The 60,948-nt window shown below is 33.0% G+C and overlaps 2 protein-coding genes across 2 annotated transcripts; one reads left to right on the forward strand and one right to left on the reverse strand.

Moving 5' to 3' along the window:
- Positions 1 to 12,167: 12,167 nt before the first annotated feature.
- LOC145303877 (uncharacterized) lies at positions 12,168 to 15,602 on the reverse strand. Its single transcript, XM_080145532.1, has 2 exons — positions 15,549 to 15,602; positions 12,168 to 14,541 (listed from the first exon to the last, which is right to left on the reverse strand). The coding sequence occupies exon 2, from the start codon at positions 14,529 to 14,531 to the stop codon at positions 12,873 to 12,875; it is 1,659 nt and encodes a 552-aa protein (XP_080001658.1). The 5' UTR covers positions 14,532 to 14,541; positions 15,549 to 15,602; the 3' UTR covers positions 12,168 to 12,872.
- A 16,873-nt stretch (positions 15,603 to 32,475) lies between these two features.
- LOC145304440 (transient receptor potential cation channel subfamily A member 1 homolog) lies at positions 32,476 to 59,272 on the forward strand. Its single transcript, XM_080146320.1, has 35 exons — positions 32,476 to 32,573; positions 32,828 to 32,934; positions 34,125 to 34,195; positions 34,621 to 34,685; positions 35,466 to 35,551; positions 36,160 to 36,217; positions 36,788 to 36,884; positions 37,370 to 37,437; positions 37,746 to 37,878; positions 38,465 to 38,555; positions 38,861 to 38,936; positions 39,534 to 39,623; positions 40,988 to 41,074; positions 41,611 to 41,665; positions 42,825 to 42,864; positions 43,836 to 43,930; positions 44,312 to 44,367; positions 44,600 to 44,664; positions 45,545 to 45,603; positions 46,274 to 46,389; positions 47,268 to 47,362; positions 47,747 to 47,839; positions 49,092 to 49,175; positions 51,183 to 51,222; positions 52,418 to 52,492; positions 53,626 to 53,696; positions 54,621 to 54,717; positions 55,054 to 55,158; positions 55,792 to 55,859; positions 56,293 to 56,425; positions 56,742 to 56,837; positions 57,276 to 57,428; positions 57,857 to 57,890; positions 58,524 to 58,605; positions 59,188 to 59,272. Exons 1-35 carry the CDS (start codon positions 32,487 to 32,489, stop codon positions 59,270 to 59,272), a joined length of 2,913 nt encoding a protein of 970 aa, XP_080002446.1. The 5' UTR covers positions 32,476 to 32,486.
- Positions 59,273 to 60,948: the final 1,676 nt, after the last annotated feature.

A 60,948-nucleotide genomic window follows, 5' to 3' on the forward strand; every position in this document is an offset into this window, starting at 1 on the left:
GCTTAGCTCATATTATTGTACCTTGTTGTCCTAGGAATCATTAATCCAAGAATCAGATTAATAGGATACTCATATTTAAATGAACTTACGGACTTTCTGGAAACGATTATAGAATTGCAGTGCTTACTAAAACGTACCTATCACGTAACACTTATAATGCCAAGTTTGAAATGGATAAGACGGGCTAACCTACCCTAAATGTAAAAAGCTTCGATTTTACAATGAATGGAGTTAGAAGCGTCATCTTATCATTATTTAAATTTGAAATTGTCATTCATAAATATGAGAAGTACTCAGGGATCTAAAGGGAACAGACAATGGCCGATACATTAATGTATATTCCAAATGATGATATACAAAATTACACCTTCTGTAGATTATAATTAATAGTTGTAACGTTTGGACATTTAAACAAATGAACCAATTATTCAAAATTTGATAAACGTCCCTAAAGTTGTTAAGCCAACAAATATGAAAATGTTATTAGAAAACTTTGGAGATTAGTGTAAAAACAGCCCATTGTCCCCTCCCTTCTTGTCTTAACCACTTTTCGTGGAAGCTTTGTGTTTGTCAAGAGCAAATTAATTTCGTATCCTATTCCTTATTCCAGCTCAAAGAATGTCATCTTTGATGAGTGTACACCAGGGAGTACAACGGAGAAAGTTTGGTGCGGTTTGTTGTGATGCTCACTTCTCGTATTATATTGAAAGAATGAACATTCGGAGACAAAAGTAGAGCCTAACATTGGTCATAGAGCGTGGATTGAAGCCACTAGTGAATTGGGGGCTTTACCAAAAAACACCTCAGGACAGTAGAAAAAGACTAAAGTCAATAAATCTATAATCGCACCTGCTGTTGATTGGTCCCAATTCTGGGTGGCTGCCTCAAACTTAAGATCTCTAAAACTTCTTTCCATTTTGGAAGTCATACTTGACCTAAATGCTATATGGTCAAGACACTTTCTGAAAGTACTTGAAGCCAAACATCTAGCTAGAATGACAAAATACAAAAAATTGAACTTGGTCAGATTTCGTCAGTAATGAATTTGATTTTTAGGCATTTGATTTTGAAAATTAGAATCTTTATATCAATTTAAAACCTTCTACGAAAAAACTTTTTAATACAAATGAATTTAGGTTTGCTGATTTCCTAGACGTTGATGCATAATTTTAGAAGCAAAGCATCTTTATCATTAACATTGTTTGAAACCTAGTGCAAATATGGAAGGGAAATTATTTCTTATCCGCGGAAAGCTGGTTATAATATGATGCGAGAAATAAATATTATCATCATTGAGAATGCACATAAACTTTTCGTCTATTTCTGATTTTGCCATCGTAAAGTTGAAATAATTTTAATTTTGAGGTATAAACATGGGGTAGTGAATTTTAATGGGAGAATTTAAAGAATCTGTTTGGAAGAAACTCCATACCAGTATTAAGTGCCACTCGAGCACTTAACCCCCCTCCTCCTTATTTTTAAAATAGATTGAAAATAATGGGAGGGGGAGTTTTAATTTCTATGTCTACCCCCTCGGGAAAGGTCCTAATCTTGCTGTGAGTCTTTTCCTAACTTAATTTTTGGCAGAAAACATTATTTTTTAAAGATTTTGTCGTGTCAAAGAAAATTTAAGTATCAAAGGTACTCGACAGTTTGATCTGTTGGTCTCTCGGTTGATAGCAGCGTTAATCCTTATACTAAAGTAACAGGATGTCTGTGTGTTTGTGTGTTTATGTGTCTGTGTGTTTGTACCAAAGGATCTCGCTAACCGCTGAACCGATCGGGTTCTCCTTAACAGGGTAGCTTCTCATAGGTCCCGGGAAGGTTTATAACTATTTTCTGGGGAGGTGGGACACCTCTAACCCCCCCCCTCCCCCCAAAAAAATGATAAATCTCCCCCCCGCATTTTTTTTTACTTTTTCTTTCAAAATATAAAATAAGAAATTGGGTTATTAAATTCGACTCTCTCCTCCTCAAGTGCCCCTAAAGGCCTCTAGGGGCGTAGGCGCTAGTACTCTATAATATTTTATCTTTCATGAACAGGCCAATATCTGCTTTGCCCAAACTCAAGGACAACAATGTACTCAATATAACTTAACCTGGCCTAAAGTAATTAACAAACAAACGAAGAATACCACCTACATATAAATACTAAGCGCCCTAGAGGCCTCTAGGGGCACATAAAATGTTTTCTTTTCAATATATGTAAAAATCAGCTGTTTTTTCGCCGATAGATGGGGTTATTTATGTTTTCTGGGTTTTAGCTATTTTCCAAAACATCCCCATAGGCGTTTTTTCTGGCGATTTCTCATGGAAAGGTAGTGGTATCCTTCCCTAAAATAGTTATAAACCTTGTAAAGGAGAAACATATAAGTCAAGGGCTTAGCGAGATCCCTCGGTACAGACAGACAAACATCCAGTTACTTTATTACAAGGATATTTTAAAATAAGGAGGAGATCCATGGGGTTTTGTGTTCGACTAGGAACGTTAAATAAACCAATGACTATTAATTTTCATAAAATAAAAAAAAATTTTTAATAATATTTGTATTAAGCAATTTGTATTATTTTTTTGAGATTTTATATCTTCTTCTTAAAAAATGTAAAAATCCAAGTTTTGTAGATTATTAATGTTGACACTAAGTGTTGTTTTCTCTAGTTTTTCTAGTGTCTCTATAATGCAACCATAAAGGATATGACACTTGAAGATATATCCATGTTTTATAGATTATTAATGTTGACACTAAGTGTTGTTTTCTCTAGTATTTCTAGTGTCTCTATAATACAACTAGAAAGGGATATGCCACTTGAAGAAAAATCATTCTTTGTAGATTATAAATGTTGACAATAAGTTTTCTTTTGTTTTTTTCTAGTGTCTCTATAATACAAACAGAAAGGATATGACACTTGAAGATATATCCATGTTTTATAGATTATTAATGTTGACACTAAGTGTTGTTTTCTCTAGTTTTTGTAGTGTCTCTATAATACAACTATTAAGGATAGGACACTTGAGAATATATCCATGTTTTATAGATTATAAATGTTGACACTAAGTGTTGTTTTCTCTAGTTTTTCTAGTGTCTCTATAATACAACTAGAAAGAGATATGACACTTGAAGATATATCCATATTTTATAGATTATTAATGTTGACACTAAGTGTTGTTTTCTTTAGTTTTTCTAGTGTCTCTATAATACAACTAGAAAGAGATATGACACTTGAATATATATCCATGTTTCATAGATTATAAATGTTGTCTCTATAATACAACTAGAAAGGGATATGTCACTTGAAGATATATCCATGTTTTGTAGATTATTAATGTTGACACTAAGTGTTGTTTTCTCTAGTTTTTCTAGTGTCTCTATAATACAACCATAAAGGATATGTCACTTGAAGATATATCCATGTTTTATAGATTATTAATGTTGACACTAAGTGTTGTTTTCTCTAGTTTTTCTAGTGTCTCTATAATACAACTAGAAAAGGATATGACACTTGAAGAAAAATTATTCTTTGTAGATTATTAATGTTGACACTAAGTGTTGTTTTCTCTAGTTTTTCTGATGTTTAAATAATGCAACCATAAAGGATATGTCACTTAAAAATATATCCATGTTTTATAGATTATTAATGTTGACACTAAGTGTTGTTTTCTCTAGTGTTTTAATAATACAACTAGAAAGAGATATGACACTTGAAGATATATCCATGTTTTGTAGATTATAGTGTTGACACTAAGTGTTATTTCTCCAGTATTTGCAGTGTCTCTATAATAAAACCAGAAAGGATATGACACTTAAAGAAATATCCCTTTTTTTATAGATCGTTAAAACTAGTAGTAATAAAGGAATTTTTTAGTTTATCTAGGTGCTGAATTTAATTTTTTAACGATATTGTAGGAACAACTTTGTATCTTTTATATTTTATACTTAGATTTTGATAAAAACAAAATACAATTTTAGCATTTTGTCTATTTCGTATACCAGGTATAGAAATTATAACGATGTTTCTATTTGTCTCAATAGGATATGTTGTAAGCGATGGAAAAAGAAAGGAAAATGGAAGTTCTCCAATATTAATCATCTTGTAAAAATGCGTACTTAATCCTTTGTGAAATTAAGGGGCTACACCCCCTAAAACTCCCCTTGACCAGTGCATACACCCCCTACAACAGCGAAGAGTAAAACGAGTTCAATCCTCCATAAATCTATCTGTTAAGGAACGCCTTTTTACCTTTAAGCATGTTGATTTTGTTGGTAGGTTATCTTATCTTAAAATACAGGTAAGGTGGGTGTTAAAAATCGTAATGCGGCCGGTTGTCCTTAAAACACAAGTGAAGTGAGTGTTAAAAATCGTAATGCGGCCAGCAAAGCCCTTTGCACGTTTGTCCTAACGTTTCTTATGTAAAGCATTGATTTTATGACATCCTTGTTGCTGTGTGTTTTATCTCAATAAATTCAATTATTTCCCCGTAGTGTCAAAGTTTATATTTCCTTAGATTTATTTTATCTATCAAAAAATAAGAAACATTTATAAAAAAAAATAACAAGGGTGACAAAATCTATAAGTAGCAGAGAACAAAAATCATGATTGGACATGTGGGAATAGTGGGTTATAGAGCAGTAAGCAGCTGTTCAGTTGTCATAAAAAAGAAAAATAAAGACAGAGTGAGATAGAGATAACATTCTATATAAATTCAAAGAAAAATAGGAAACCTTATGCAAAATAATGTTTTTAATTCTTTTGAAGCATGGGCGACAGACAGACATAATAAGACTAGATGCGCACATTTGTCTCATCTTACATAGCAGCTGAAAAATTCCCCCGTAGCGTTATAGATTGACAGACGTATTTACAGACAAAGTGAATTATAGAGTAGCTCTTATACCAAACATATAAGTCGATTTAGTGTCCATTTTGAACCCTTAAACGTGTAGCAGCGCATAGTGCCTAATAAAAATAAACATCATAAAATACAAATGACCTATGATAAGCCAGCAAACATTATAATTGACCAATGCAATGGTAAAATGAATACTGGCCTATCATTCGTCATATGTATTGTATGACGTCATTTTATATTGACACTATAAGCTGCGTCCTTAAACGATCGATCGTTTCAAAGCTAAACATTGGTCCGCAGCAGGTTTTATGCTATAAGTAGACGAAAGATAAAGTTAGAAGGAGTGCAAAAACGAAAAACGAAGCTTTCGGAGGGTGTATTACAGACAAAAAAAAGAGTGTATTTTTAGTGTTGGAAAACACCCTCCTACACTCTCCTTCTGCACGCCTCTGATTCAACATATCAAAAAGAATATATTGAAGATTAATATATTCGCCATTGTCCTATCCATTTGTTCCTGAGAAAAAAACAAGATCTTTAGGAATGCAGGAAAAGGGGATAGCAGCTTTGCTTTTACTCACGGATAAAGGAACATTAATATAAACAGGAACGTAAAACCTTTTTTTGAGAAGGCTAAAATAAAAAAAAATTGGGTAATGGAATTAACTTCTTCCTAGTGCCCCTAGACGACTCTAGGGGCTTAGCTGCTAGTAATGTATGTGGTACTGGGTAGGTAGCCCACAGGAATAGGCCCTGGAGGAACAATATATTGAAAAATAATGAGTGAGGAGACAATTTGATGGCAAGCACCCGATATTCTAATACATATTTCAATTCATATGGTATAAGCGTAGAGGTAGTTCCTTGACAAATTTTCACTTTTAGGACCTTTAAAAAGGAAATTAAAAAGTTGAATATTTTTAGAGTGTAAAGCCAAAATCTAAGAACAAAACTTTTAAGTGTTTTTTATCTTCTTTTAATTATCCCTTTTCCCTTGATGTGGTAGATTAATAACTAAAGTCAATGCTTCGTAGTATGATATGATTTATAAATATATATATTAGACCGTTTTTACAGAGAAGCTTTTATTTACTAAGTATATTTGCGATTACTTTTATTTAATGAAATCTTCCAATTTTTAACATGTACAAAACGGCCTGCTTAATTGCTTCAAGATCCATGTCAGATCTATATAGGAAATAAATGTCTATATACGAGCTCAAGTTTTCCAAGGAATATATGATTAAAACTCATAGTGCTCCAATAATCCATAATAAACTCTCATTGCCCAGAACGATAAGACCCATTATTTTACTTTATTAACAATAAATTCATTTTTTTCATTTCATGTTGCTATTTACCTTATATTGATGTATTTAATTTCTAATCATAAAAAAGAAAATTTAAATTTATAATATGATAAATTTAAGAAAACTATGTTTTAAAAGAATTCGATTGTGGCGACATTTTGTGTGTTCAAATATTAAACTAAAATTGTAATCATCATCATTAACCCTTTGGTGATGGTAATGTAAAGAAAAAAATATAATTTTAAAAAATCGTTTAAAAATCATTTAAATTATTAAATATTTACTTTCTTTTAGATAGTAATGCCGGGTGAGGAAAATAGATTTATTGAGAAATAGATATGCATATAGAAAACTAGCCAATAGGGAGATAATTATATCGAGCCAACTCTAGTATATATATATATGTATCATTCTATATAGAAAAGTAACAGGATGTTTGTCTGTTTATCTTCCCAAATTTTAACCAAATTTTAAAAGTCAAGCAAAAAACAGTTAATTTTAAATTTAATTATTAGCTAAGCCCATCTGTATATAATGTTATAAATTCGATTCTAACCCATTGAAATGTATTTAATAGCTACCAAATATATAATTCTTTTTTAATTGTCCATTGCCTTTTCCCTGAATTCCTGAACTCAAGATATGATTTACAGTGCAGGAACATTTGGCACTATAAAGTACAAATATTTTATTTATAGTGCAGCTCCTATATAACTAACAAGGATGACAACATACATAAAAGCAAAGCTCTAAAACGGTGGGACAAATTAAATAAACACTTGCAGAGTGTCAGAACAGAATAATCAGAATATAAGTGTCAACACAAAATTATAAGTAAATTTGTTGAAAAACTGCTTAAATATAGGATGATGTTTAAGGACATACATACATTTTAAGGGCTTGTTTAAAGAGGTGCTTCGTTTATAATATTGTAATTTGTTGTCCAAAAATCAGATAAATCGGATAATTGTATCATATAAAAAAATTTTGTTAAAAAAGTTAAAAATCAACATGTTTAAAATGGACGTACGGACATTCTGGTAACGATTGTAGAGTTGCTACGCTATTAAATACTACTACTACAGAATCATCATGCAAAATTTGAAATTTGATAGGACAATTCTAATATTTAAGAAAAAGGCTATCCGTTACGGATGGACGTACGCTTTTAACAAGGATGACAACACCCATAAAAGCGAAGCTATGAATCAACGAACATGTACACTTGCATGTGTCAAAACTTAATAATCAGATTATCAATTTAAAAGTATACAAAAAGTATATATTAACATGATGCAAAAATATAGGATTCAATTTGAGGACTTACTAACATTTTAGAATTGGTTATAGAGCTGCTTTACTTAAAATATTGTACCTTGTTGTCCTTGAAATTAATATTTCAAAAATCAGATGAATAGGATAATTATATCCTAAACAAATTTTGTCAAAACAAAATTGAAAACCAACATGTTTAAATGGACTTGCATACTTTCTGGTAATGATTATACAGTTGCTACGTTTACTAAATTGTACCTCATTGTTAAATAAATGAATAAGAAAAGTTTGAAATTAATAGGACAATACTAACATGTGAAAATTAGCTAAAAGAACTAACGGTTACGTAAGGATGGACGTACAGACCATAATTATAGAAAAGCTTCGCTTTCAAAACCCGCCGCATTTATCATCTAATTTAAAGTGTCGACTTATTTTTTGGGAGGTATCGGGTTCGAGTCTTCCCCAAGTGTGTCATATTAGAGACGTTAAAAACACTACCTAACTAACTACCTAACCCGCGACCATGGCTCAACATATAGCGCATCCGCTTATCTTCGGGGAGGTGATAGGCTCGAATTTTGGTCTAACACCGCGTCATAACTAAAGACGTTACACTTATTTCAGTTGTTCGACATTGATAGTTTTTTAGGACTTCTCTGACAAAGGTCGTGCAATCAAAGAGTTGGTTGTCTGATAGGTGTTACTTAACCTAATACCTGGGTGTTTGGGCAGAAAAGGAAACATTTGGCTCCCCTTAGTTATTCTGGGTTGTTGGACCTGGCGTTTGAGTGTCATGGACAGCATCCCCGCCAGTATGAGATAATTGATGAAGTACCTACCTAAAGATCAGTGGCGTGCGAACCGAAGGGGGCATTTGGGGCAATCGCCCCCCCCCCCCCCCTAGAGACCAAAACGCCCCCCCCCCCTGCCCCCCCCTAGCCACCGCCCCCCCTGCCCCCCCCCCCTAAATGTTCAAAAATGCCCCATTTTGCCCCCCCCCTGGTCAACAAAAATGCCCCTTTTTGCCCCCTACCCTACAAAAAGCAAAGCTATCCCAGTTTCAAAGAAAAAAAATCAAGAAATACTCAAAAAAAAATGGTGGCGCTTCGCGCCAAACAGACAGTTACTATTCATTTAACCTTACTAAATTTATTAATTAGTGTAGAAATTAGGTTATAATCTTTTTTCACTGAACATAACAAACCAGGTAATAGGAAGTATTTTATTTTGTATAATATAAACTTTTTACCAAAGAAATTTTGTACATCCCCAATGATGATACACAAAATCACCCCTTATATAGATTACAATTAGTGGATGAAATGTATGGAAACTCGACTTAATTAACCAACCAATCAAAATTCCATTAAAGTCACCAAAGTTGTTGAGCCAACGAATAAGAAAATTTTATATGAAATATTAGGGACTAGTGTAATAAATAGCCCAAAAACCCCTCCCTCCCTGCATATTTGAAGAAAAAAATTAGCGCTTCGCGCCCTTCCAAATGGTTTCTGCTTTTTATCACATTGTTTATTTTGTTTTTATTTCTATAAAAACATGTGTAAACAACAAATATTTAATCAAAAAGTTATTTTATATAAAAAAGAAACAGCGTTGATATTTATCTAAGCCTTTTCTCAACACTGTATGTCTGTCTAAATGAATAACTATATATGATGTCATATCATTTTCAGGATAAGTTTATCATTTTTTTTGTGTACATACCCTTACAAAAAGACATGTTTTTTATGGCAATTTTCATTAAAAAACCTTAAAACTAACTACACTCTATATTCCCAACTTGATAAATACGCCACTCTTGTTGTCTTTAATTGATTTTAGTGCAAAGGGGGAGTAAATATTTTTAGGTGTGCTTCACGCACCGCCCTTATAAATCATTGGAAACACCACTTAATAAAAAATTAACAGAGTTTTAAAGTGCCATTTAAAGAGGGTAGGATATGTTGATATAACTTATTAGCTTCTCTATAATAATAAGGGGGAAATGTGATTTTTTCAACTGCAATTAAAGATAGAAGGCTTAATGTTAACATTCCCATCATTATGGAGTATAATTAACTATTAAAAATTCATAGAGGTCGAACTGCTTTTAAGGACGTTTTTGGCTATTTTTGTATCTTTTAAATTTCGGGTATAGTCCCTTTTGTGACATTACCTCTTAAGGTGCATTTCGTCGTATTTTCACAGTAGCTTTTCACCTATTTATAGCTCCTGCGGGGCCAATTGCCTAACCCTGCAGGGAAATCACCTGACCTAACTTAACCTAACATAACCTATTAAAAGCTACTATGAAAATACGACAAAATGCCCCTTAAGAGGCGTTGCCACAAAAGAGACTATACCCCAAAGTTTTCCATATTTCTAAGAGATTTTTATATCTGTAGATTAAAGGACAAGTAATTTTTTCATTTTTTACATAGTTCTTTATATCTTTGGTTTTTATGGTACAATAATTTTTTTTGTGGATTATAAGATTAATAAAAAAAAAATTTTTTCTCGCTGTTTTGAGCATCCAGTATGTAATTTACTTTGACTGTCATCACACAACATACAGGAAAAAGGATTTGTGACTTTTTCTAACTAAAATATACATTTATTTCAACAGATGCTCTTTAAATCTACTTGTCTGTGTTCTTATTGATGATTTTTTGTGCTTTGCTACTTAAAGATGTTGTCACCCTTGTTGTCATACAATAAAGAAATATTTAAAATCAGTTTTACATATTAGGTTAATTTTTGGTAAATTATTTCCAAAATGAGTGTTTTTATCTCCCCCCCCCCCCAAATTTTTTTAATGGGGTGATTCATCCTTCCTGCTGAGATTTTATAACATCCCCTTCCACCCATAAAAAATGTTTTGTGGTGGGGGGGGGGGGGAGGTTAAATTATTTTCTGTTCTTTTTTTCGAAGATGCTTTCTAGCTCCCTTCCCTTCAGTCATTGCAGGGTGAGGAGAAGAGATGGGGGGGGGGGAGATGGGGGATATAAATGGGAAATAGGGATGGGGGAAGGGATGGGGAAGAAGGGATAAGGACTAGAAGGCCCATAATCAAATAATCTAACCCCTTAAAACGCCCTTATTTAAAATTAGTATATATAATCAAAATGCCCCCCCCCCCCCCTAGACAAAGTGCTTCGCACGCCACTGCTAAAGATCTAGTATAAAAGATGCATGCCATTATTTTTAAGAGTATGGGTAATATTTTAGACCAGAAACAAACACACTTACACGCTTGCAGCAGTAAATATTTGTGTGCATATTAAATGTTATCATATTCAAAAAGGGTTATCATGTTTGTGGCATATATTTCATTGATATACCGGGCCTTTGGTAAAATTTTACTTTTTACTTGAGGAATTGGGGAGTTTTGTACTCCCCCCCCTCTCCACAAAAAAAAGAATATTTAATTACATTAAAATCTTATTTTAACTTTTACTCCACAATAAAATAATTTATGATATAATTCAAGACAAGGAGGTTTCGTGATTTTACTGGGTAAAAAATATAATTCAAAGAAATGGCTAGTATTTATAGCTGACTCATTAAGCAAACAAAATGAAAATTAACTGTTATTTCTTATTAAAATCGGAACACTTTCTAACCAATATTATGGTGGGATTGTTCTTCCGATGCTTTCCTATTGGCTAATGTATCTAGATTATATCTATTGAAGGAGATGAGGAATAATGAATGTATAATTTTCGTGGATTTTATATCATGTGATACGACTTATTTGTTGAGCTTCGTTTTTATGTATGCTTCATTCTTGTTAAATTTTGATAATTTGAAAGTATTACCGACTGAGAGATACGACATGGCCCCTTTTATAAAGAAGTTGCACTATTTAAAAATGAAACAAGGCTGACAACATCCATAAAGGCGAAGCTCTGAAACGTTAGGACAAACGAACAATAACACTTGTATAGTGTCAGAACTGAATTATCAGAATATAAATGTATAAAAGTAGAAACAAAATTGTAAGTAAATTTGTAGAAAAACTACGTAAATACAGGAAATTGTTTCAGGACATACCTACATTTTGAGGACGTGATTATACAGATGCTTCGCTTGTAATATTGTACTTTGTTGTCATAGGAATTAGTATTCCAAAAATCAGACTAATCGGATAATTTTATCACATAAAAATTTGATGTAAAAAAAATAAAAATCAACATGTTTAAAATGGACGTACGGACTTTCTGGTAAATATAGAGTTGCTTTGCTTTCTAACTCGTATCTAACTCCCATAGGAATCATCATGAAAAGTTTGAAATCGAAAGGACAATTCTAACATGCCTAAATTAACGAAAAGAGCTATCCATTACGTACGGACGGACCGACACTAATTAAAGAAAAGCTTCGCTTTTAAAAATATAAACATAAATAAATTACATGTATTATAAATGAAATGAAATGCACAGGTAAAATATATGTATAAGTTTAAAATCAAACATTTAAATATTAAGGAATAATTGAAATTAAGATATAAATAGTGGTTTATTATAATGTTAGTATCATGTATTAAAATATATTTCTAGTCAGGAATAAGGAATAGCAAACAAGCGAAATTAATCTAAAATAATATTTGGGAGGCAGGTTGTTGAATCCCTCACCTCCCCCCCCCCCCCCCAACGACAGCTGAAAATAAAGTATAGGTTTCGTGATTTTTTCCGAATTAATTTCGATGTTGGTATAAGATAATTTCTAATAAAGTTTTTATTAACTTTCTATGGTAAATTATTCTAAACATTTATTGAGGATCATAATCAGTTTTAATCAAGAAAAATGATAACAGTTTTATATTTTAATTAAAATCATTTAAATTTGTAATAGTTCAATATAACAAGAATAAGGTTATAGTTAGGATTGGGCCGGATATCCGGTAATTTGCCGGATATCGAACGTTTGCCCGATATCGGCTGATACCGGATATCCGGCAGCAGAAATCAGCTGGATATCGAACGTTGGCCAGCTATCAGGCCGATACCGGATATCTGATATTTGAAATCAGCTGGATATCCGATATCCGGCCAAAAAAGTATCCGGCCCAACCCTAGTTATAATATTAATCAGCTATCAGAAAAATTAGTAAAAGAAGAACAAGGATTGCAACTTTCATAGTTAGCAAAGAACACAAAAATCGTGGAGAAATGGACAATAAAGAGAGTTATGGAGCAGATGTACAGTTATCATAAAAACTAAAAATGATTTATGTATTTTGTATCATGATTGACAGACCAACAGGCCAAGTAAACATATAATGGATTGATGATCATTGGTATTGGGAATAATCACAAAAAAAATCAACTTTCTTCCTTGAATAGCAGCTGAGAAAATTACCTTTCCATTATATAATTTCCAACTGACAGATAGACATTTCGAATTTTAGAGTAGCTCTGCTACTTATAACAAAACTATTCCAAATCATAGGCAAAATGTGGATTTGCTTTGAGAGTCTGCAAAACAACTTGTAAGATGTTGAGGTCAAACTGTTTATTCTCTGATCTGATTCTAGACAACTTCAAGCTTTGTAAAGGATTCTTCAGAGACTTGAGTACTGCTGTCACAACTTCTGAATCTGTATCAGAGCATTCTAAACTAATTAGATCCAACTGCACGTTTTTATTGGGGAAGGAGAAACTGTTACCATTAAGGTTGCAAAGTTTCAAATTCCTCAATGTTGATTGTGATGCAGTGATCAATGATGCAGCTTGATCTGTAGTCATATCAATACATTGAAGTTTCTCAATGTTGTGTAGTTTATGATTAATCAGTTTTGTGTCTCTAGGAAACTTAATTCTCAACTCTTGTAAAGATTGTTGTGCTACTAATAGAATTGAATTGATAGAATTTGTTGAAATATAAACACCATGGAAATATTGCAACTTTAGCTTGGTGGATGAATCCAATTCAAAATCAGTATCTAAATCATCCAAATGCAGTTCTTTGATAGTATTCTTTGATGCACTGATAATGGCTCTTATAAGACTTCCTTCTGTTTCAATGGCAATCAACTTGTTTAGTTTAAGGCATGGTAAACTGAATTGTTGATATGTCCCGCTAGGACAAACAATATCTAAATAATTCAATGTTGGAGAAAAAGATATTAAAGCTTTGCTGATTAGACCAATTGAGCAGAATTTCATTTCTAAATATTCGATGTTCAGCTTTGGCATGATTGAATTCCAGTGATTCATGAATTTATCATCTAACTGATTAAATGACAATTTCTTAAGAGATGATTGGCTAGCTGTGGTGATTACTTTAAATGATTTAAAAGAAGGATTCCAAACAAAACTCAAACACTTAATTTTCAATGGAGGGCAAGAGAAATCCTCAGAGAAATCTCTCAAATCTTCACAGTTAAGGGTTTCTAGACTTGTAGAAGAGCACTTAAGTACAGAGACAACTGTCTTACCATCAACTTCATCTGTTGTAAACTTCTTCAATTTTAGAATTTTGCTAATGTCAACATTAAATCTAAATAATTGAAGATCTTCAAGAGTGTCAGCTTGTTTTTCTATCAGTGAGGAGGCAAGCAGAAATTTATTGTCTTCATATACCCTCAATCCTTCTAAAGAATGTTCATATGGCCATAATCTTAAACATTTTAATTGAGGCATGTACAATAGTGGATCTAGCAGGAAGAATTCAGCACCACAAATCTTCAGGTCAAGACTGACAATGTTATTTTTCCAATGGTTAATGAGACTATCACTCATTAGAAACAGGGTCTCTGCTTTTGAAACTTTAGAGAAGTCTAGAGAGAGCTGAATATCATTAAAGGTTCCATCCAATAAATGTCTTGACTTAGCTTTCATCAGGTTAACCATTGTGTTAAGGTAGTTAGAGTCAGTTGGGATAACCTTCCATTTTTTCATAGCAGGATCTAATTTATTTACCCTTCTCTCACATGTCTTGGATGCCAGCTTCAAGTTTTTCTTGTCCCTAGGGCTAAGGTAACTCAGCATTTTTTCGTATTCATCATTAGGAAGCTTTTGAAGATTACCATCATGCTGTTCTATGTCATCTTGAAGGCCAGGTACATGGTTTGCTTCATTAACGTCCTCCATGTCTTCTTTCCTAAATGATTTGTTTTATTTAATACTAGCAGCTGTGTCCCTGGAGGCCTCTGGAGGCAATTGAGGTGGGGAGTGGGGAAAAAAGAATAAGTAATAGAAAATTTGATGGGTCTTGGATCTATAAAGGAGAAACATATCAGTTCAGCGGTTAGTGTGATTCTTTGATACACAGAGATTGATAGACATCCTGTTTTTTTGTGATAATGGTAAATCTTAATAAAAATAAATGTTTTAGACCTTTTGGGGGGAAAGAATGACAACATCCACAACAGCAAAGCTAAAAAAAATAAATAAACAAGCATAGACAAATATAGAGCGACAACTAAAGGATAATAATTCTATATAATTCTTAAATTACGGAAAAACAGGATGCTTATTATGGATAGAGTTTAATGAAGGACTTGATGATAAATATACTTTGCTTATAAAGTTGTGACTCATTGTGTTAGAAATCAGATTAATTAGGGAGTTTTTTGTATTTAATAATTTGTATTCTATATAAACCATGTAAATAATGTTAATGGAATTGCCATGAAAGTTTGAAATAAATAGGATGACTCTATTAATTATGACGGATAAACAAACAGACTGACTCTAAATATAGAAAAGCTGTCCTTTTAAAAATTGCAGTAAATTATGCCAAAACCTAAGCAAGTGATATTAGTACAGATTTAGTAGTTTTAGGCCATCTTTTGTCACTCATAGCGTAGTGTAAAATAAGCTAAAGATTTAGATCCTAAATTAAGGAGCATTATTCAAAACCGATTAATATCTGATGGATTACAAACCGTTAAGCAGCCATGATGAAAAATCATGTATAGCGGCGTATTACAGACAATTTTATACAAATATTAAAATAAGATTTTAAAATTAAAACCAGTTTTGTTAGGCCGATCCTTCGGTCTCTTGGTTGTAACAAAACTAGTTAATTTTAACATCAGCAAAAAGCTGTCAATAATACGATGCGATATAATAACTATTCTATGCTACTTTAAAAATAAAACTTACCTGTCGAAAATAAGATTAAAACACTCAAAAAAAAATTATAAAGAGCAAATGTCTGAAAATGTTATTTTCATTAATGAAACAAATAGGACGGCATAATATAATCATACAAAAATAAATTGATAAAAATACATGAGAAAGAACTTATAGCTGAATTCAAGATCCTTATTTTGAAATATTTTGATATTATGTCTTATTAACAGCAGTAGTATTTTTAAAAAAATTTGATATGCAATGCATTGCGAACAGACAGATGTAAAGACTTACAAAAACATTTTAAAATTAGCTTTTCTAGAACAAATAAAATGAAACAAAGATGACAACATCCATAAAAGCGAAGCTCTGAAATGGAAGGACAAACGAACATTAACACTTGTAGATTGTCAGAACTGAATTAACAGAATATTAATGCATCAGTACAAACAATATTTCAAGAAAATTTGTAGCAAAACTGCTTAAATAGATGATGCTGTTAAGGACATACTTACATTTTTGGGACTTGTTTATAGAGATGCTTCGCTTTTAACATTGTACCTTGTTGTAATAGGAATCAGTTTTCAAAAAATCAGAAGAATCGGATAATTTTAACATACAAAAATGTGTCGTCAAAAAGTTAAAAATCGACATATTCAAAATGGACGTACGGACATTCTGGTATTGTTTATAGAGTTGCTACGCTTTCTAAATTGTACTTAACTACTATAGGAATCATCATGCAAAGTTTGGAATCGATAGAACAATTCTAACCTGTTTAAATTAACGAAAAGAGCTAACTCTCTGTGACGAACGGACCGACCCTAATTATAGAAAAGCTTCGCTTTTAAAAAATGTCTTTTAAGTTCCTGTGTTTCTTTAATATGCTGTACATAACAACAGTGTTCAAACTTTTGCACCAATAATAAGGGGTATCCTTATATGAAAGTAACAGGATGTTTGTCCGTTTGTGGGGGGGGGGGGTATCGTTATAGAATAAATTACCCCTACCATAAGAAAACTTTTAAAAACTAAAATCAAAATTTAGAGGGGGGGTCGACTTCATTACAGAGATGCCTTACTTGTACTTGATTTGCCTAGGAATCATTATTGCAAAATTCAGTTATATAGGACAATTATATTTTATAAAAACTGTTGTAAAAAAATCAATTACAGAGTTGCTACGCTTTCTATATCGTAAATAACTGTTACGGCAATCTATAGGACAATTCTAACATGCCTAAATTAATTATGAGAGACTTTCAGACGGACGTACAGAACCTAATCCTTGAAAAACTTCTCTTTATAAAATATCAATATTTTACTATTTTTAATAAATTAAAGTAGTATTAATATAATTTAAGTAAAGAGTTTTAACTCAACTAGAAAGAATTTTTTTATCGCTGTATTTATTTTATCATCAACCTAGCCACCAGTACAACTACACAGGTTAGAATACTCCTACTCTAGTAAGGCTTTCAAACCGATTGTTATCCACTGGGAAAAAAAACGGTTCTAAGCCTTACTAAATTATATTGTAACATATCGTATTTTAGACAATTTTCTCTAAGTTAGAAAATAAAAATATTAAAATTAATACTATTTTACTATCCGCGGACAGCTGTCTATAATACGATGTGATAAATAACTATTCATGTGTAGTTGGACTTTTTGCTACATCCACCCCCTCCCCCCCACACTGGGCTAACCCCCAGCCCCCCCCTTAATTTTAATTCTATTCAACTGACAGCGCCCCTAGCATAAAAGAGCTATGTATTTGATAGGATAGGGCAAACTCGTAGCCTCCATTGTATGTAGAGGTGCAGTAAGATCGCGCAAGTTGCGATTGTTTCAATAATATCATGCAACGTTGTATTTAGTTTGCCCAAGGCAGGTTCAAAGCTATTTGTGGAGGGGTTCCGTTACCTTACCACCCTAAGAAATATTACCCAAAGTTAAGGAAAATTAAATTATGGGGAAGTGAAAACCCATTGATCTAAGAGATAGGACGATGGCTGATAAATTAATGTACATCACAATTATGAATTACAAAATTACCCATTGGATTACAATTATTGGTTGAAACGTTTGGACACTCAACATAATAGACCAACTAATCAAAAATCAATAGTCCCCAAAGTTGTTAAGGCAACTTACAGATAGACGGACATACTAGCTATAAAGTACCTGCAGGGGAGGTAAGAGGTAAAGTTTTACTGCAAAAAAAGAGGATTTTAATTTTATAGAGATAAGACCTTGCTTTATTTTTGTTTTCGTGGTATTTATGATTTTTTAATGTAGATATTATTGATTATGTAAAAGTAATAGGATGTTTGTTTGTCTGTGTCTCTGTACCGTCAGATCCCCACTTTACAGTGAAGCTTTTTTATTTGTCCTTTCTTATTGGTTGCTATTTTATCCTGTAACTAGCGGCTACACCCCCCACAGAGGCCTCTAGGGGCAATTAAAGGAAAGGAGGAGGGGAAGGTAAGACAACCTAACATTTTAGTCCATCAAAATTCAAAAAGTCCCCAAAGTCATTGACGCAACAAATAAGAAAACAATATCATGAAACTTTGGAGAGTAGTGTAATAAAGAGCCAAATATCTCCACCCTCCCCGGAACAAGAAAAGTAACAGGATGTTTGTACCAAAATATCTCATTAACACTTATACCCCCCCCCCTTTAAAAAGCCCTAGGGGCGTAGCCCTTAAAAAAAATTCGGTTTTTTATAACTAAGAGGTTGCGTGTTTTTTCATAATTTTTAAAAATTAAAAAGTGCTGTTTAATATGAAGCGATGCAGGGATCTAAAGACACTGACCAAATAAATGGTGTACATCTAGGATGATGATACAAAAAATTACTCCTTCTGTAGAACCAACTTATAAAAAGTAAATAATAATAAAGTAAAAGGATCTCTGTCTGTGTGCTTTTTTGTACAGAAGGATCTAACTAACGGATATGGTTCTCATTTACAGGGTAGTTTCTTAGGAAGAATAAAGTTGTCAATTTCAACCCTTCTCATCTCAAGTGCCCCTAAATAATACATACATAACATACATCATAAAACAGCTTGAACAATCAACTCAACTAGATTTATATCGGAAGAATCCAGACATGTTAAAAGCGATGCTTTTCTATACTTTGGTCGGACCGTCATTATGTCCTATAATATAACGGTTAGCTCTTATCTTTAATTTAAGCCACTTTGGGCTAGAATTGAATCAAGACAAAAGTAAGTGCCGAGCCCTGGAACCTATGTATGGTGAAAATAGACATAAAACCATGATGATTCCAGGTAAAACCAAAATATTTCAGCGAGGGCTTTTTGAGAAAATTAGATTTGAAAATTTCAAGTTCAATTTTCACCACCTAGGAGTTGCCGCATAATCATGACAAGAAATTCAAATATTATTTATTTTAAATTTTGAACAACTTTGCTTTTATAAAGTTCTTCATAAAACCACTCCTGAAGGGAGTTAATAAATGGCCATTTTTATCACTTGCTTTGCAAAGGTCACGAAAATTCAGCCTAAAATAAATCATATATATAGAGGTTTTAAGAAGGACTTTATAAAAGCAAAGTTGTGCATTATTCAAAATAGATAATATTTGCTTTTCTTGTCATTATTATGCGGCAACTCCTAGGTGGTGAAAATTGAACTTGAAATTTTCAAATCTAATTTTCTCAAAAAGCCCCCGCTGAAATATTTTGGTTTTACCTGGAATCATCATGGTTTTATGTCTATTTTCATCATACATAGGTCCCAGGGCTCGGCACTTACTTTTGTCTTGATTCAATTCTTGTCCACAGTGAAGCATGTTAAAATTGTTCAGAACAATATATTTGTTACCAGAAAGTCCGTACATTCATTTAAAACATGCCAAATTGCCAATTGTTTAATTTCCTGACAAAACATTTTATATGTATCCTATTCATCTGATTTTTTAAATACTGATTCCTGTTACAAACTAGATATAATGTAATCAGCGAAGCGTCTCTATAATTAAGTCCTTAAATGTAAGTGTGTCCTTAAACCGTATCCTTTATCTAAAAGGTTTTGCAACTTTACTTAAAATTCTGCTTATTTAGTTCTGACACTCTATCAGTTTTCGTTTGTCCTACCGTTAAGGAGCTTCGCTTTTAAAGATGTTCTCATCCTTGTTAATAGTTGCAACATTTATAGAACATGGAATTGATGACCTTTTTATCCTATGTTAAAAGTTTACACACTGGAGAATCGATGTAATTTTTTAGTAAAAACATTTTTTATTTCGCCCATTTTTACCTGAGACCTTTTATTTACAAGGAGGATCCCCTCTCCCCCCCCCCTCCACTCAACAAGAACAACTTTCACTTAAAATAGTCTAAAACTTCTCAGTTCTGTTGACTTTAATTTTAAATAGTTCATGCCGACTATCCTTATATAAAATGTTTATCTGAATGTGTTGGAATGTATTTCTTGTATTCCCTGGCAAGTTCGAACCCATTAATCCCTGTTTCCTTACACCAGAATTCCCCAGAGAATGAGTGTGTACGCGGCATTCCTAACTATCTCCGCGCAGCGCGTGGCTTGTAAACGAACAAAAGAAACGCGCACTTTTCCTTTGATTAGTCCCACGTGAGGAGCTACGTGAATGAAAATAATGTATTGCTTGAATATACATGCGCTCTGATGTGTGGAATATCTCAAATAAGCCTTCCTGCTTAGTTTGACATCATATGTGGTAAGAATTTATCTTTAATTCTTGAAAATAAGCGTAGAATGGTACAATTTTATGAAGAAATTTAAATCATTAATTTTTCAATAAATAGACCATTTAACTGCTAAGTTTTAACATACGAATATTTTCCTTTATATTATTGATCATTTTATTCTAAAATTATCAATTTCTGATGCGATTTAATATGATTCGTGCCAATTTAAAGTTTTTTAGAAATTTCATATTTTTTATTAAATTGAAATCACGCAACCTCAATGTTACAAAAAATAACAATTAATTTTATGTATTTAATTCTTATATTTTTGTTTTAGACTCACTGTTTTCATGGTAATAAATACACATTCATAAACTTCGCTATGTTGGTCATTCGGAGGGCTTGGAGATAAGATTTCGAGAACGGCTAGGCATGCGTTCCGAAACAATGAAAACAAGACAGAACAGATGGAACTAAGAAGAATCTGTGAAGTTTTGAATGTGTTGGTTGTGATACCTTAACACACATTATTATAGTCGTAATCAGTACAGTTAACTTTAGTGACAATCATGGGTCCTAAAAAGAATAAAGGTGAACAATTGAGTAAGCGGCTGCGTCCAGCCGTTGATGCCCTAACCAGTGAGCTAAATAGAGTGATGAAGTTGGTCAGTGATACTTCAGAACTTAATGTTAGACATCTCACTAAGGAGTCAATCCTTGTCCATGACAAGTTCGAGACATTCGATAGCATCATGGTCGGTTTTAGCAAGCTTGGTTTGAGATTCCAAGAGCTTGATGAGTTTAGTGACATTTATTCTGATATAGTTACTGTGCAAAAAGACTATAGTGCCTTGAAAGATGCTCTTGATGCTATAGAAGAGCTTAGTGACATTCAAAGTGTTGTTGATGTTGTTGGTGATAATTTGCCTAACCATCAGGCTGAACTTTATGATCGATGTTTGAAGATTGTGAAAGTTATTAAAGGGCCATATTTTCCCTTGCCTGATGCAATTATAAACACTTTGTCTGCATTGATGAAAAAATTGGCTGAGGTTAAGCTTGAACCTGTGAAGCCACCCACGACGACGGCGGGTGCCTCGACAGCATCGCCATTTGTGTCACCGTTTGGCACACCACAGTTCGCCGCCGGTTCTATGTTCACGCCAGGATATATGAATCGTGTCGACGAACGTCTTCTTCCATCTTTCGACGGCCTGGAAGCATCCTACGTAAGTTTTAAAGACACTTTTAAAAAGCTTACTGTAGGACAAGACCCGTCGTATTTGCAGTTATTGTTGAGCAGTGAGAAGGTCTGTAGAAATAAAGAGCTGAGACTCCAATTAACTCAGATTCAATCGCATGAATCTCAGTGGGCTTACCTTGACGCGCGTTTCAAGTCAAAGACACGTCAGATGCTCTGCCTTTTCAACCAATGGGAGAAGAAGCCTAAACCGTCGGACTCCAACCAGATTGTGACTGTGTTAGCAGAGTTTGGTGGTGCAGTTAGCCAGCTGGAGCAGCTGACTAAAGATGATGAAGATGATGAGGTTACCACTAGCCAGTGGTTGACTGTGATCCTTCTGGAGATGTTATCCAAGAAGTTGCCACGTGATTTTCAAGATAAGCTCAATTTATCATTGGGCTCGATGGATGTCCCAAACGTCCCAAAGCTGTTGAAGATTATTGAAGAACAGCGGGGCGCCATTTTAATGAGGTGTTCGACTGATATGGACACCCCCTCTAAGAAGAAAGGTAACCCTGCGACAGCCGCTACCGCCGTAGGTAAACCTGGTAAATCTAAGATGAAGCAGTCATGTTTTGTTAATGGCTGTAATGAGATGCACTTACTTTACAAGTGCCCAAAATTTCATGACCTGTCAGTGCCAGACAGGAAGAGTATTGTGGAGAGTGCTGGATGCTGTTGGATTTGTTTGCAGAAAGGGCATAAATCTGTGGATTGCCCGAAGGCAGATGTAATAGGCGGCTGCAAAGTGGACAATTGTGGTCAGGCCCATAACAACCTTGTGCATGAGAGTGTTGATATGGCTGCCGCCGTCTATGAAGTACATACTTCCCCTGAGGCGAACCTAATGTTAATGTTACAACAATTAGACGTCGTTGATTTTAATCGCCAGAAGGTCCCAGTGAACGCCATGTGGGACACCGGTTTAACTACCTCAATGGTAACCCAGTCACTTGTTAATAAACTTCAGTTACCTTTTACTGGACGTTCAGCAAGAATTTCTCTAGCTGACGGTGAAGTTAAATGTCTCCCGACGGTCAAGCTATGTTTAGTTGATCGACACAAGAATTATCACATGTTAGAACCTGTGGTAGTGCCTCTCATTGGTCCAAAAGAGGCGATCTGCTCCATGAATCCTGTGGAGGCAGCTGTTTTGTTTGATATGAAACCTGAAGATTTTACTTTGGTTAATGGGCAGGTGGATTTGCTCATTGGGCATCTCTGCCCGTCGATGTTTCCCTACTCTGAACGCTCAGTAGGTGAAACCATGCTTTACTCCAGCCTGTTTGGATCTGGATATTTTGCTGTTAGTGCTAATGGATTAGCAAAGAGTAGGTATGTTGTCTGCTCAGATTTCGAGTTGGAAAGTGAAGCTATAGGGTTTTTAAAACCAGAAAGCTCAGATGTTCAGCCGCAGCCGACTGTTGGTGCTGCTTGTGATGCTATTATTGAACCTGTTGGTTCTGCTTGTAATGCTGCTGATGAACCTTTTGGTTCTGCTAGTGCCGCAGCCGCTGACAACATGGCTACGGCGGGTGTTGCCGTGGCTAATATTGATAATGATGTTAGTTGTGCTGCAGTTATTCCTGATGATATTGGTGACGATACTGTCGCCATTGATAACATTGTTACGGCGGGTGTTGAGCCGCTGAATGATTCGGTTCCAGCCAGACAAGAGCCGACGGGAGTTTCGGTTCCGGTTGGACAAGAGCCGATCAGAGTTTCGGTTCCAGCTGGACAAGAGCCGACGGGAGTTTCGGTTCCAGCTGGGCAAAAGCAGATAAGAAATTCGGTTCAGGCCGGACAAGAGCCGACGGGAGTTTCGGTTCCGGCCGGACAAAAGCCGGTAGATGATTCTAAGTTTTATAACAGCCACACTTTTATTACGTGCCCTGGTGGTGTTATGAATCAAGAATCGACTTGGTTGCTGCCAAGCTTGCCGCCCGACACAGGGTAAGAGGCCTGCAAATGGCGGGTGGAAATATGGCGGGTGTTGCCGCCAGAAAGTCATTGAAATTTTTCAAACCACACATATCTAATCTACAACATAAACTATTATGTGAAAATGATCTTTAAAGAAAGAATATTACAAGTTATATGTTGAGCTTGTAAAAGGAACCTAAATCGGTTCTGTAAAGAATAAGTATTCATTATTCAACTAATTTTATTGTTCATACCTAAGCACAAAAATTCTACAAAACTGTTTAGACTTTTAAAGCAGATTTTTAAAAGATTTTGTTTCTTTAAGTATGATTTTGAAAAGCAAAGTTCGTGTGTATTAACGACCAAATGATTTTTGCAGAATAAAAATACCTCGAAAAAGTATTTTTTATGGTTCACGTTTACTTAAAATTGTTATTTCTCAGATTTTCATATGAAATAATGCATTAAAGTAAAGAACACAACATGTAATATTATTATGATAATGTTTAAAATATTCCTCATTATTATTTTAAAAGATTATCGCAAAAATCAAGATATTTGTTTAAATTTGTAAGCAAATCAAAGATTTTCTTTCATTCCGGAGGCAGAGATTTTTAACAATTCATGTACAAAAGTTTTTCTTTCACTCCGGGAGCTGGGATTCCTATTAATCCACGCGTAAAGATTTTTTTTTCATTCCGAGAGCAGAGATTCGTAGCAATATACGTACCTAGCGATTTCGGACAATTTTAAACCTTAAGAAAATACTTTAGCAATTATTTTCCTAGGTATATATATATTTCGTTCATGTTTAAGCATTTATAATAATGAACACGATGTATGGTATTATTAAAATATTGATTATTATTTTATCTGAATGCCACAGAATTAATTTAAGATAAACTATGCATATTTTAAATTAGCTCTACCTTCATTTTTATCGCATATATTAAAATTGAAGCAGTATTTTTTGTAAAAAGAAATTAACCATTTCTTAAGATTTGTAAGTAACGCAAATTTTCATACAATTTCGTTTAAACTTTCAAATCGACGCAAGATTTCTTTCATTTGAAATGCAAACTTAAGTTTTTTATACGTTTACGCAAGTTTTTTCAATGATTTAAGTCTTTCCGGGACCAGGGATTTTTTTCGCCGAAATTTTCCTAGGTACCTACGCAAATACGAACATTTTTATCCTTGTTGGATTGAAACTTAATATGATAAGAAATTAACACAATGAGATTTTTACATCATTTAAATATTTCTTCAAGATTTATTATAATCACATAAATAATTTAATATTACATGCATATTAAAATTATTACTATTTACATTTAACCGATGTACCTAAAGAAAAAATGCAGATTTTTTTTCGCCTTGAATTAAGTAGATTCTTTGAGTTTCGAAGATTTAAGCTTAATAAGACCGCTCTACGGTGTATCTTAGCTCTGTTTCCTCGGCCAGACATACCGCAGAACGGCAAAACTAAAGCATAAGATAATTTTTTATTTCGATTGCTTTGATTGATGATTTTAAAGTTTCTTTGAATTATTTCATGATTCTTTTTTATTTTAATTTGATTTTAACATCACTAATTATGTTTATTTTCAGTTGATGCAGCCCTGCGCCAGAAATCCTGTTGGAAATTATGCAGTATCAAAAATTGTGATGGAAAGACATAACGTCCGACAGGATAGCTGGAACATGGCAATTATTTATATTCGATGGATTTGTTAGTTTGTATCTTGAGGGATTCATTCTAACTGAGGCCCCAAATTGCCTTAATTATGACTGTTTGAATACGTATAAGTTGCTTTCTTTTCAAAACAGAGAGAAATTGCAAACTCAGCATTTAGAGAAGTTCTTTTCTTATATTGAGCTTTTGTTTTATTTTGGTAAATTTAATTTGCATATTTCAATTGCAATTTTATTTTACGCAATTTTGATTCACGAAGATTTAAAATTATGAAATTTTAATTTTCTGATGTTTGATGATTTTTTTACAGTCATATTTTATTTAGATTTAAGTATCTATTTTATTAAAACATGTTTAGATTTAAGGATCTTACCTATCTTATCTGAAAAATGTTTAGATGTAAGCAAGTATTTTTCCGTTGGAGAAAAATTCTAATTATTGAGAAGTTTTTTATGAAATTTTACTTTTCTTTTCTAGCAAAAAGATTTAGTAGAAGAAATGTCATTATTTAATCTTTCTTTCTTTTGATGAAAAAAAAAAAAAAAGTTTGAGTTGATTATTTAATTATTGATTCGATTTTAATATGAAAATCATTTGCCTATTTTATTATGTAGGTACCTAATCAAAGTTTAGGTACTATTGATTATTAATTTATGTATTCGCAATTACATGGTCTGCAATTCTAATTTTATTGAGATTATGAGGCCATGATATAATGAGATGTGTGAGTGGTAAATGTGCATTTCATGAATGTTGAATGCTTTTCCCATTCCTTATTCCTATCCTTATGTGGTAGTGGAGTCGGTTTGAGTTATTGTGGTGTTCGTAAGTTACCATAATTGATTTTAGGCCTGATGGCCATGCCATTTTTAAACTCTTGTAATTTATGCGTTATGAGATTGTGATTTTGTGGACACTGTCTGCACGCATGATGCTAAGATGAGTTATGTGTTCGATTCCCAGTGACTAGACGGGTGTGTGTTGGAATGTATTTCTTGTATTCCCTGGCAAGTTCGAACCCATTAATCCCTGTTTCCTTACACCAGAATTCCCCAGAGAATGAGTGTGTACGCGGCATTCCTAACTATCTCCGCGCGGCGCGTGGCTTGTAAACGAACAAAAGAAACGCGCACTTTTCCTTTGATTAGTCCCACGTGAGGAGCTACGTGAATGAAAATAATGTATTGCTTGAATATACATGCGCTCTGATGTGTGGAATATCTCAAATAAGCCTTCCTGCTTAGTTTGACATCATATGTGGTAAGAATTTATCTTTAATTCTTGAAAATAAGCGTAGAATGGTACAATTTTATGAAGAAATTTAAATCATTAATTTTTCAATAAATAGACCATTTAACTGCTAAGTTTTAACATACGAATATTTTCCTTTATATTATTGATCATTTTATTCTAAAATTATCAATTTCTGATGCGATTTAATATGATTCGTGCCAATTTAAAGTTTTTTAGAAATTTCATATTTTTTATTAAATTGAAATCACGCAACCTCGATGTTACAAAAAATAACAATTAATTTTATGTATTTAATTCTTATATTTTTGTTTTAGACTCACTGTTTTCATGGTAATAAATACACATTCGTAAACTTCGCTATGTTGGTCATTCGGAGGGCTTGGAGATAAGATTTCGAGAACGGCTAGGCATGCGTTCCGAAACACTGAATGTCCTACAGAAAGATTTATTTTACTATTGTACTGATATGACACTCGTTTACATCGAAGCTTTTAACAGGTTCGGGAAGATTTAGATTTTTTTTTTTTTGGGGGGGGGAGAGACTGAGTTACCACCACCCTCGAAAAAAAATGTTTACACTATTTGTACCTTCTTAAAATGATATTAAATATGGTCGGTCAAACACCCCCTTCCCTACCCCCCTTATTTTTGAATTTTAATGTACTTTAATGTACCCCATTTAGAAGCCTCTAGAGGCACTTAAGGTGGGAGGTAGAAAAGTCAATCCCCCACATAAACGTCCAAGGGGGGGGGGGGTAATGAGGTGATTACCCCCCCCCCCCTCTCTAAAAAATCTCTAACAAAAAAAATTTTGCGCGCTTGCGCGCATTTTTAATACTAAATATTAAATAAAATTTAAAATACCCCCCCCCCCCTAAAAATTTTAGCCCGGGGGTAAATTTTGGGGGGGGTAAACAAAATTTACCCCTGCCAACAGATTTCAGGGGGGGTAATTTGACCCCTGGGGTAAAAATTTGGGGGGGGTAAAAAAAATTTGCGGCGCGCAATTTTAACCCCCCCAAAAATGAATTACCCCCCCCTTAAAAAATGTTTACCCCCCCAAAAAAAATAAAAAGCTTGGACGTCCCTGATCCCCCCAATTTGAGTTTTTTAAAAAAGGGGGAGTCATTTTTTCTCAGGAGGGTGGAGAAACCCTCCCCCAAAATAGTTTTAAAAAACCTTACCTGAACCTATAAGAAAATTCACTGTAAAGGAGAACCATATCGGTTCAGCGGTTAGCGAGACAATAAAAGCTTACTACTTTATAGAATTGGATCGACTAATGACATTAATTGTGAACAACAGCATCCTTGTTTATTCATACAATTTACCCAGGGATAAGACAGTGGACGATAAATTAATTTACATCCTCTAAAATGATAAAATCAATGTTGATTATAACAATTTGCTGAAACGTCTAAACACTCCACTCAACCTAATAAACCAATCAATCAATATCTGATTAAAATACCCAAAGTTTTTAAAGCAAACTAATAAGAAAACATTATTTAAATCTTTATTAACATTCCAATGTCCTCTCCCTCCCTAAATTTACCTAAATTTAATTTTATTCAATTTTCATGTAATACTAGTTTACATAGGGCAAATAAATTACCCTCTTACATGACACCGTACAGACAATCTACCACAATTTAAAAATGTCATACATTCACCCTTTTTACTAAATTAAATTCTAAACATGGATGACAACATCCATTTGTACATTAGAGTAAAACACTAGAGGGCGAAGTGGTTAAATAACTGTATCTCTTCATCGCAGTGTCCTTGTGCCGACTCTCAATTGGGTCATTGAAAAATCAAGCAATGGTGTCGTTTATATTAACACAGCCAAGTATCAGAAAACAATTTGGTCGCAGACGAAAAAGGTCATTGAAAAAGGGAGGGAGGGAGTTATCTGTATATATGTAATAATATATATAGATATGTTATTAGTCAGGGACAAGGGAATGATATTCTGACAAACAACTCTAAAGGAAAATTCCCCACAACCCCCTTCCCCTTTTCCTCCCCTTCTTTCCCCACCCCTTTTCAATTACATGACAAAAACTAACTATTTCACCAATTACCCCATAAGATTTCGTGATTTTTTGAAGAATTGTTTGTTAGACTAACTACCCCTGGTTATTAGTACAATGTAAAACATTAAATTATTATACACTACTTGCTTTGCCCCTAACATTTAGAAAAGCGTGAAGGATGTTAGAAAAATAGCTTAAATCCACTCCAAAGACATTTTTAAATCTTTCCTGAAAAGTACAATCAAATCAAAATAGCAGTTTCCGATATCAATTTAGCTTCAGATAACAAAAAAAAACTACTACCTACTTTATATTATAGGATAAGTAATAGGATTTCTTCTCTCTTAGTCTGAATGTCTGCTTAAGATTTCACTAACCGCTAGAACGGCATGATTCTCCTTTCAGTGAAGCTTCCTATAGGTCCAGGGAAGGTTTATAACTATTTATGGGGAGAATAATCTTACCCTGTGCTTCCGTAAGAAATCACCGCAATTTTTTTGCTTCTGAAACTAATATCGAAACTGGAGAATCGACTAGAGGTCTCTAGGGGCACTTTAGAAAGGAGAACAATATCGTTCATATGTAAAAAATTTAATTTGATACAGACACACAGATAAAGATCCTGTTACTTTTATATAATTAGAGTTATATCCGTTCATCACTACATCAAATTTATTTATTAGTAGCGAAGCTACTTCATAATTAACTTTGTTGTCCATCCGTCAGCTAGTAACACTATAGGGGAAATCAGTATACAACTCAATTGGTCCATCGGTCTTACAGTCAGGTAGTTACTAGGGGACATTGGCCTGTTTGTTACTCAAGTTCACAAACGTTTACACCACTAATTTTAATGTACAGATTTTTTTATAATTTTGTGTTTCATTGGGGATATACATCAATTTGTCGCCCATTGTCTTATACCTTCTTTCACATTATCTCCTCTTATCTATTTATTAAAACTGCTTTTCAACTCTCTTTGTCTTATTGTCCATCTATGATTTTTGTTGAGCTTCCCTACTATATAAGTTGTCATCCTTGTATCCTATTATATAAAGCTAGCAGCTACGCCCCCAACATCTAGGGGTTAGAAAAATAGTCTAAAACAATCACTGGACCATTATAAAGCTTGTCTAAAAAAAAACAAGAAGGTTCAGCGGTTAACGAGATCCTTCGTTACAGGAAAAAAGGATAACAACATCCATAAGTAGCGAAGCTGAAAATTTATGAATGCATATTGGGAAAAAAATTACTATAGAGCAGTCTCATACCATAAACACTAAACTTGATAAAATAACAAAACCTATTAAATCACGAAAAATTAAAAATCTAGGAGTCGATCTAGCATCGCAAATAATGGACAAATCTTAATGAAACTTAATGGAAATATCTAAAATATGGATATAATCATTCCTTGATAATTACACCATCAATCCTGAATAGGAATAGAGAAAATCTTGAAAACCTAAAAATCTAGGAATCGATCTAGCACCCCAATTAATAAATAAATCTTCATAAAACTTGGTGAACATATGTAAAATGTAAAATCAATTAATCCCTGAAAATTTTAGCCCTCTATCTTAAAAGGGCTTCAGAAAATCACCAAAACTTGAAAATCTAGCACCCAAAATAACAGACAGATGGACAAAACAATTTATAGATTAGATGGGCATATGTCATAGGAATCTTCCCTAAAAATTTCAGCTGTCTATCTTGAATAGGAGCCGAAAAAATATCGTTTCCCCCAATTCATTAATTACGGACGGACGGACATTCGGAATTGTAGAGTAGCTTCGCTACTAAAAAAACCTTGCTACTTTAAATAATAGGATTATCTCGAAAACTCCTGGTCCGACTGAGTTATATTTTTCAGGTTAGCATTATAAATGTCTTTGGATGGTTTAAGGCTATTTTCGCAGAAGTGAAGCAAATTTTTTTTGTTATCCACTTTTAGTTGCAGAGAAAGAAATTGTCTAATAGGTCAGTGAAGAAATGGACATTTGGTTTTAAATTGCACTGGCACCCAATGTTTATCCACGTTATCATAAGTATTACTTAAAAACTTTAGGAACTTTTACTAAATTTTGATAGTTGGTTCAATTAGCAATTTTCATCTGAAAAAGGGGCATCTGGTGTAAATCATCATTTGGGATCTATATGAATTTTTCGTTTATTGTCTTATCCCTTTGTGTCCCTGCAAATAAACTAACTGACCCCAAGTCATTTTTACGATTTATGACTATTTGCGTTCTGGTGTTCATACGTAATGTATTATGCATAAAAATAACTTAGCAAAACCCCCAAAAATCTAAAGTTAGGTTTTTACATTTCTAAAGTAATCAACACCGATAGCCAAAACTTATTAGTTTGTATGGAAAGATCTCGCAAACCTCTGGTCTGAATAGGAGCTATTTATTTAGGAAAGAAATTAAAGATTTTAAATATAAAGAGAAAAGAAAAAAATCTAATAAATATTTCCTTTATAACCCCCCTCCCCCCTTAATATCCAAAAATCAAACTTCCCTAAAAATAAACTCAGTGGTTAGCGAGATCTTATGATGCAAACAAACAGATAGAATGATAGGATATTATAGTTATTTTTCGCATCGTATTACAAACAGTTTTCCGTGGATATAAAATGTACAATTATAATATTAAACCCAGTTTTTTTAGCCCCGAGTTGACGAAGGCACGGGCTAATAAAACTGGTTTCAATCTTATGATTGTACATTTTTTATATTCGCGGAAAACTGGATATAATACAGTGCTATATATAATTTTTCAGTATGGCTAAGAACCAGCTCTAATCCACCGGATATTAATCGGTTTTGAAGCGATACTGGAAAAATTTTACTGTTTTGCAAAAACGCGCGAATCTCATATTTTTTAATATTTTCTTATCTTTTGCAAATGAGTATTACTAGGATGTTGGAGGTCAGTTTTTAATAAAAAAAATCTGGTTTAACTTCTCAGGTAAGCATGATGTGGGTCTGGTTTTCATACATTTTGAGGATGGGGCTATAGCAAAACTAACTCCTTAACCCTGAGATCAGGGACGAAGATTAGGAAGGGATTGGACATTGGGCTGTTTATTACACTAGTCCCCAAAGTCTTATAATAACGTTTTCTTATTCGTTGGCTTAACAACCTTGGGAACTCTATTTAATTTTTATTCGTATGTTCACTTAGTTGAGTGTCTTAACGTTTTAACCACTAATTGTAGTTTTACAGAAGGTGTAATTTTGTGTACCATTATTGGGATGTACATTAATTTAACTACCATTATCTTATCGCTTTAGACGATGACGCTATAAAAAAAGTTCATTATTCTTAAATTGTTCAATATTTTGTTCAGAAAAAATATTTGCTCTTAAGAAATTAAAAATTATAGCAACATTTTTAAAAACTGAGAATTATTTTAGTATTTATTTTGTATTTACTGAAATAAATCAGTAACATTATTAATGTTTGTTATATCATAAGTGAAAAAAGTGCTTTTAAAAAGTGGCTTTAATTTTAAAGAAATTCATATATAAAAAAAAGTTTTCTGCCTTAAGTTTGTGTTTCTCTTTATCTAAGAAATATTTTATTCAATTTACATAGAATAATTCTATCATTTAAAAGTCTTGTGTAAGAAATACTTTAACAATAAGGTATTACTTTAGATTTTTACTAAAATTTCCAATTAATCATGTCATTATTTAGCTTTTTTTATTTCAAATCTTTGAAAAACCTTTAAAATAGTTATTTATATGACGATTTTGGATCTTTTTTAATTATATAAAAACTATGTAAAACTATATCCAGCACTTGCGACTACGCCCCTAGATGCCTTTTGGGGCGTTGACATGAAGGTTGGGGACACTGTGCTTTAAATTACACTGGTACCCACGCTATTTTATTCGTTGGCATAAAAATTGGGTACTTTTAGAGAATTGTCATTGGTTGATGTAGAACTAGTGGCATCCAAACTTTTAAACCAATAATTGTTACCTTCAGAAGAAGCTTTGCAACCTTTTAGTTCATGCAGTTAGCAGGATCTTAAGCTACAAACATCTTTTTACTTTTATGTAAGGACATTAAATTTTGCATGAAATAATTCTCAGGATAAAAATGCCAAATCAAAGAAAATCGACAGTGGTGACAATTTGGTATCCGCTAGACAGTGTCAAATATGACTTCTATCAAATATTAAAAGAGGTAGGACTATTCTTTCAGCAGTATTATTTTTTTATGTTAAATATAGCCAAATATGATACAATACATGATTTTTCAGTATGGCTTATAACTGGTTCTAACTAGGGAATTTTTGTCGTCATGTTAGGTTGCTAATATAGCCCTCCATGGCAAGTGATTGGAATAGGATAATGTCAAAATATATCGTTATATTATCCAGCTGGGAGAAATATTTTATCAGGTTTTGCAAGAATCCATCACAATATATATCTTATCAGCATTGTGAGAAAGATGACCTTGATGGGCTGACAAACCTCATCAATAATAACCAAGAACGAACACCTTTAGATGAGGACAAGCTACAAGAAATTTATTCAATAGTCAGGTGGGGTTTAAAGAATATTTGTTTATCAGTCAACAAGGATGACAACATCCATAAAAAGAAGCTCTGAAAAGGTAGGACAAACCGACATTAACACTTGTTTAGTGTCAGAACTGAATAATCAGAATATAAATGAATAAGAATCAAAGCAAAATTGTGAGTAAATTTGTTGAAAAACTTCTTGATACAGGATAATGTTTACGGACATACTTACATTTTTAGGATTTGATTATAGAGTTGCTTATAATATTGTACTTTGTTGTCCCAGAAATCAATATACCAAAAATCAGAACAATCGGATAATTAGATCACTTAAAAATTTGTTGTTAAAACAGTTAAAAATCAACATGTTTAAAATGGACATTCTGGTACCGATTATAGAGTTGCTACGCTTTCTAAATCGTACCTATCTACCACAGGAATCAACATGCCAAGTCTGAAATTGATAGGACAATTCTAACATGCCCAAATTAACGAAAAAGCTATCCGTCTCGGACGGACGGACGTACGAACCGACCCTAATTATAGAAAAGCTTCGCTTTTAAAAATGACAAAAATAAGTATCAGAGTAGGGAAAAAGGTAAAATATCAAGAAAAAAACGGACGGACAAAGTAAGTTATAAGTTATAACCCTGGTGCTGAAATTCAGCCAATTAATTCAATTTGAAATCGCCGAAAATTAAGTATTTTTTGGCGTAGAGTTGGCGAAAAACTTGTTATTTTTGATGTATCGGAAGGGAAGTGGGTAAGAAGGAAAGAAACAAGGGAAGAGGGTTTTAGGGAAATTTTTGGGTAAAGGGGTGATTACCCCCCTTAAAAAAAATTTTACGCCCCCCAAATAAAAAAGCTTGGACGCCCCTGGTATACACATCACTTTCGATTTCATTATTTTTTGAAGTAACAAAAAAATATTCATGTTGCTATTTTACTTTGGAGGGTAAGAAGGGACCCTTCTCTTATATACCTAGTTATAAATCTTACCTGGACCTGCAGGATCTTGACTATGAAGGTAAACCATATTGGTTCAGATGTGTTTGAGATTTTAAGCTACAGACAGACACTCATCCTGTTACTTTTGTATAAGGATTGCTTATTGGTCATACATAGTATTAAGAATATCCACAAGTAAAGTATTACATTTTTCATTGATAGCAATTGAAAAAAAATATTTTTATAATTATTGTATTTTTTAGGGATAAACCAGTTATATTGAAGTTTTTGGAAGAAAATGGTTTCAGATTTATGCTTGGACATGAAATACAAGGTTTGTTTATTCTATTGAATTACACTAGCGGCTTCGCCCCTAGCCTCTAGGGGCTTTGCCCCAAGAGGTGATCAAAAAAAAAAATTCGTAAAAGGACCAAGGAAATCTTTAGCAAAAAAAAATAGGGGGGATTTTTTTATTTTTGGGGGCCTAAATAGCCTAAAACCACCACAGGACCAGTAGGTATATTACCTTGAAGAGTAGAATCGGTTCAGTAGTTACCGAGATCTTAAGGGATGGACAGACGGACAGACAGACGAACAGACAGACGGACAGACAGACGGACAGACAGACGGACAGACAGACACACAGACGGACGGACAGACATCATTCTACTTTGTATCATAGATAGTAAAAATAAGGGAAGGGGGGTCAGTGCTCAATGGCCACTTTGGGGAAAGGATCAAATTTATTATATTTTTTAGAAAGACTTGATATAAAAGAAGAAAATTTTCAAGAAAAATGCAACAAAGAGCCACCTGATCCTAAAGTAAGTTTTTATCCTTAAGTAACAAGATGTCTGTCTGTCTATAGATTAAGATCTCGCTGACCACTGAACCGATATAGTTTTGGTGGAAAGTACTTCCTTGTGAACTTTATTAATAGGAATTAAATTTAAGGCCTAGCCCTATTCTGACAAAACTGATATGTATTTTATGATATTTATTTTAATATTCGTGGAAAATTTTTATATAATTAGATGCTATACATGATTTTTTAGTGAGACTGTGATCCGGCTGTAATCCAGCGGACATTAATCGGTTTCGAAGCCATACTGGACATTACGTTAAATTAACTTGAAATGAATTACTTTAAACAACTTGAAATTAAATACTCTAAATCACCTTGAAAGTCTTTTTAAGTTGACCATGAAATATTAAATTTTAAGATTATAATTGTTTGCTTTTATGTTGATTTGTGTTTGTTTAAAGCGGATTAATTGAAATGTATTTGACTGTAAGACATACAAATTCAAGGATTCTTAGGGATGGGCAATAATTTATAATTATTCCCGATAATGACAAATAAAACTAAGCCTGTTATAGATTAAAATAATTGGTTGAAAAGTTGGAACACTGCTTGTTAGGAATCAACCAATAAAAATTTAATAGAAAAGCCCAAAGTTTTTGAGCCAACAAATAAGATTATGTAGTTCAAAACTTTGCGCACCAGTCTGATTTACAGTCCATTGTCTACTCATTTCCTCATATAGATTACATTTCTTTAGCTTCAGACAAAAAAAAAATCTTACTACTTTGTAATATTATAGGATATATTTCACACTGCTGTCTTAACTGGTGATGATAGAAAAGTGGAATTAATGCTTAAAAATGATTCAAATCAAGATCTTAAAATGTAAGTATTTGAACTATTTTTGAACTTTTTACAGAAAATATTCTAGTTAATTTTTACAATAATAATTCCTATGACCATTAGGTATAATGTCATAGACGAAGCATCTTCATAAAAAAATCTTAAAATATTACATGCATTGTTACTCTATAGGTCTTATTGTTCGTTTGTCTAACTTTCTGATTAGTTAGGCCTCGCTTTTATAGATGTCATTATTCGTTTAAAATCCTGTAAGATAATTTGAAACAAGGATGAAAATATCCAAACAAGTAAAGCTCTGAAACGGTAGAACTAACGAACATTAACACTTGTAGTGTCCGAACTGAATAAGCAGAATATTAATTTATAAGTCTAAACATAATTCGTAACAAAACTTCTTAAAAACAAGGATACAGTTTTAGGACATACTTACATTTTTTGGACTTGTTTATAGAGATGATACACTTCCTAAATTTTATCTAATTGTTTTAGAAAGCATCATGCAAAGTTTGAAATCGATATGACAATTCCAACTGGTTTGAATTAAATAATTGAGCTACCAAGTCGGGCGTGTGGACGAACCGACCCTAATTATAGAAAAGCTTGGTTTTAAAAATGTTCCAATTATTAAGGAAATGTTGTGAAGAAAGCACAATTATTCATCATTTAGCTGAGAGAGGAAATTTAAAGGTGATATGATAGTCGTTTATCGCATCGTATTATAGACAACTTTCCGTGGATATTAAAATGAATAATTGTATGTTTAAATCCAGTTTTGTTAGCCGCGAGGGGCCGAAGGCTCGGGCTAACAGGCGTTTATCGTTAATAAGTGCATATTAAAATTTTCCTATATATTTAAACCTTTAAAAGGAAAAGTTTTAATATTAAAAGAGAAGCATCTCTATAATCAAGTCTTAAAATGTCCTAGATAGTATCCTGTATTTAAGCAGTCTTGCAACAAATTTAAATACAATTTTCTCGTATTCATTCGAATCCGGTGGATAGCAACCGGTTCTCATCCATACGAAAAAACTATGTCTAGCATCGTATTATATCCAGCTTTCTACGAATATAAAAATGTACAATCATAAGATTAAAACTAGTTTTTTAGCCCGTGCCTTCGGCATCTCGGGGCTAAAAAAACTAGTTTTGATCTTATAATTGTACATTCTATATCCGCGGAAAGCTGTTTATAGTACGATGCGAGAAATAACTATTATTAAACTTATAAGATGATAGTTGTGTACCTTTTAATTTCAGATTTTGCAAACTATTTGGGAGTTGCGACCTACAGAGTTAGATGATCTTATAACTATTAAAGATAACAGAAATAATTCAGTACTTCATGCAGCCGTAGGTAAAACTTTTGTTCTCCTTTTAACAACAAAGATACTCTACAATTTAATTTGTCTGTCCGTCTGGTAGTCCGTCAGTTAGTAACGCTACAGGGGAATTTTAACACAGATTGCCGTTTTTGTCAAGTAAAATTACCAATTTCCATAGATTTTTTTTTCATTTTAATTTCATTTTTTGTGCTTCGCTACTTATTGATGTTCACATTGTTTTCATTTTTAATACTTATTTATCGCATCGTATTATAGACAGTTTTCCTCGTATATTAAAATGAAAAATGATAAGATTAAACCAGTTTTGTTAGTCCCGAGTGGTTAACAAAACTGGTATTGATTTTATAATTTTTATCTTAAAATTCGCAGAAAATTGTCTGTAATTCGATGCTCTACATTATTTTTCAGCATGTCTAAGAACCGGTTTTTATCCAGCTGATATTAATCGGTTTTGAAGCCATACTGGAAAAGGCTGTAATATTATTGCTAATTTTAGATGGAGAGTCTGAAGAAATAGTTTTATTTTTATTGGAGAAAATTCAACATTTAAAAAATTATGAAATGGTGTGTTTTTTAATTTTGTATTTGAAGTTTTTAAAATTTATTTAGGAATTTTTTTACATGATATAATTTACGCAGGAAAAGAAATGCGACTTTTTATAGATGACTGAATATGCAAACAAAATAATAAAAATATTAAGCCTTTTCCTTCCAAAATCTGTACACAATTCTTTCAATTGTTATCCTATTGGCAGATTTAGATAATATTGTCTCCAAATTATCTCTATTGTTTTATGAATACTAATATTATAATTATTGGTGAATTATACCATACAAATATTGATAATATTAAAAGCAACCTGTATTTTTAGATCCATACATTTAATTGTGACGGGGAGCTAGCCCTGCATAGCGCAGCAAGGAATAATCAGCTGACAGTTGTGCGCACTATAATTGACAAATACCAGATATTTAAACAGCATTTAAACACTCTTCCTGAATCACCTGTAGGAAAGTTTTTAAACAATAAAATAGCTCTCAAAGTGACTCTTGAATTAATTGAAAATTAGTGGTGCTAAAAAGAATTCGTTAACTTTCTTTGTTCATTTTCATAATTTTCCTTCTTTTTTATATTAATGAAATGTGTTGACACTTATGATAGTGCCTAAAATATGACGTCATAAAATAAAACTGACGAATGGTAGGCCAGTATGTCGACATTTTTTAAACGCTATCACCAGTTTCAAATGTGTCTACAAAACATTTATGAAAGTATTTTTATGACATTGGGATGTATGCATATAGAAATCACGAAACCTCAACGATAATTATTATATCAGATCTTTAGTATAGATGTATATACAGATAACTACCTCCTTACTTTTCAAATTAATATTGGTTGATTTTCAAAGACCCAATTGGGAGCCGGCGAAAGGTCATTGGGATAGGAAAATACAGTTATTTTACCCCTTCCCCCTCTGGTGTTATACTCTAATAATTTAATAAGTTGTCTTTAATTAACTCCTATAAAATTAGTTTAATCATGAAAGTATTATCTTTATTATGCTTTTTAAAACTAAAAAAAACTTGACTGTAGATCAAACCAACAATCTATCTGAGACGCCATTGCACATAGCAAGTTTTAGAGGTTATGATGAGATTGTAAAACTGCTTCTAGAAAAGTAAGAAACATGTTTTTAGTAACGGAGCTACACTATAATTGAACTTTTGTATGTTCTTGTATAATTTTTCTTTGATTGGTCACATACAAAAACACTATTTTTTATTGGCTTAAATTTAAAACTTTTTAATTTTACGTGATTTTAAAGTTTAAGTGATTTTCCTCTTCATCAAGTTTTATGTTTATTGTATGACACTGCTCTATAGTAAATATTTTCCCGATATCCATTCATAATTTTGAGCTTCGCTACTTATGAATATGTTGTCATCCTTGTTTTAATAATTATTTTAATTTATCTTTTTTTAGAGGTGCCAACACTAAGATAAAAGACCACAGAAAATGTACCCCCATAGTTCTTGCTGTCATCAAAAGCCACACAAAGGTCGGATTTAGTTTTAATTAATGTCAGCAAAATCACTTTCAAATAAGGATAACCAATATTACCCATTCGGTAGATTGAAATTATTTGTTGAAAAGTATAGGCACATGAAAATATGTATAAACATTAATCTTTAACAGCACCTGATAAATACAATTACCCATTTGGCGTACCTTACGGTCAGACTGGTACCCGAAGTTTCATAGCCATGCTATATTATCAGTTGGCTCAAAATTTTAGTTAATTTTTTATAGAATTTGGATTTGTTTGTTCAAAAATAGAAGAAATTATATTATTATTTTTTGTTCGTATAGTGTCATTTGAGAGTTATATTAATTTATCATTCATTGGCTTATCCATTAAAATTTGTGCATTTTATATTTATGAGTATAACCTATCAAATGCTTTATTAAAGTCCAAACTACAAAATATCAATTCTTCGGCTAAGACCTTCAGCAATTTTTAATTAGAAAAATTAAGCCTTTGCTAGATTTTGGGCTATTTTCTATCTCTTTTATTTGTCATTCAAATTCAGACCCTCTAGATGCTGTGTCGCAGCCGCTATATTAAGATTTTAATGATTTTGTAATTGTAATTAAGGTTATTGAGTTGTTAACAGGGTGGGGTGATGAGTATCCGGAAAATATTCTTCATCGTATTGTGGAGAAGAACAACATTGATATGCTTAAGGTGGAATAGTTATTTATAGCATTCTATTATGAACAACTTTACGCGGATATAAAGATATACAATTATATAATTAAAACTAGTTTTAATAGCCCCGAGCTGCCGAAGGCAAGGGCAAACAAAACTAGTTTTAATATTATGTATGTAACTTTGTATATTCGTATCAAACTGTCTATAATACGATACAATACATGATTTAAATTATGGCTTAGAACCGGTTCTAATCCAGCGGATATTAATCGGTTTTGAGGCAATATCGGAAAATGTTATAAATTATAATTTAGTAGCACCTATTGTTAGAGTAAGGGAATTGGCAGCTTATAACAACGAAATTAATTCACAAATAAATCACGCAACCTATACATAATTTCATTTGTCGTTGGGGGCCAACACTTGAAGAATTGACGACCTTTACATCTGTCCGCAAAATATTATTTTAGATTTATTTCGCTTGTTGATTATACCTTACTTCTTGGGAATTGATAATAATTCCATTGTTTACTGAAGATCCTCAAAAAATAACTAAAAACAAGGCGTTTTTCTTCAAGTGCCTAGCAGTGCACCCTTTCTTTTTTGAAAATAATATGATTATACAGTGTGTTTTTTTTATGAGAACTTTTTTGAAAGCAATTTTACCCCACTTATAGTTATCAGAATTTAATGATTAATGGCTTATTTTCTTCGTTTTTTAAGGCAATTAATAGAACAACAAAAAATATTTCAGTTTTTATTTAAAAAGTACAGTAAAATCTCAAATTCAAAACTTAGGTGTCAACATCTAAAAATGGTTTTAGCGCATTTTTCTTATGCTCAAATAATCAACCTTTTGCAAGAATGGCTGCTAAACACTTCAAAGTTGAGATATAGAGCTAAAAATGTATACAGATACCATTAGGGACATGTACTAGAAAATATCAAGGTTTGAAGGTCATATCTCAACCAGGGAGGGAGTACTGGCCCCCCAAAGTCGACTACAGAAAATCAATTTTTTTAAGAAAAATGCGCTAAAACCATTTTTATATGTTGACACCTAAGTTTTGAAATTTAGATTTTACTGTACTTTTTAAATAAAAACTGAAATATTTTGTTGTTGTTCTATTAATTGCCTTAAAAAAACAAAGAAAATAAGCCATTAATCATTAAATTCTGATAACTATAATTGGGGTAAAACTGCTTTCAAAAAAGTTCTCATAAAAAAAACACACTGTATTTGTTCATATTTTTTGAAAATAAGGAAAGAGGTATATTTTTCTTTTGCCTATGGTTTCTTTACCTAACTCTGAGTTTATTTTTTTTAAATATAGGGGGGTGGGTTTATTGCTTTAGAGAAATTGCTAAAAATTCAAATGACTTAATATTTGTTTTAGATTTTGTTGAAAGAAAGAAGCATAAAAGAAATGCTGTCCTCTCTGGATGAGAACGGTCAGTCTGTCCTTCACATTGCTGCAAAGCATGTAAGAATAGTTTTGATAGCGCAGCAAATTTTTGATTGTGGTATTTCCGTCTGTACGTCTATCCATCCTTTCTTATATAATGCTCTATTTTACAGAGAATCTTTACCGAAACTTTCGAAGCTGTACAAAGTGTCTCAAAAAATCAGCCATGTGACGTCATAAAAATCAGGGATGAGAGGAGAAGTGGGAGAGAAAACCCCTAATAAAGAGATGTATAATCCTTCATTTATACGACGTCACATGGCTGATTTTTTAAGACGCTTTGTAAAGCTTCAAATTTTCAATTGGTATCTTAAATAGGAGCCATAAAATTCGCCATTCCCCAATAGAGTTACTACGGACGGACGGTCAGTCAAATCAAATTTTATTTAAATTTTTATAATCGAGTAATACTCGATACTAATTATAACATACTTAAAAAAAAATATTTAGGCATAATTTGTTGAAAATCTTTAATTCAAATAAGAAATAAAATATTAATTTTGTCCAATTTTTGCTCATATTAAATTTTCAAAAACATCATATGTTATTTTTAGGGTTTTCTGGAATGTTTAAGTTTATTGATCGATGCTGGCATTAATATTTTAATCAAGGAAATTTATAATAATTGTATTCATAATTATTTTTAAGCAAAGCTTTTATACAAAAACTGACTTTACTGACTGCAAAATTAATAAATTGGAATTGTCTTTTGGCTTTCAATTTTTTGATTAATTTATTACTAAAAAGTACAGAGAGGAATGACAACAAACTGTTTATGACACTAGTCCCCAACGTTTAATAACGTTTTCTTATTTGTTAGCTTAACAACTCTGGGAACTTTTATTTGATTTTTATTGGTTGGTTTATTAAGTAAAGTGTCCAAACGTTTCAACCAATAATTGTAAATTTCAGAAGATATAATTATGTGTATCATCAATTTTTGGATGTACACCATAATTCTTTGGCCATGGTCTTATCCCTTTAGATCCCTGAGAAAAAAAAATAAAACCTTTTCAGGGTTCCACGACAAACGTAGGAGTGGAAAAACATCGGAGTGGACAAACGCAGGAGTCCCAAACGTCGGAGTGGGACAAACGCAGGAGTGGTACAAACGTCGGAGTGGACAAACGTAGGATTTTTGGGACAAACGTCGGAGTGGACAAACGCAGGAGTCCCAAAAAATTTTTTCGATTTTAATTTTTCTTTTTCTTTTGATTTTTTTTCAATTTAGATTTTTTTTTCAATTTTGAATTTTTTTTTCAATTTTTATTTTTTATACAATCCCCCCCGCCCCCCTCCCTCGGTCCCCTTATTTTTCTTAGTTAGGTTAGGTTAGGTTATAGGCCAGGGGGCCGAGCGCTGCGGCTAGGCAGGCTAGGGAGCCGAGCGCTGCAGCCATAACCATTATATTGTAGACAGGGGTATAAAAAAAATTTCAAAATTGTCATATTATTAAAATAGCAGACACTCCTGCGTTTTACTTAAGCCATGTCTACTCCGACGTTTGTCCACTCCGACGTTTTTCCCACTCCTATGTTTGTCCACTCCGACGTTTAGGACTCCTGCGTTTGGGACTCTTGCGTTTGTCCACTCCGACGTTTGGGACTCCTACGTTTGGGGTAGGACCCTTTTCAGGACCTATAAGAAGCTACCCTGTAAAGAAGAACCATACCTGTTAATCGAGATCCTTAAGTACAAACAGACAGACAGACAAACAGATAAACATATAGACAGACAACCACTTACTTTATTATAAGAATTGATTGGCAGGATAAGTGGGGTAACAATGCTTGTCATGTAGCCGCCAGGTAAATTCTAATAATATTTTCAGTATGGCTTCCAAATCGTATGATATCCGCTGGATTTAAAACGGTTCTGAATCATACTGAAAAGTAATGTATCATATTATAGACAATCTTCTACAAATGATAATGTCCAAATCATAAGATCAATACCAGTTTAATTGTCAAAGGTCTTTCTTCCCTCGGGGCCACAAAAAAACTGTTATTAATCCTTTTCATTTTGCTATCTGCGGAGACTGCAAAGTTTTGATATTTTATTATTACAGTATTGTTTCGAATTCGGTTAATTTCTGCTGGAAAAGAATCGATTACGTTGTAATCAACTATCCCCTGAGATATCAATCTGTCATAGTCCACAGTGCGTTCGAAGGTGCTTTGACTTTTGTGTCAGAACCTAAATTGGGACATTGCATTTCATTACCCTAGGTTAGTTAACTTCTGAAGTGAGTTGATTCATGACCATTTTTATCAGTTGCTTTGCTAAGGTCACGAAAATTAAGCCTTAAATAAATCATATATAAAGAGGTTTTATTACAGACTTTATAAAAGCAAAGTTGTTCAAAATTTTAAATATATAATCTTTGCTTTTCTTGTCATGATTATGCGGTAACTCCTAGTGGATGAAAATTGAACTTGAAATTTTCAAATCTAATTTTCTCAAAAACGGCTGCATTTTATATTTTATTGAAAAGTGAAATAAAGTTACCCAACCTATGGTAATGAAATGCACTATGTCCCAATTTAGGTTCTGACACAAAAGTCAAAGCACCTTCATACGCACTGTGAGTCGGATTTAATTTGGGAGAAATTGAGAATATTGTATGATTTCCACTTCACACCAAGCCCCCTCCCCCGTTCCAAACAAATAAAAAAGCTACAATAAACAGAGATTAGTTTTAAAAGATTAAAGAAGATAAATTGTTCCCTCCCCATTCTCTGGCTGTTTCACTTTCTAATTATTTTCTATTAAAATTTAGACATGGCCATGATAGAGTTCTGAAAAAGTTGGTTAAACACTCTCCACATCTTATTATTGATAGAAATAATCTTGATCACTCTCCCGCACATTTAGGTAACGCTTTTGTAGTGTAGCTTCTGTATTACAAAGGTATATTTTAATACATTTATAACTTTAGATGGACTGTCAGACAAAATAATCCGATAAAATTAAAAAGTAATTTTAGCAGATGTTTAGTTACATATGATTTATTCCACAAAGTTAGTGTTATCTTAAGAAATTCTGCTATTCACAGCTTACATTAATATTTTTGTTTTGTTACTTCTCCTCTCATCTCTCTCATTTTTATGACGTCACAGGGCTGATTTTTTTGACACTTTGTCCCGCTACCACTGTGGTTTTTTGGTCCAATTTATAATTAGGGATCTAGATCTAAAAATTTATTTTATAGAATTAATTAGAATTAATTTACTCATTATATTTTTATTATTATAGCTGCTTTGTATGACAAACCAGATTGCCTTGAACTATTGGTCAATGAAGGATGTAAGGTAGAGTATTTAAAAGCATAGCTGTCCTGAATGTAGGGTATGTCAATCTGTAACGGATACATTTATCCTATCCGTTGATTTTTGTAACAGTTCAATTAAGAAAGCAAATCAAATCTATTAAATACTAAAAAGTCCCTATGTCCATTATACCAATTTTTGATTTTTGAAAACCAAATGTTTTATAATTACATCATCCTATTTATAATTGGTTTGATATATTAAATCTATTTAGACCCAGCAGCAAAATAAAGACAAGTATGATGTTCTTGACTGTGCTGCTATCTCTGGTAGTTACAGGTAAACCTATCCAAGCAATTTTTTAGGGGTATGGGGGAGGGAGGGAAGTTGAAAGAATTGTAATTTTTCAGAGGGTTCTGTTTTCTTCTTCATAATTTTATTTTTATAAATTAAAAAAATTCTTTTACGTTCCTAAATCTTTGGTTGATCCTTGAAAATTAGTTAAAGCGAATGAATTTATCATAAGTTAAGTTTAAATTCTTTTTAAAAATACTTAATTGGTCATTATAATTAGATTATAAGAGAATCAATATGTACAGGGTGTCCTATTTAAAGTGTTTTATGAAATAACAAATTTCATAAAACATGCATTTATTTCCTTCAATATATAACATTTCAAAAAAATTAATGTAATTTACTCATACACTTTGAAATTCGATTATTTATATCTGATTCATCACACGAATGAAATAAAAAAGACACAACCCAATCTTTCCCGATTTTGTATAATTTTTGAGGAACACGATTCCAGTGACGTCATATTTTTCTTTCCCGAAAAAGGGAAGGGGGGAAGAAAATCTCTTCAAAAGAGATGGGGAAAACCCCCTTTTCTCCCATCTCTTTTTTTCTTCCCTCCTTCCCTTTTTCGGGAAAGAAAAATATGACGTCACTGGAATCGTGTTTCTCAAAAATTATACAAAATCAAGAAAGATTGGGTTGTGTCAATAAAAAAAATAACTGTCTTTTTTAAAAATTATTTATAGCTGACTCAGTACACAAATTAAATGAAAAAAATAACTGTCTTTTTTTACTAAAATTAGTACACTTTCTAACCAAGAATATGGCCAGGTTTCACCGCCAGCGGTTTCCAATTGGCTGATTTAGATGGTATGCATCTAAATCATCTATGTATATTTATTTTTGTTTTGTTCTTTTTTAGATGTGTAGAAATCTTACTCGACAATGGAGTTCCTATTCAGCCATACCCTAAAACTGAAAGTAAGAATTAAAAATACACTACTTAGGTTGCCCATCAACTTATCCTTCTAATAAAGTAAAAGAGTGTCTGGGTGTAACGAAGGATCTTGCTGACCGCTAAACCGATATGGTTCTTCTTTACAGTATAGCTTCCCATAGGTCCTGGGCAGGTTTACGGTTATTTTGGGGAAAGGTACTACATTTCTCCCAAGAGAAATAACTAAAAATCAAAAAAGGGGATATTTTTGGTAAACAGCTGATCTTTAAATAGATTGAAAAGAAAACATTTTATGTTTCCTTTGAGGCCTCTAGGGGTGTAACTGTTAGTATTATAAATACTAAAAAGGAAGGCAACATTTATAAGTAGCGATGATAACGATAGACAAACAGACAACCTACACAAAACATTTCAGCCGTCTATCCTAAATAGCAGCTGACAAATTTTCGTTTTCACCAATGCCGTTTCTTACAGACAGACTGACGGACGGAAATTTTGAATTATTGAATAGAGGATTATATTTCTAGGTCACAATATTAACTTAGATCATAATTTTAAAGCTTTTAATTACAAAATATGTACAAAAAAGTTAAAGTTACAAATAAAATTTGATTTAACGATTTTTCAAATAAATTGGAAGATTTTTCGTAGACAATATTTTTTGAAAATTATTTATTTTAATATATTATTTAGTTCATAAACCAGTGCACTCTCGCGGGGAGTGTGAGATCTGCCCCCCAATGAAGGTGGTCAATGATCCAAAGCTCACAACACCCCTACATCTAGCAGCACAGTATGGACATCCAGAGGTATAATACGTACATACGGACGCACAGGCAATATAGCAACTACGCTTCTAATAAGATTATTTGGTGCTTTCTCTCCTGTAAAGCACTAAAAATCTTCAGTCTTATTTTAAAATAAATAAAAAAATAACGAGGGGTTAGTTAGTTTATTTCCTATGCCGACTAACTCCTGCGGGGGACCCTATACATCCATTCTGGTGGGCTACCCAGCAACCAATATAAACTGTTTAAATCCTTGTTATTAAGGTTGCTAAGCTGTTACTAAATAGAAAGACTAAATTTTCATTGTTAAGATATTAAAGTAAAAGAATATAGGGAATATTGTATAATAAATATATAACGGAATATGTAACTTTTCCCATAAGACGGGGACCCCGTACCGATTTGTATAGTGTCGGAAGTATAAAATAGCCAAACTCCTACAAATAAACAAAAAAATTTGACAGTTGACCAAAATTGTCTCTTTTTCTTGGGGCAGGTAGTTTGTCTTTTCTATAAACTTATATATACTTGTTAAAAGCGAAGCTTTTCTACAAGTATGGTCGGTCCGTCCGTAACTGTTAGCTCTTTTCGTTAATTGATACATGTTAGAATTGTCCTATTTAATTTAAACTCTGCATGATGATTCATATAACAGTTAGGTATGACTTAGAAAGCGTAACAACTCTATAATCGTTACAAGAAAGTCCGTGTGTCCATTCAACTTTTTTTGACAACAACTTTAAAGAAGTTTTGCACTAAATTTACATACAATTTTGTCAGAACTTATAAATTCATATTTTGCTTATTCAGTTCTGACACTCTACAAGAATTAATGTACTTTTGTCCTATCGTTTCAGAGCTCACCTTTTATGGATATTGTCATCCTTGTTAATATTAAGGTTGCAAAGCTGTTACTAAATAGAAAGGCAGAGTTTTCATTGTTGGATCATAGAGAAAGAAACTCCCTGGAAGTAGCCATCTCAAGCAAACAAAAGTAAATTATTATAGGTTTTTGTTTAGTTTAATCATTGAGTAAAGGGGACTTTTGACTGTAAATTACATTGGTCTTCAAAGTTATATAATACCCGTTGGGTAAAAAGCTTAGGGTACCTAATTGTATTTTAATTGGTTAGTGTCAAAAAGTAGTGTTTAAACTTTTCAACCAACAATTTTATTTTGAAAAAGGGGTAGTCTTGTTTATCATAATTGAGGATTATCCCTCAAGATCCCTATATTGTATTCTAGACTGGCCAATAGCATTAGAGACTGCATGGACAATAAATTGTTAAATTTAGGACATGGACTGTCAAACGGACAGATTTACAATGCAATGTATGTTTTATAGAGAAGCTTTGCCATTAACAGTATTTTTTTCTAGAGAGGTAGCAGAAGTGATACTTGACTATGTGCCAGGGAAAGAGGCATTTGAACATCTAGAGGATAATACATCTTATTATCAATGTATTAAAAGGTACAGATTGCATAACCCTATATAAAAGTAGCCGGATGTCTTTGTGTAATGAAGGATCTCTTTAGCTACTGAGACGATATAGTTCTCCTTCACAGTGAAGCTTCTCATAGGTCCAGGGAAAGTTTGGCACTATTTTGGAGGATGGCACCTACTCCCTTCCTAAAGAAATGCCCTTAGAGCAACTAAAAGTAAGGTACCGAATCTGTTCTATTTCGTGTCCGTAAGTCCGTAATCCTCTATGCTTAGAAGTGCTTTTCTTCAAACTGTCATGCGAGTCCTCCCCAATTCGTTGATGCCTATCGGGCCGTAACTATTTGGTACCTATAACTGCGGAGCTAACATGTAACCAATAACACCTAATCTATCCTTAAAGGACGCCTGAAAGAAATACCACGCTTTAACTGCTGAAAGACTGCCACAAGTAGACCCAATACCCCAAATTTAAAGCCTTCAGCTTCAATATCAAAAAAGTTCTAGGCATTTCAAATAGCATTTTATGTACAATGAAATTTTTGAAAAATTTCCAATGCTTATAAAAGAAAAAACAATATTAAATTACGTCGCCTAGACACAAAATTATAACCTTATCTTTGTCAGAAACTTAGATTGCCGGTAACTGATTACATTTTTACAATAAAAACACCACATTTCATAGTCAAAATCTATGGAAAAAAATTCGATTTAAATTGCATTTTTAAACGACAATCATAGTGAAAACAAAGGGGGAAACTAATACAATCTCAGCTGTGATTGGTAGTTAAGCTGATACAGCCTTCTGATTGGCTACAGTACACTCGGTACAACACAAGTTAAACTTAATTTTTTTAATGATTTTGACTATAAAAATGGGTTTTTTTATTGTAAAAATATAATTAGTTACTGGAAACCTAAATTTATGACAAAAATATGCTTATAATTTTGTTTCTAGGCTACGTAGTTTAGTTTCAAAGTTTTCACCATGAGCATTGAGATTCTTTCAAAACTGTCATTGTACATAAAATGTCATTTAAAATGCCTAGAACTTTTTTGTTATAAAAGCTGAAGGCTTCAAATTTGGGGTATTTGGTCTACTTGTGGCAGTCTTTCAGCAGTTAAAGCGGTGTATTTCTTGCAGGCTTCCTTTAAGTGATAATCTAATAAACAATTTACTACCCACCACCTCTCCTCAAATTATCAATTCATTTAAAAATAGGGGGGGGGGGGGGAGGTTACTGTGCTTGACTAGCCACTTTGAATGAAACTGCTTTTTTAGGATACCAAACAATCCGTTGATGCAGATGGTTCACAATGACCAGTTGGAGTTGTTATGCCACCACTCTTCAAAGAAGGAAATTGAGTAAGTAGAAACCAGGGAGTTTAAGGGATAAGACAATGGACAATAAATTGATGTAAGTACCCAATTATGATAGACAATATTAATGTTTCTGTAAATTAAAATTGTTGATTTTTTTTTTAAAAATCATACAATACTTTGTAGTTTAAAACCAACCAATTAAAATTCAATACATTAGACATGGCTTATGAGTCAAAAATAAGAGTATAAAACTTTGGGTACCAGTGTAATTTAGAGTCCAATGTCCCCTCCCTCCTTGGTGTAAACACAAGGATAATAATGTCTATAAGTAGTGCAGCAGTCACAAGCTTATAACATTTGACTTATATTTTTATGTTTTTCATGGATGTTTTCATACTTGTTTAAATAATTTTAAGTACACAAAAACTTATTTGTTTTAAAGATAAGAAAACATGACAGGAAATTAAATAGAACATTTATAATTTCATACATTAACCCTTAACGGTTGGGGGGGGGGCGTTGAACGCCCCCCCCTCCCCCTCCGGTTTTTTCTATCTCATTTTCTGTGTGTGAAAGATAAAGAGCCCAAACTGCGTGACTTTTTAAGTTTGGGTATCACACATAAGAGTTGGAATTTTTTTAATATCTCCATCCTGGCGGGCACAGGATGCCAGCAAACCTGGCAGGGTCATCCAGGTAAAGAGCAAAAATATTTTTTTGACTAAAACAAAGCATTTTATCATACTAAAATACTAAAATATCCTCTAGTAGTACATCCTGATATGATATACAGGTGTTTAAGTCACTTTCAGGTTCCAGGTTTGATCCTCAGGTCTCCAGAAATCTTTAAAAGGCTCCTGTGGCGCAATTTTTGACTTAGAGACTTCAAGTTTTAAACTTAAGCTTTTCTTACATGTCTACATAACGTATTAAAATTTCATTAGCCGTTTTCCCACCGACCGCCGACTGCGACGGCTGGCAGCTGCCAGGTACAGCGGCGGCCGCTAAAATTTATATTTTGATATTTCTAATGTAAAATTTACATAAAGATAAACATTTTCTGGAAAAAAAATTTTCTTCTAGCTTCAAAAATAAGAAAATTACAGCTGTTTGAAATTTTTTAAGGAAAAAAATGACCTAAAAACAAAGGTTGTTAAATAAAAGGGTGAAGGAAGCGAAAATTGACTTAGACTTTTAAAAGGTCGGAAATTCATTATCAAACAGGGGACTTGCACTGAGATAATAATGGGGGGGCGTTGAACGCCCCCCCCCCCCCCCGACCGATTAAGGTGCGGCAAGGGGCCCGACTGTAAAGGGTTAAAAGCGGTTACGCCCCTAGAGGCCTCTAGGGGAACTTGAGGAGGAGTTGAATTTGATAACCCATTTTTTTTCTCAAAAAGGGGTGGTGGTACCCTCCTTCAAAATAGTTTTAAAAACCTTCCCAGGACCTATAAGAAGTAATTCTATAAAAAAAAAGACCCATATCGGTTCAGCAGTTAGCGAGGTTCTTCGTTACAAACAGACAGACATCCTGTTACTTTATTTTTATCTACTAGTGACTTTGCACTAATCCATCTTGGAGCTTTGGTTAGCCCCAACTATTTATTTTACATTTAATAACATTTTGACGGACCAACTAGCTACTCTATAATTAAATTTTTCTTAACGCCAGCCAGTCCGTAACGCTATGGGCAAAATGTAAATTTTCTTAGCTCCTGTTAATGATAGACAATTTATATTTTAAGTTGAGATTCTTTTGGCATATTCGCATCCAATCTATACATTTTGTCCGCCTGTATGTCGGTCATGATTCAAAAGACATAATTTTTTATTTTTTGCATATTATCTCTCTTTCTTTTCTTTGTCATTACAACTGAACATCTGCTTTTTAACTTACTTTGTCTGTTTGTTCAAACAATGATGGTCAGCCTTGTTTAGTTTTTAGCAAGTTAAAAATAGTCGTATCTTTTATAAATTTCTTTGTTCATAGTAATAATAATAATAGCCTACAGAAGAACATTTTAATAAATTATAAATAATATTATTTAGGTTAAGATGGGATCGTCTGCTTCCATATCTAGTAATGCAGGTAGAGATATATGGGCGGTGCACAATGCAAGTATCTAAGGGGAAAAGACAATGGCTGATAAACTGATATATAACCCCAATGATTGTACACAAAATTATCCCTTCTGTAGACTACAATTAGTGGTTGAAACGTAGGACACTCAGTTAAACAAACAATCAAAAGTTGTTTAGCCAACGAATAGGAAAATGATAGTTTGAAACTTTGGGGGCTAGTGTAATAAACAGCCCAATTTCCCCTCCCTCCCTGGCGTTTTCCATCAACCCCTCTCTGAAATAAATTGGAAATATTGAGACAATATTCGTTTAGATCTTTAGCTTTAGACAAAAAACTTTACTGCTTTTTTCTAGGGGAGATTTTTCTTGGGAGGGTGGTGATACACTGCATAAAAATAGTTATAAGTCTTTCAAGGGCCTATGATAAGCTACATTGTAAAAGAGAACCATATCGGTTAAGCGGTTAGCTAGATCTTATTGTACAAACAGACAAACTCTCAGACATCCTTTTACTTTTATATAAGGATTATACACATTTTAAAACATTCCTTTCCTAAGACGTAATTTTTTCACTGCAAATAATTATGTTGTTAATAATATAAATTTCCTTTTAGCTAATCATTTTAAAATTTTGAGGTCATTATCTTTTTTTTCATTGAGATTATAAATACAGTGTTTTTAAAGTCAAGTATTACTACATGTATAGTAGTTAAGCAAAATAAGCATTGGACAACGTTAGTTATAAAGCATATATTCAGTTGAAATGATGAAATATGCGGTAATCATTAAAATGGACGTAAGGCCAATCAGGTAACGATTATAGAGTTGCTATGCTTTCTAAATCGTACCTTACTATTTATTATAGGAATGATCGTACAGAAATCGATAGGACAATTCTAACATGTCTAAAATAAGAGCTAATTGTTACGGACGGACGGGACCTGATTATAGAAAAGCTTCGCTTTTAAAAATATTTATGTAATTTAAAGCATGATAAATAAAGACTTACTGGAGGCTCAATGTAAAGGGTAATAATACAAATAGCAAAGTAAAAAATAAACCATGGATTTGCAAATGGACAAAGTTACTCATATAAAGCACATGTTCAGTGGTCAAAAAAAGTTGAAAATTTATAAAGAAGTGCATAAAATGATAATAAATGTTGTCATCCTTGTTTATTATTCAAATTATTCTTGTCGTAGGCATTAATGTATGTAATATTCCTCATTGTTATGACCACCTACTGTCTCTATTTCTTCCAACCACCCTCTACCCAGGTAAAAACTAGTATGACACCATCCATAAGTTATGACCACTTACTGTCTCTATTTCTTCCAACCACCCTCTACCCAGGTAAAAACTAGTATGACACCATCCATAAGTTATGACCACTTACTGTCTCTATTTCTTCCAACCACCCTCTACCCAGGTAAAAACTAGTATGACACCATCCATAAGTTATGACCACTTACTGTCTCTATTTCTTCCAACCACCCTCTACCCAGGTAAAAACTAGTATGACACCATCCATAAGTTATGACCACTTACTGTCTCTATTTCTTCCAACCACCCTCTACCCAGGTAAAAACTAGTATGACACCATCCATAAGTTATGACCACCTACTGTTTGTATTTCTTCCAACCACCCTCTACCCAGGTAAAAACTAGTATGACACCATCCATAAGTTATGACCACTTACTGTCTCTATTTCTTCCAACCACCCTCTACCCAGGTAAAAACTAGTATGACACCATCCATAAGTTATGACTACTTACTGTCTGTATTTCTTCCAACCACCCTCTACCCAGGTAAAAACTAGTATGACACCATCCATAAGTTATGACCACTTACTGTCTCTATTTCTTCCAACCACCCTCTACCCAGGTAAAAACTAGTATGACACCATCCATAAGTTATGACCACTTACTGTCTCTATTTCTTCCAACCACCCTCTACCCAGGTAAAAACTAGTATGACACCATCCATAAGTTATGACTACCTATCTATCTATTTCTTCCTTCCACCCTCTACCCAGGTAAAAACTAGTATGACACCATCCATAAGTTATGACTACCTACTGTCTGTATTTCTTCCAACCACCATTTATTTAATATCTGCGGAAAGCTGTCTATAATACAAGGCAATTAATAAAATACTGCATAGTCAAGCAGTGTTATAAAGGTTCCCCTGCAGGGGTTAGGCATAATAAACAAATAGCCTTCCATCCGTTATATTAAATTTATTTCAAAATAAGGGTCGGAGTTATTTCTAGGTTAGCACTTTGAGTAAAAGCACTAGACACAAATAAAAAAAAATACAATATACAGGAATAGGTCACTTGAAGCTGGTTTTAATATAGATCTATTCAATTTATGTATTTAAAAATATTTAATATATTAAATTTTCTAGGGAGATGAATCTTTATATAAATTAGAAAAGAATCAAACAAATAAACAAGTTAATTCATCTTCTATTTTTAGGTATGTAGTATTATAGTATTTTAATCATTGTACCTTTTTCCGGGGAAATGCGGGTTTCAGACAATGCCTGTTAGTCAGCCAGTCTGTAAAGCTAGGGGGGAATCGGGATTTATTCGATTGCTGCCAGAGATTCCTATAACATATGCACATCTACTCTATAAATTATTTGTCTGTCTGTTTGTCCATCATGCTTCAAAAGACATAAACCTTAGTTTTAAAGGTATCCTGATTTTATTTAAGATTTTTTGTATTTTCTTTCTCTTTCTTTTTATTGTCATGACAACTGAACATCTGCTTATAATTTATTTTTTTCTGGATGTCCATCCATACTTTTTGAGCTTCGCTACTGTTTTCATGTTATTAGTTTGTTTCTAGGGCACCACTTATAATTATCCTTTTTAGTAGGGAAGCTACTCTATAATTTTAGATGTCCGTATGTACGTCTGTCTGAAACGTTTTCGGGGAAAAAACATGATTTTCTCGGTTCCTATTCAATATAGACGGCTGACATTAACAGGGATAGAATAAGTTCACATTTTACATAAAGTTTCATAAAGTTTTGCTTATTAGATGGGGTGCTAGATCGATTCATAACTTTTATGCTTCGCTACTAATGGATGTTATCATCCTTGTTTTCATGTTATTAATTTGTTTCTAGGGCGCTTCTCATGATTATCATTTTTTGTAGCGAAGCTACTCTATAATTTGAAATGTCCGTATGTACGTCTTTCCGAAACTTTTGGGGGAAACATGATTTTCTCGGCTCTTTTTCAAGATAGACGGCTGACATTGACAGGGATTGAATTAGTTCACATTTCACATATTTCTACCAAGTTTCATAAAGATTTGCTTATTAGTTTGGGTGCTAGATCGATACACATTTTTGAGCTTCGCTACTTATGGATGTTGTGATCCTTGTTTAAGATATGAAGATAACGCGGCAATGATCATACTTCTGGCATTCATGTTTTTCTTTGGTGCTATTCTTCTCTTCATTGAAATTCTACTTTTTCAATCTAAGGTAGGTAATTAATATTCAGGAAACCTTATTTAAAAATAACAGAATGCCTACTGTCTGTCTTTCTGCTTTGGAAGGTTTATAACTATTTTGCAGGAGGGTATCACCACCCTCCTAAGATAAATCATCACTGGAAAAAAAAACTAAAATTAAGGGCAGGGAGGAGTTAATGACCCCCCGCCCCCTCTGCACCTTGTTTTTAGAAGAGGGGTAGCTTTACAGTGTACTTTAATATATACAGGCTTAATCATTTTCAATGTGGCTCTAAGAAACCCCCTTTCTCTCTGTTTGTAAAATATTTTTTAAAATTTAAATATGTTTTTATACCATTTCTTTAAGGTCCGAGTAAACCGATGGTATATGAGATTTACAAATGTAATTATTTTGTTTCTTCTTATCTTGATGTTTTTCTCTTCATTTCTTTCCAACTCACATACAGGAGAGGTAGGTTCATTGAGATACGGAAAGTGTCAAGTGTGACGTAATAAAAATACGTCTAAACCTATCTTTTTTTCAGGGTTTCCTTTCCCACTTCTCCTCTTATCCTTCCTTTTAGACGTATTTTCATGACGTCACACGTGACATTTTCCGTAGCAGTAGGAGTAGCATTTCGTTTTTATTTTAAAAGAAGTAGAATGTTTGTTTGTCTATCTGTGCCGTTTTAAATACTTCCTGTTTTCAAATTTTCAGTTTTGTGTTACGAAATATAAACCTTTCTAAATAATTGAATTTTCATAAAAATAATGCAAAAGTAAGAATCAAACGCTTTGTGGAAGTCAAAAAGACACAAATTATACAAATTATTTTTGTATGTAGCTAAAGAATTCGATAACTCCTCTATTTTATGAAAGCTTAAACAAAGGAGTGGTTTTATGCTATGTTTTACTTTTTTTAGACCTTTAATTAAGAAATCCTACATGGTTGACACTACGATAGAAACCCCAATTAAAGTTTTTATTCAATAGGAATATTCCAACATGTCAAAATTAAAGCTTTTAACTATCCTTTCATGAACCCGGAATAACAGTATATGCATAAAACCTTTGCTTTAAATAATTTAATTATTATTCCTCTCAGACCTGGAATCGTCAAATTCGAGCTCTACTTCTAACTTTTTCTTGGATGAGTCTTCTAAGATTTATACAGTAAGTATAACAATATCTTTTAGTAGTGAAATGTTCGTTTACCTGTCCATTAGTCTATCTGTCAGAGATAAACTATTTCTCAGCTCATTTTCAAAATAGATGACTGAAATTTTCAGGGATTAAGTAAGTTTAAATTCTGCATACTTCTATAGAGTTTTATTGAATTCCCTTATTGATTGGGTTGCTAGTTCAATTCCTAGATTTCATGATTTTCTCGACTCCTATTCAAGATAGTCGGCTGAAATTTTCAGAAATGAAATAAATTCACTTTTTACATGTTTCCACAAAGTTTCATTAAGATTTACTGAATGGTTGGGTACTGGATCGTGGATGGAGGAGGGGGTTATTATACGAGTGTTACTTTATCGTTCTACTTTGTATTATATCAAATTATGATATTAAAATTATACTGTAATCTACTTATTATGTTTAGGTTTATCCCCCACATTGGAATCTATGTGTTGATGTTTAATGAAATCCTATGGACAGTATTGAAGCTCTGCACTATCTTACCTGTCTTCATCATTGCTTTCTCATTCGGATTCTATGCTTCGTTTGGACATTTGGTAAGTCTGAGTCCATGTAAAAATTGTTCTATCTACATTTAAAATTGTTCAAATAGACATGATGATTCCTGTGATGACAGCTGTGTAAAATTTAGAAAGTGTAGCAACTCAGTAGTCATTAGCAAAAAATCTGTATGTCCATTCAGAAAATATTTATTTTTTTACTTGTTTTGTAAAAAAAATTATGTTATGAAATTATCCTATTTATTTATTTTTTTAATAAGGATTTAAAGGCGAATCAGCGAAGTAAGTTAATGTTCGTTTGTCTTCCGGCTGTGCTTTGCTTTTATAGCTAGATATTGTCATCCTTGTTTAGAATGCATTCCACACCTTCCCCTGGGCCCTGTTAAAAGCCATGGTGATGGCACTCGGTGAATTTGAATTTGGAGACCTTTTCCATGGCGATGAAGCTGTAAGTATACATGAGACTTCGAGTCCGATTATTTTCCGCTGAATTAGAATCGGTTTTATTCCTAACTGAAAAAATCGGATATTTTGTCGTATCATATTGTAGGGAATATTCAATATTAAAATGGGACAGAGAAAAGTGTCTTATGTGAAATAATAATACGTCTATTATCCATCTCTTTTTTAGGGATCTCCTTTCTAACTTTTCCTCTCATCCTTTCTTTTTAGACATATTTTTATGACGTCACTTATGACACTTTCTGCTGTCCCATATAAAAACCATAAAAAGATTTTCGGGCCCGTGCCTTCGGCTCCTGGGAGCTATCAAAACTGGATTTTTTATTTCACTATCCGCGATAAAAGATAATTTATAATTGCTCGTAATTTGCGCATTTGACTCTGAAAATTACCCACTTTTCTTATTTTTTTATTATAATCGTAGTTACCAGATGAAGACGCTGTGGCCGCTGTTATTGTTTTTATTGGTTTTGTTATGATCATGACCATAACTTTGGTTAACATGATCCTTGGTCTCGCTTTTGATGATATTGCTCAGATTAGAAGGACGGCACATCTTACAAAACTTGCGGCTAAAGTAAGTTAGAAGCTGATCTGTAATTACCTTTGTCTCTATGACTGTCTATCTGTCTGTCTATTTTGCTCTCTGCCTGCTGTTGTGTCTGTCCGTCTGTCTGTATGTATGTCTGTCTTTCGAGTATTGCTCGAATTAGAAGGACTGCACATCTTACTAAAAAAAGTTTATTAGTAAAAAAGCTTATTACTTTGTCAGTCTGTCTGTATGTCTCTATGTGTGTCTTTGTGTATGTCTGTTCGTTTGTCTGTTTTATTTATGTATGTGTGTCTGTCGGTTTGTATTTGTGTCCCTCTGTCTGTCGGTAAGTATATATGTCTATAAATACATCTGTCTGTATCATGTCTAAATGTACTTATGTATCTATGTTTGTCTTTGTATTTATCTGTCTTTGAGTAAATAGAAAATATGATGTAAAAAATATAATTTAGGTTGAAATTTTATTCCAACTCGAAGTTGTGGCTGGTAAGTCTTCTTATTGCGTAAATTTTTTTTATTTTTGTGACTTTTTTAGACATTTATCGCCTTCTTTAAAATCAGAGAAAAGGAGTGTTTATTACACTAATTCCCAGAGTTTTTTTTAATACCAATTTCTTATTTGTTGCTTTATATTTTTGGGGACTTCAATTGAATTTTAATTGATTGAATCATTCGGTTAAGTGTCCAAACGCTTTAATCACTTATTGTAATCCACAGAAGAGGTAGTTTTGTGTATTTTTAATGTAGAAAAGAAATTTGTAGGGTTAGGTTGATTGATGTGTACAAAGTAACAGTATAACACAAATTATTATTAATGCTTATACTTTAGATAATTGACTTAGTTGATTTTGGGTTGCGGGTAAAATTATGTAGTTGATTGTAAAATTACCCCTTCAAGTGATTAAAACTAGTGGTTGAATCGATTGAACACTTAACTTAATGAAAGATCCAATCAAAATTAACTGAAGTCCCTAAAGTTGTTACGCCAACGAATAGGAAAACGTTGTAGTAAAACATTGGGGACTAGTGTAATAAACAGCCCATTGTCCCCCTTTTGTCTCTCAAAAAAAAAATTTATATTGTTGATTTTTTTTCTATATTAAGTTGTTTTTTTACTAGGTTCAAGACAATTTGGAATTTTTTCTGGCTTTCTTCAAAAATTTTCAAATTGTCTCAAAAAAACTAGAAAATTCAGAAAAAAGTAAGTAATCCTTACATAACAGTAACAGGATGTCTTTCTGTGTGTAGGGAAGTATCTCGCTAAATGCTCAACCAATATGGTTCTCCTTTACAGTCAAGCTTTGGAAGAGGGTTATTTTCGCTTCTGAGTCAACCCATTCAAATTTAAATTTTGTTTTTTTTCTTCAAAAGTTATAAAAAAATTCTAGGGGGGTAACTTTTTTCTAGGGGCGATTTCTTTTGGGAGGATGGTGGTACCATCCCCAAAAATAGTTATAAACTTTCCCTGGGCCTATGCAGAGTTACCTATGTAAAGGACAACCATATAGGTTCAGCGGCTAGCAAGATCCGTCTCGGTGGCTATACCAAACGAGTGTTGCCGGTGCGCCAGAGGTGAGCCAGATCGCTAATGCCATTTTATTTAAAGATCAATATGAGGTGCGCCAATCTGGATCCAGCTCAGATACATTTCCTTGAAAAGCACAATCTAATAATTTCAAGGTTTCAAAAGATCTTAAAGGACAAATGAACAGAAAGACAGATAAACATTATTCTTCTTTGTGTATATGTTTTCTTTAAAATAACATTGTGTTCTGATTGATAGGATTGCATACTGGATGGGACAATCACATGACCAAGAGGATTCCCACTATTCATTTCAAGATTATATCAGGATTGAGTCCCATTAATTTATACAGTTTTTATTTAAATTAGGTTACAAGCCTTTAACCCTTAACGGTCGGGGGGGGGGGGGCGTTGAACGCCCCCCCATCCGGTTTTTTCTATCTCATTTTCTGTGTGTGAAAGATAAAGAGCCCAAACTGCTTGAATTTTTAAGTATGGGTATGACACATAACTGAGAGTTGAAATTTTTTAAATATCTCCATCCTGGCGGGCACAGGATGCCAGCAAACCTGGCAGGGTCATCCAGGTAAAGAGCAAAAATATTTTTTTGACTAAAACTAAGCATTTTATCATACCAAAATACTAAAAAATCCTCTAGTAGTACATCCTTATATGAAATACAGGTGTTCAAGTCACTTTCAGGTTCCAGGTATGATACTGCAGGTCCTGATCCTCCAGGTCTCCAGAAATCTTTAAAAGGCTCCTGTGGCCGAAATTTTTGACTTAGAGACTTCAAATTTAAAACTTAAGCTTTTCTTACATGTCTACATAACGTATTAAAATTTCATGAAGATCCGCCGCCGTTTTCCCGCCGACTGCCGACTGCGGCGGCTGGCAGCTGCCAAGTACAGCTGCGGCCGCTGAAATTTATATTTTGATATTTCTAATGTAAAATTTACATAAAAATAAACATTTTCTGGAAAAAAAATTTTCTTCTAGCTTCAAAAATAAGAAAATTACAGCCGTTTGAAATTTTTAAGTAAAAAAAGACCTGAAAACAAAGGTTGTTAAATAAAAGGGTGAAGGAAGCGAAAATTTACTTAGACTTATAAAAGGTCGGAAATTCATTATCAAACAGGGGACTTGTACAAAAAAATTTAGCCCTCTAGCTCTAATAGGAACTGAGATAATAAGGGGGGGCGTTGAACGCCCCCCCCCCCCCTGACTGATTAAGGTGCGGCAAGGAGCCCGACTGTAAAGGGTTAAAGGAATATTTAACATTTACTTTTTCTTTGGTTTCGTATTAATTGTAGACTTAATTATGTATTAAATTTAAAGTTGTAACAAAATGATATTTTCTAATTAATCTCAAGTGTGTCTAAAATAGGGTTGTGATATTGAAATTTCATTAATTTTACAGATTGACAGACTTATGGTCATATAGAAGGGACATACTTAATTTTTAAGTTTTACTTTTTTTATATAAAATAAACACCATTTTATGAAGAAACCCCTTTTTCATTCTTTGATATCAGCTTATTTGTCCGTAAATCCGATAATCTTCCTGATATCTGTTATTATAAATCAGCTGGATATCTAGTATCCGGCAAAATATGTATTCTGCCCAACCCCAGTCTAAATAATAAAATGAATGGACTTAAAAAAATGAATAGACAAATTGAGGAGAAGGAGAAAAATGAATGAAGATTGTTTTATTTATTTTGTTGTCAAAATATATAATTGTATTAATAAAAATTTTTAAAAATTTCTATGATTATTCTATATCAAAACGTCATAAAATTATCATATTTTTTTAAAAACCAATAATTTTTACATATAACATAGATTTCAAACTTTATGAGATTATATAGAACAATATAGTTTTCAAGATAAATAGATAATTTAGTATAATAATGTCTTAATATTCTTTTCTCGTATTCATTCGAATCCGGTGGATAGGAACCGGTTCTCATCCATACGAAAAAACTATGTCTAGCATCGTATTATAAACGGCTTTCTA

Source organism: Acartia tonsa, chromosome 13 (assembly GCF_053477335.1).
Source record: "Acartia tonsa isolate MP-2025a chromosome 13, ASM5347733v1, whole genome shotgun sequence".
NCBI lineage: Eukaryota > Metazoa > Arthropoda > Copepoda > Calanoida > Acartiidae > Acartia > Acartia tonsa.

What these genes read in the sequence shown, in the direction of transcription:
- LOC145303877 (XM_080145532.1), bottom strand. Translation starts at nt 14,531, where the DNA reads ATGGAGGACGTTAATGAAGCAAACCATGTACCTGGCCTTCAAGATGAC.
- LOC145304440 (XM_080146320.1), top strand. Translation starts at nt 32,487, where the DNA reads ATGCCAAATCAAAGAAAATCGACAGTGGTGACAATTTGGTATCCGCTA. An exon ending in TCACTCTCCCGCACATTTAG is followed by an intron (nt 43,931 to 44,311) that starts GTAACGCTTTTG and finishes TTATTATTATAG; the next exon opens with CTGCTTTGTATGACAAACCA. An exon ending in CCAACTCGAAGTTGTGGCTG is followed by an intron (nt 57,891 to 58,523) that starts GTAAGTCTTCTT and finishes TTTTTTTACTAG; the next exon opens with GTTCAAGACAATTTGGAATT.